The 69,303-nt window shown below is 51.2% G+C and overlaps 3 protein-coding genes across 8 annotated transcripts; 1 reads left to right on the top strand and 2 right to left on the bottom strand.

Moving 5' to 3' along the window:
• Nucleotides 1–15,780: 15,780 nt before the first annotated feature.
• NSL1 (NSL1 component of MIS12 kinetochore complex) lies at nucleotides 15,781–29,737 on the bottom strand. The gene is made up of 6 exons (XM_060178406.1): nucleotides 29,458–29,737; nucleotides 26,067–26,145; nucleotides 24,864–24,994; nucleotides 22,998–23,052; nucleotides 17,179–17,246; nucleotides 15,781–16,624 (listed from the first exon to the last, which is right to left on the bottom strand). Exons 1-6 carry the CDS (start codon nucleotides 29,695–29,697, stop codon nucleotides 16,346–16,348), a joined length of 852 nt encoding a protein of 283 aa, XP_060034389.1. The 5' UTR covers nucleotides 29,698–29,737; the 3' UTR covers nucleotides 15,781–16,345.
• Nucleotides 29,738–29,823: 86 nt separating this feature from the next.
• On the top strand, nucleotides 29,824–42,634 carry TATDN3 (TatD DNase domain containing 3). 5 transcript variants are annotated; one of them, XM_060178393.1, is made up of 10 exons: nucleotides 29,830–29,957; nucleotides 31,370–31,402; nucleotides 32,265–32,338; nucleotides 32,979–33,063; nucleotides 34,510–34,572; nucleotides 35,216–35,325; nucleotides 35,757–35,812; nucleotides 38,918–39,030; nucleotides 40,653–40,733; nucleotides 41,880–42,634. In XM_060178393.1, the coding sequence occupies exons 1-10, from the start codon at nucleotides 29,898–29,900 to the stop codon at nucleotides 42,021–42,023; spliced, it is 819 nt and encodes a 272-aa protein (XP_060034376.1). In that variant the 5' UTR covers nucleotides 29,830–29,897; the 3' UTR covers nucleotides 42,024–42,634. The 5 variants fall into 5 exon arrangements, with proteins under 5 accessions (XP_060034380.1, XP_060034376.1, XP_060034377.1 ...); XM_060178394.1 differs by having other exon boundaries at nucleotides 40,656–40,733; XM_060178397.1 differs by lacking the exon at nucleotides 32,265–32,338 and having other exon boundaries at nucleotides 29,824–29,957.
• A 5,356-nt stretch (nucleotides 42,635–47,990) lies between these two features.
• On the bottom strand, nucleotides 47,991–57,893 carry SPATA45 (spermatogenesis associated 45). Of its 2 annotated transcripts, none has more exons than XM_060178407.1 (3): nucleotides 57,851–57,893; nucleotides 51,746–52,063; nucleotides 47,991–48,103 (listed from the first exon to the last, which is right to left on the bottom strand). In XM_060178407.1, the coding sequence occupies exons 2-3, from the start codon at nucleotides 52,023–52,025 to the stop codon at nucleotides 48,084–48,086; spliced, it is 300 nt and encodes a 99-aa protein (XP_060034390.1). In that variant the 5' UTR covers nucleotides 52,026–52,063; nucleotides 57,851–57,893; the 3' UTR covers nucleotides 47,991–48,083. The 2 variants fall into 2 exon arrangements, with proteins under 2 accessions (XP_060034390.1, XP_007534458.1); XM_007534396.2 differs by lacking the exon at nucleotides 57,851–57,893 and adding an exon at nucleotides 55,435–55,526.
• Between the last annotated feature and the right edge of the window lie 11,410 nt (nucleotides 57,894–69,303).

The following is a 69,303-nucleotide window of genomic DNA, read 5'->3' on the forward strand; positions in this document are numbered from 1 at the left end:
AGCACGCCTTGCTGCCTGGCTGACTCAACAGTGGTTCCTAAGGAAGCGCCATGTGGTGAAGGCAGTTCCAGGAAGCTGCCGGCTACTCAGCAGTGCTAGGTCCGGGCTGGGAAGGCCGTGCGGGCAAGCCCCCTGCTCACTCTCCAGCCACGAAGGACAGGGTCAGAGACGCCACCGTGGCCCTCCCACTGTGCTCTGGGCTTCGTGGGGGCTGCTCTGCTCAGCCTGGCGTGGGATTCAGGAAATCGACATCTCCTCACTATCCCTGTTTATCTCCAAGATGCTACTTAATTCATTCAACCAGAGCCCTGCTCAGCTCTGGCTTACTGTGCTGCAGGGGATTGAACCGGGGACCTTGGTTCCTCAGGCATGAAAGTCTTTTTGCAGATCCATGATGCTGCTTCCCAGCCCTCAAGAGGGTCACTTTTTGAAATCGTATCTTTAAGGATGTACTCGCTCTTTATGGAAGGGAAGGAGCGAGACAGAGCACTGCTCTTCTCTCTGGAGGTAGGTGTGGAGACTCCAGCAAGGCCCTGTGCTGACAGGCGGCCTCTGGGGAGCTGCTAGAACCGAGGTGCCACTGAGGCTGCCTGTGGGCCTCCAGGGCTCAACCCACCCCTTGTCTCTCTCTAGAAGTGACTAAGAAGCCCGATGGGGGAGTCCCCAGGCTGGGGTGTCAGTGCCTCTCTGACTCACTGTGAGGCTTAGCCCTGCAGAGGCATTAGAGGCCTGGCCAGACGCCAGCCCAAGTGCCCAGACTCTTCTGTCTGTCAAGTACCCTTCCAACCTCGGCCGGCAGTCACTCCCCACCCTTCCTCACCCATCTTACTCCGGTGTCTTAGGTTTCTTTGTCATAATGCTTGCCACAGTCAACTTCTTCTTCTTTTTTAAAAAAATTATTTATTTAGGGGAGTCGGGCAGTAGTGCAGCGGGTTAAGCTCATGTAGTGCAAAGCACAAAGAGCGGCATAAGGATCCTGGTTCGAGCCCCCGGCTCCCCACCTGCAGGGGAGTCGCTTGGTGAAGCAGGTCTGCAGGTGTCTGTCTTTCCCTCTCTCTGTCTTCCCCACCCCTCTCCATTTCTCTCTATCCTATCCAACAACGACATCAATAACAACAATAACTACAACAATAAAACAACAAGGGTAACAAAAAAGGGAATAAATATTAAAAAATTAAAATATATTTATTTATTTATCTTCCCTTTTTGTTGCCCTTATTTTTTTATTGTTGTAGTAGTTATTGTTGTTACTGATGTTGTCTTGTTGAATAGGACAGAGAGAAATGGAGAGAGGAGGGGAGAAAGATAAGACACCTGCAGACCTGCTTTACCACTTGTAAAGCGACACCCCTGTAGATGGGGAGCCAGGGGCTTGAACCAGGATCTTTCCGCCGGTCCCTTGCGCTTTGTGCCACGTGCACTTAACCTCTGCGGTTACTGCCTGGCTCCCCAACCTCTATCTTCTATCATTTAAACGGTCCCAGAAGCCACCTCTTCCAGGAAGTCTTCCCTGACTAACAAAAACAATGAAACCTTCCAGGCCTCCCTCCCCACTAACCTCCCCTCAAAGAACTTCCCCTTTGCTTCCACAGCATACAAATGCCGCAGTTTATGAGCCATGTGTGTGGTCTGAACAGGGTCTCAGGAATGGTATTGTCACAGCTGAGGCCTCTGGAGAGGTGGAAAGGTCTGACGGCTGAGCGCCACGGCTCTGGGTGAGTCTCCGCAGGCGGCTGCCACTTGGCTGTGAGAACCAGAGAACACACTCGTGCGGGCAGCGCCCCAGCCAGACGCCCTGTCTTCACTCATCTGGTGTGCCTGGGCACCCACGGGGCCAGGCGCCGTGTGGGACATGGGTTTGCAGTGCTCAGCGGGCAGGTCTGAAGACCCCCGTGGTCACTCATGAGCGAGGTGGCCCCCGGGACAGCCAGCTTCTCAGCATGCACGCCCGCCGGGTGGGCTCGCACACTTGGCTCACGGAAGTCGCAGCAATCCAGGACGATGCTGAGTGACAGGTCAAGCAGAGGGGAATGGGGTGTGGGGTCCAAGCCTGGAAGATGTGGCAGTTTTAGTTTTGGAGTTAGGGAAGCCTTGCGCTACTGCTTACAAACCTAGCTGCTGCTAGCTAGGGAAAGCAGGTAAGAAGTCACTGGAAGGGGAAGTTCTGAGACAGCAGGGAAACAGAGACACTCCACCAGCCAGGCTCCCGTAGAAGCTGGCCTCCCACCAGCCTGCTGCCCCGTGGCAGCTCTGCCCCAGCTGTTGGTTGCTGGGTATCATTTGCTACACGGCAACTGACAAGAGAGACAAAATGCAAAGCCAAGCCAACGGTCCTGTCACTCCGGAACAGTCCGGAACAGCAAAGGTCTATATGGTCTTCAAGAGCGGCTTCAAGAGACTCAGACCAGATACTTTCAATGAGGAGCAGAGGGGCCAGGCGGTGGTGCACCTGCTTGAGCGCACGTGTTACAATACGTGAGGACCCGGGTTTGAGCCCCGGGTCCCCACCTGCAGGGGAAGAGCTTGGCAATTGGTGAAGCAGGGCTGCAGATGTCTCTCTCCCTCTCTATCACCCCCTCCTTATCGATTTCTGGCTGTCTCTATCCAATAAATAAAGATAATAAAAAATGAAATCTAAAACAAAACAAAACAAAACAAAAAACAAGGAGCAGCAGGCAGAGTGACAGCAGGCAACGGCCGTTCAGCAGCCAGTCATTCACAGGGCCCTGTGGGGGCGCTCCTATTGCAGCGTGCGTGTCACCCTGCTCAAAGACCTGGGTTCAAGCCCCCAGTCCCCGTCTGCAAGAAGGAAGCTTCATGAGTGGTGAAGCAGTGCTGCAGGTTTCTCTCTCTATCTCTCTCTCTCTCTCTCCTTTCCATCTCAGTCTCTCTGCCTCTATGCAACACATAAGTAAATACAGTATTTCTTAAAAGAATTAACCTTTTCATCTTCCTTGAAAATACATTATACAAATAATACAATCCCCCAAAATAATACAAATAATCCCCCCCAAATAATACAATCCCCCCCCCAAAAAAAAAAAAATATATATATACTACCAGCAGGATTTTTAGGGGCATTTGATGTTCAAATTCATGGGGGGAAAATGAGTCAAAGGAAGTTTTGGAGAAATGATAGCAGCCAGAGATAGAAGAAGAGTCATAACAGACGATAAATGTCACAAGGCTCCAAGAACTAGAGCACTGTGGAGCAGGCATATGAGCAGGAGAGAGGGGGAATGAATTTTAGACCCCATCAAAGGAGGACGGTGGTATCTTGAGTCAGTGTGGAGGAAGAGATGTCACTGACTAGTGTGACTGGGATGGGTGCCCAGCTGTGGGGAGGAAATAAAGACTCACGTCTCCCTCATAGTCTACAAGTTGGGAGGGGAAAACAAAAACAGGTGAGAGAAACAGAACCGAACAAGAAACAGTGGTATTGGTCCAGCTCCGAAAACCCAGGTCAGCTCACTTCAAAGAGCCTTAACGCGTTTCCCCAGAGCACGGCTCAGTGCTGGCTTGCGGTGGTGTGGGCATCCGCCCAGGGACTTGAGAACCTCAGGCATGAAATGTTTTTGCAGAACCATGATGCTGTTTCTCCTGCCCTCGATTCAGAGTCTTTAGGAGGTAGCTCTGGCTCTTTCAGATCCCCTTGCTCCTCACCAAGACCGCCTATGGGGTCAGGGGGCCTAGACTCATCTGCTCAGCCTCGTACTGTCTCTGCCCCTCTGGTTCCTATGGTCACGGCCCTGTCCACCTGGTCCTCAGATGCTGTGGCTGATGAGGTGAGGGCTCCGGCTGGGGCCCATGCTGACCATCTGGCTCAGCTCGGCTCCCAGTGGCTCTGTACCCCCCACACACACCCCACGCCCCTCGGCTCCCAGTGGCTCTGTACCCCCCACACACACACAAGCCTCTCGGCTCCCAGTGGCTCTGTACCCCCCACACACACACACCCCACGCCCCTCGGCTCCCAGTGGCTCTGTACCCCCCCACACACACACCCCACGCCCCTCGGCTCCCAGTGGCTCTGTACCCCCCACACACACACACCCCACGCCCCTCGGCTCCCAGTGGCTCTGTACCCCCCACACACACACACCCCACGCCCCTCGGCTCCCAGTGGCTCTGTACCCCCCACACACACACCCCACGCCCCTCGGCTCCCAGTGGCTCTGTACCCCCCACACACACACCCCACGCCCCTCGGCTCCCAGTGGCTCTGTACCCCCCACACACACACAAGCCTCTCGGCTCCCAGTGGCTCTGTACCCCCCCCACACACACACCCCACGCCCCTCGGCTCCCAGTGGCTCTGTACCCCCCCACACACACACCCCACGCCCCTCGGCTCCCAGTGGCTCTGTACCCCCCACACACACACACCCCACGCCCCTCGGCTCCCAGTGGCTCTGTACCCCCCACACACACACACCCCACGCCCCTCGGCTCCCAGTGGCTCTGTACCCCCCACACACACACCCCCACGCCCCTCGGCTCCCAGTGGCTCTGTACCCCCCACACACACACACAAGCCTCTCGGCTCCCAGTGGCTCTGTACCCCCCCACACACACACCCCACGCCCCTCGGCTCCCAGTGGCTCTGTACCCCACACACACAAGCCCCTCGGCTCCCAGTGGCTCTGTACCCCCCACACACACACAAGCCTCTCGGCTCCCAGTGGCTCTGTACCCCCCCACACACACACAAGCCCCTCGGCTCCCAGTGGCTCTGTACCCCCCACACACACACCCCACGCCCCTCGGCTCCCAGTGGCTCTGTACCCCCCACACACACAAGCCTCTCGGCTCCCAGTGGCTCTGTACCCCCCCCACACACACACCCCACGCCCCTCGGCTCCCAGTGGCTCTGTACCCCCCACACACACACCCCACGCCTCTCGGCTCCCAGTGGCTCTGTACCCCCCCACACACACCCCACGCCCCTCGGCTCCCAGTGGCTCTGTACCCCCCACACACACACAAGCCTCTCGGCTCCCAGTGGCTCTGTACCCCCCACACACACACACCCCACGCCCCTCGGCTCCCAGTGGCTCTGTACCCCCCACACACACACCCCACGCCCCTCGGCTCCCAGTGGCTCTGTACCCCCCCCACACACAAGCCTCTCGGCTCCCAGTGGCTCTGTACCCCCCAACACACACCCCACGCCCCTCGGCTCCCAGTGGCTCTGTACCCCCCCACACACACACAAGCCTCTCGGCTCCCAGTGGCTCTGTACCCCCCCCACACACACCCCACGCCCCTCGGCTCCCAGTGGCTCTGTACCCCCCACACACACACCCCACGCCCCTCGGCTCCCAGTGGCTCTGTACCCCCCCACACACACACAAGCCTCTCGGCTCCCAGTGGCTCTGTACCCCCCCACACACACACCCCACGCCCCTCGGCTCCCAGTGGCTCTGTACCCCCCCACACACACACCCCACGCCCCTCGGCTCCCAGTGGCTCTGTACCCCCCCCCCACACACAAGCCTCTCGGCTCCCAGTGGCTCTGTACCCCCCACACACACACACCCCACGCCCCTCGGCTCCCAGTGGCTCTGTACCCCCCCCATACACCCCACGCCCCTCGGCTCCCAGTGGCTCTGTACCCCCCACACACACAAGCCTCTCGGCTCCCAGTGGCTCTGTACCCCCCACACACACACACCCCACGCCCCTCGGCTCCCAGTGGCTCTGTACCCCCCCACACACACACCCCACGCCCCTCGGCTCCCAGTGGCTCTGTACCCCACACACACAAGCCTCTCGGCTCCCAGTGGCTCTGTACCCCCCCCACACACACCCCACGCCCCTCGGCTCCCAGTGGCTCTGTACCCCCCACACACACACCCCACGCCCCTCGGCTCCCAGTGGCTCTGTACCCCCCCACACACACACAAGCCTCTCGGCTCCCAGTGGCTCTGTACCCCCCACACACACACCCCACGCCCCTCGGCTCCCAGTGGCTCTGTACCCCACACACACACACAAGCCTCTCGGCTCCCAGTGGCTCTGTACCCCCCACACACACACACCCCACGCCCCTCGGCTCCCAGTGGCTCTGTACCCCCCCCACACACACACCTCACGCCCCTCGGCTCCCAGTGGCTCTGTACCCCCCACACACACAAGCCTCTCGGCTCCCAGTGGCTCTGTACCCCCCACACACACACACCCCACGCCCCTCGGCTCCCAGTGGCTCTGTACCCCCCCACACACACACCCCACGCCCCTCGGCTCCCAGTGGCTCTGTACCCCCCACACACACAAGCCTCTCGGCTCCCAGTGGCTCTGTACCCCCCACACACACACCCCACGCCCCTCGGCTCCCAGTGGCTCTGTACCCCCCACACACACACCCCACGCCCCTCGGCTCCCAGTGGCTCTGTACCCCCCCACACACACACAAGCCTCTCGGCTCCCAGTGGCTCTGTACCCCCCACACACACACCCCACGCCCCTCGGCTCCCAGTGGCTCTGTACCCCCCACACACACACACCCCACGCCCCTCGGCTCCCAGTGGCTCTGTACCCCTGCCAATACCCAGAATTCCTAAGCCAGTGTAGGCTGAAGCACTCTCTCTCTCCTTGGTCTCTCACTGCTGTCAGGCTCCTCATGCTCTTCCCACGATCTCCACGCACGCCCCACGATCTCCACGCATGCATGAAGAAATCCAAATGCCTCTGAAGCAGCAGCACTAAGGCAAGTGGGGGGACCAGGGGGGGCACTGGCTTTACCCTCCTGACTTGGGGTAGCAGGTAAGGGACCAGGAATGGTGTCCCCCAACTCCCTTCAGCCACTCTAGCCCGAGACTAGAATCAGAGACCTCCTCTCCACAGTCACAAGGACCGGGATGGACAGAGACCCCCGTTCCCCTGTGCAGACAGGCCATGGGCCTCACTTTCCACGTGCTCAGTGAGGACTCCCGGAACTTTCTGGTAGCAAACGGCGGCTGCAGGACTTGACCGGACACTCACAGCTTCCAGATAGGCCCCACAACCTCCGTGCCCTGCTTACATGGGAAGGCTGGGAGGGGCCAGGCTTCACTGGGAAGTGAAAGTCAGTCAGTTGAATTGTTTTCAAAACATTTTCCTTGAAACACACACACACACACACACACACACACACACACACACACACACTTGGAAGACGAATTGCTACAAGCAAAGGTCAGCTGAGTATTTCTCTTGGAAGTTGGGCTGGCACCCTAGGTGGGAATGAAGTCCGTGTGCATTTTCAGCCTTCTCTGAAAAACTTCATGACTCGAGCTGTCTGCAAGCAACTTCAAAGCTTCACTTGTCCACGGTCTGCCAGCCTGTCACCTCTCGGAACTGTAACCGAGCAGACTCGGTTCCCACACTGAAGGAAAGATGGGCCCAGCGACCACCAGCCAGAGGGCGTGCGGGGTCTCCTTCAGAGCACAAAGGGCTGTACTAAGTAACAACTACGGACGATTCCTTGGACAGCTGTGGGCGCCTGGGGATCTCAGCTGTTCCTCAACTGCTGGGAGACGGAGAAATGTCTGATGTCATGGCGCATGGGGCAAAGGGGAGAGCCAGCCAAGTGACCGAGGTGCCAGGATGGGGACATCTGGGGCCCCGGCAAGGCGTCTTCCCCTGGGAACTGGGGGGCCAGAACATCTTGCTCCACGGAGTCCTCTGCACCCCAGGAATGTGGCTGGGGGCGTCCTCTCTCACGGCCGGCCGGCATACTGGGGAGAGAAGGTGCTAACAGCCCCACCCCAGGAACTGTCCTGAGGGCCGGGTGAGAGGAAGTGTGGAGCCGGCCCACAGCAGACACCCACATGTGGTGATTCCCAGGGTCTCAGCTGCTCGAACCTGCAGCACAGCAGCTGGAAGGGAAGTACTCTGAGGGCCCGGCAGTGATGTCTGATGGAGCACAGATGCCACAAGACGCAAGGAGCTGGGTGCAAGCCCTTGGTCCCCACCTGCAGGGCTCAGGAGCAGGGAAGCAGGGCTGCAGGCACCTCTTTTCTCGTCCCCTCACCTCTCAACTTCTGTCTCTGCCCAGATAACTACGTAATAAAGTATTTTTTATTTTATTAAGTAATAACGAATGTGATGAAGTCTTTATTCACTGCTTAAAAAAGTGCTACTAAGCCCCAGCTACAACCTTGCTGGCAAAAACAAGTGAATGAAAACATGCTGCTTTCAGACGTCCTCCCACTCACACTTCCCAGCTTCCCTGCTGTGCCTACTGCCTCGTCCTCTCTGGGTCACCCTCTGACCTCCAGCTACCAAGACTGGAATCAACTGTGACCTCTGGAAGCTACAGCAAATCTGACTTTGCAGATTTATCTAAACAGTATCGAGTCAGATTTACAAGGTGATGTGAAAGAGAAAACGCACTTTGGATTCCGAGAATCCTGAGAGGCTGTTCTGTTAAATAACGACAAAGACCCTAGAACCGGGCTGTCTGCTCATCACGCGTCCACATGCTGAGCTCCCCAGAGAGACACCTCCGGGGTGAGGAGGGGCGGCCTGAGCACTGTCCCGGTATGGCCACATCCCAAGCTGCACCTGGGGTGAGGGGAATGGGTTCAGAGCAGAGGCCTGGCAGATTCAGTCCTACTTTCCTGAGGACTGAGCCTGCGAGTGTGGGAGGGTGGGTGGGGGATTGGGGATAGTGGGGTTGTCACAAAGCCTGTCGCCCAGGCCTTTATTTATGGGGCCACAGAGGCCTTTGCCTGGACATTCATTCATGAAGGGCAGGGCGGGGGGTCACAATGCCCACCACCTAGCAGAGAGGACACAGCAGACATTACGGCTTCTTTTGCCCAGCTCTGGCTTGTGATAGAGCCAGGGATTGAACCTGGAGCCTCCAAGCCCCAGGCATGAAAGTCTCTTTCACAAACCACTATGCTGGAAATTGGACAGTAGCACAGCAAGTTAAGTGCACGTGGCGCCAAGCGCAAGGACCAGTCTAAGGATCCCGGTTCGAGCCCCTGGTTCCCCACCTGCAGGGGAGTCGCTTCGCAGGCGGTGAAGCAGGCCTGCAGGTGTCTGTCTTTCTCTCCCCCTCTCTGTCTTCCCCTCCTCTCTCCATTTCTCTCTGTCCTATCCAACAACGACGACATCAATAACAACAATAATAACTACAACAATAAAACAACAAGGGCAACAAAAGGGAATGAATAAATATAAAAAAAAAAAAACACTATGCTGTCTTCCCAGCTGTTTATGCTTTAAGTGTAAAGGACAGAGGAAACAAAGATTCATCTCAGTGAGGAGGATTTCTAGAGAAGTGATTGATCATTTGTCAGACCTGAAAAGTCCCTTCAAAAAAAAAAAAGTTTCAGTTGGGCTAATGATTCAGGAAAACTGCAGTGAATGTCAAGCACAGCGGCAGCTTACAGGAATGCCTTAGTGCCTGATCAGAGGGACTGAAACCAGACCAGACCATTTCTTGCAAGCAGCTAATTCCACAGAAGTTTCCAAACCCCTCAGTTCCACTCTCATCTTCCCTCTGGGACCAGGAACCCAGTGGCAGCTCAGCTTAGCCCTTCCCTCCTGCCCCTCTCAGGCTCCCTTCTGGGCCCCAGCTGTCACTGTGGGCGGCCTTGGTGACCAATGGCAACTTGGTGTGGGTGGGGCCTGCACCTTTCTCTCTCTCTCTCTCTCTCTCTCTCTCTCACACACACACACACACACACACACCACTATTTGGAGTCTTAATTGAAGAATGAAATATGTGACTCTGAGAGAGATGACTTTCGTATGATACTAACATGTGGGTGAGCAGGGAGGTAGTTCAGAGGTAGCGGGCAGGGCTGGCATGTGACTCAATGCCACAGACGCCGCTGTGACGTTCTCTCCCTCCATTAAATAAGCGAGTAACTAGTTTAAAGCAGGGTATCTGAGACGGGTCTGGGTCTGGCTCCTGGGGCAGAAGGGCCTTCCAAATGCCACCATTCTGTGGTGGCCAGCCCCAACTTCTGCACCCCCACAGGACCAGAGGCAGGTAGACGTGCCATGCGAAGCAGGACAAGTCAGAGCGCGTTCATAGGCAAGCAAGCAGGGCAGGGAGGGCACGCACAGCTCCCTGCTGCTCCCTGCCCTGCTACCGGCCCTTCTCCTGATCAGCTGTAAGAAAGGTGGAAAGAAAGGAGCTTCGGGAGTCAGGCAGTAGCACAGCGGGCTAAGCACACGTGGCACAAAGCGCAAGGACCGGCGTAAGGATCCCAGCTTGAGCCCCCGGCTCCCCACCTGCAGGGGAGTCACTTCACAGGCGGTGAAGCAGGTCTGCAGGTGTCTGTCTTTCTCTCCCCCTCTCTGTCTTCCCCTCCTCTCTCCATGTCTCTCTTTGTCCTATCCAATAACCACAACATCAATAACAACAACTACAACAATAAAAAAAAAAGGGCAACAAAAGGGAAAATAGATATAGAAAGAAAGAAGGGAAGGGAAGGGAAGGGAAGGGAAGGGAAGGGAAGGGAAGGGAAGGGAAGGGAGGGGAGGAAGGAAGGAAGGAAGGAAAGAAGGAAGGAGCCTCAAGGGGGCCGGGTGGTAGCACAGTGGGTTAAGCACACATGGCACGAAGCGCAAGGACTGGCTTAAGGACCCCGGTTTGAGGTCCCAGCTCCCCACCTGCAGGGGAGTCGCTTCAAAGGCGGTGAAGCAGGTCTGCAGGTGTCTTTCTCTCCTCCTCTGTTTTCCCCTCCTCTCTCCATTTCTCTCTGTCCTATCCAACAACAACGACAGCAATAACAAACAATAGTAATAACCACAACGATAAACAAGGACAACGAAAGGGGAAAAAAACAGCCTCCAGGAGCAGTGGATTTGTAGTGCAGGCACTGAGCCCCGGCAGTGACCCTGAAGGCAGGAAAAAAAAAAAAAAAAGATTTTTTTAAAAAGGAGCTTCAAGTGTGGGGAGAAGGGGACAAGGGAGCTCTAACCCAGACAGAAGCCACCAGACCAGGCAGTGCTGCAAAGGGACAAGGGGTTCCAGGCGGGCAGCAAGCAGGGCCTGAAGGCACAGGGCGGCCAACAGGCTGTTGTGGGGAGTCTGGCCTCCAGGAAGAGCGCAAATTAAGTGCTCAGGCCTTGGACACTTGCGGACTAGGGAAGAAGGCCTGAAGGGGGTTCTCAAGGTGGCACCCAGGACGGATCTGGGCAGAGTTCTGTGCCATCGTGGTAGAAGGCACAGCCACAGAACCAGTGGGTGGCAAGGGAAGGAAGGCGCAAAATGCCTGATGAGACAGGAGCCCAACAGCAGTGGGTCATTCTCTGGGCGCAGCTGGTCCAGGCTGACACCAAGGACTCCCCAAGACCACACAGGAATCAGCCAGTCAGGCTTTCTTATCTGCTGGGCCAGGACACCCAGAAATCGAGGGGAAGCAGGGTAGAGGGAGAGATGCCTCCGCATGTAGAGCTGTGGGGGTGGGCGCATCTCTGCTCTGACGCCCACAGGGCGATGGCACTGGCCGTGCGCTTGAGCCTCAGGTCACTCTAGGGTCTTGATTCGGGTATTCCCTAGAGTGGTCCTGACCTGGGTATTTCCCAGAACATCGTCCTCTGTCTCTGAAAAGCCCCCTCCTCCGTCAACAGCAAGTCCCCCTCCTAAGATCTGCCGACAGTGAACAGATGCCAGGGGTGACAGCTGAGTGTGACCTAAGGGAAACTAAGCATCTAGAAACCTGAGACCTGAACTTGCCCGCTCACTCACTCACTCGCTCCGCACAGCACAGCACGAGTGGGGCCCCGCAGGACAAGGGGAAAGACGGCTCAGTACTGGAGCTCTATGAAGAAAACTCTAGTTTCTCCAAAGAGTTTCATATAAAATCCCCGCTAGCTGTTTAATGGTTCTCTACAAAGTGATTTTTTCTTCATTTTCTTGCAAGGAGGCTTGACAATAGAATCTATTTGCAAAATGGCCAAGGGAGGGGGGAACCTCCAAAGAGACCCAAGCTAAAACTTTCACTTGCAGCCAGAGTACAAGTCTTCCCGGAGAGCTGAGACAACGGAACTGAAAAGCACGGTGCACTCGCCTCGAGGGTGTCGTGCTCCTGGGTTTGGTTGGGGGCCTCGCAGGGCAGGAGCCCCCACGGCAGGTCATTGCTACTCACCGGCACATTACAGTTTAAAATCAGACTTGGGCCGGGAGCAGCTCACCCTGCTAGAGCAACAACTTGCACATCTGGGGCCGAGGCCACAGGGCCCCAGCGATGAGCAGAGTTCTGACATTGCCCTCTCTCCTCTTACTGTCTCAAAAGAACCACATTTTGCCGCCCGGGAGATGGCACAGCTGGCAGAATGCCCCTGGCACTGCGAGTGCCGGAGTCGTGCTCTGGTGCGCTCTCCTTAACGAGTGAATAGATCTAAAGCATCAAGACGTTAGCCTGGGTATCCCTGCGCTCCCCTACAGCTGCAAATCAGAAGGCTGACAACCAAACCAGCAGGGCCTGTCTCACCGCCCTGCCGAGGACGGTGCACGCAAACCACTTTCCATTCTCGGGGAGCCGCTGTGTTATTTACTGAATCAGATCCCCCTGGGCCTCTGTCCAGCTCTGGGCAGTCATGCACTGGCCTGGCATGGCTAGACTTCACTCTCCCAGACTCCCTCCCACGCCGACACCCCGGTGGTCACACAGGTACACGCACGAGCCGTCCCTGGGTGGCACCCAGCACACTCGGCGCCTGTGTCTGTCCTCCTGGCTGCTCCGGTTCCAGCCTGGGCTGTGCGAGGCTTCCCCGAGGCTTCCAGCCCACGGCCCACGGCCCACTCCACACAGGCAGTGCCCCGTCCTGGCTGTTGACTCCCAAGCTTCTGGCTGGCTCAACAGACGAGTCAGATTCAGGGTGTTTGTCCGTCTGCATACACACCGCTCAGCCTGGGTCTGGTCTGGAACTGTGCCCACACGTCTCTTGTCCGACCTGTTGCTCACCCACGACGACAAACTGCCTCATCTGCTTGCCAGCACCTCCTTCAGTTCCCACTGGTGTTTCTCTGCAGACTACACCCTGCTCCTCTGGGCTGTCCCAGCAGCCCGCTCTCCAGATCGGCTGGACGGTGTGCACCCGTGCGGCCGCCTCCCCGGATGCAAGGGCGCTTCCACTCTGCTGTCCCTTTGTTGAAAACACCCACGCCGTGTGCCCAAACAGGTACGTGAGGCCTCCCACGATCCCCGTCTGTGGCTGTCTCCCCAGGGTGTGCAGTTTCTCCAAAGGTGGACCGCCTCATGTGGGTAGAAAACCTGTACTATGGAGCGTGGGGCCTCACCATCCCAGGCCGGAAATTCATTTCGCCTGTTTACTCCTGGATGCCATCCTTACCCTCCAAGGCCTCTTTATTTTGCTTTTCCCAGAAAACAAGTATTCTCTGGAAACTTAGTCCCACTCTAGCCTGGGCAAGGTAGCAAGCTGACAGCGAGTCGGGGAGAGAGCACATGATCTCATTTCCAAACTCCTCTGCTCTCACTGGTTCCAAGATTCGGGGGGCAAACTGCAATCTCCTGACACCTCTCCTTGCAGACAGTTAGCTCTGATTATGCTCTGATCTCCTGCGATTTGGGACAACACACCTCTTAGTTCCAAAAAGAGACTCCAGTGTGTGACTCTCCTTTTTATTCAATCGTTGAGAATAAATGCTGAACAAGAAAGGAAGCACGTCCCCCTCCTCGCCCCACCCGTGTCAAGGGCTCCCCATGGCCAGTTCTAAGAAGCAGCAAGTTCCCATGAGCTGAGCCAGCCTCTCCCTTCAGGGTCACCTCCAGCAAGACCCAGACACCTGCCTTGGTGAGCTCTGGGTGCTGCCAGGACTCCTCCCCACTTCTTTCCCTAGAGGACTCCAGACTGAGCAGATGCCCTCTTCTGCAAAGACGCCAGGCCCCCTCCCCGAGACTTCCCCACACATACACCTGGGCTGCGTGTGTGGCTCACAGTGACTGCTCACTCTCATTAAGAAATTAACTTTGGGCTAGAGGGAGAGCACAGTGGTTTGTGCCCAGAAGCCCCAGGTTCAGTCCCTGACACCACTGTAAACCAGAGCTGACTAGTGCTCTGGTGTCTGTCCGTCCGTCCATCATTAAAACAAGAATGTAAATAAAACATTGTTAAAAAGACGATCGGCTTCTTGAAGGTAGTGTTTGTTCTGTGAGTGCTTTTATTCCCTTTATCAAGACAGTGAGCTCTCTGTGAGCCGGGCACATTTACTTCTCACCCCATTTGACAGGAGAGAAACTGCAGCACATGGTGACGCGACTTACCCGATGGTGTCTGACTAGCAACAGGAGAGCAGGAGCCTGGGCTCAGATGACCTGGCCAAGAGGCTATGCTTTCAACTCTCTGACTTTTGAACTGTATAGGTGCCGAAGGTGTTTGCTGAACAGATGAATGAGTGAACGAGGGCAGAGGAGGAAAACCAAGGCCTTTAAGAGAAGTCAAACAAACTTGGTCTTAGTCATAGCTCCATTTTGTAGGGAGAGAGCACACCTGCTAAAGTAAAGTTTGATCTCACTGACTGCTGAGTGACATGCTGACCTGACATTTTCTTTTAAATATTGATTCCCTTTTGTTGCCCTTGTTGCTTTATTGTTGTTGTTATTTATGTCGTCATTGTTGGATAGGACAGAGAGAAACGGAGAGAGGAGGGGAAGACACAGAGGAGGAGAGAAAGACAGACACCTGCAGACCTGCTTCACTGCTTGTGAAGTGACCCCCCTGCAGGTGGGGAGCCGGGGGTTCGAACCGGGATCCTTACACCGGTCCTTGCGCTTTGCGCCATGAGCACTTAACCCGCTGCGCTACCGCCCGACTCCCTGACCTGCATTTTATCTGACTCTAGCTGAGCTCTACAGTACCTAAGTCAACTCTTAAAACCATCAAAATCTCAGTTATTTTCCATTATTTTAATTATAAAAAACACTGCTATGTACAAAGGTACAAGTCTCAAATGGTGACAGTTAATACAGGATGCGGTAAGATGGCTTTAGAAGTTGTCTTCACAAGACCAGCTTCCGGTCAAATGAAGACACTTATGGTAGGGGTCAGGCAGTGCTGCACCCAGTTAAAGGCACATAGTACTAAGCACAAGGAACCTCAAAAGGACCCGGGTTCGAGCCCCCTCTCCCCACCTGCAGTAGAGATGCTTCACAAGTGGTGAAGCAGGTCTGCAGGTGCCTCTCTTTCTCCCTCTCCACCTCCCCTCCCCCTCTCAATTTCTCTCTGTTCTATCTGGTAAAATGATGGGGGGGGAAGGAAAAAATGGCCATCAGGAGTGGTGGGTATGTAGTGTCCGCACCAAGCCTCAGCAACTGAAGGCAGAGAAAAAAAAAAGACATTTATGGTTATTAGACATAATAAATAAGAAAAGTAGATTTCATGACCTCAGATTAGTAATTTCCTCAGAAAACAAATAAAAGTCATCATTAGTCATCCTCAAAAAGGAAACAGTTGAGCTACTTACATAGAATTATGTGAGCAAGGAGAGAAAAGTAATTTAAAAACTGCATTAGAAGCACAGGCAACAGAGGTTTGTCAGACTCGCACCAGGAGTGACTGGACCCCTGCCTGATACAGAGGCGTCCTTAAGTGTGACTACTTCAGGACTCTTGCACCTGTCTTTGTTCCTTCCCCATGACAGCTTGCTAATGTATTAAGCTGGCATATTTTTGAACTGGAACCATCTGAAAACATAATGAGGACTCCTGGAAAGATACTACAGTTATCAGCTTCAAGTCAGAGTGTGTGGCAAGGTTAGAAGGATCTAATGATAACTAACACCTATAAGGAAAAAAAGTGGGGGCAAGGAACTCTGGCTGCGTGCAAATCTTTATTTCTAAGAGTAAGTCTTGCATAAATAATGTCCTTCTTGCCTTATAAAACAAACAAACAAAATTATAAAATTAACCCCACGAATCCCAGCTCACTGACTTTGGAGGCTAAGCCAAAGCCAGGCTTCATCTCCTATGAACTCATGGACACACCGCAGTGCGTGAGGAGGAGGAAGCCCGCACCTGCCTCGGTGTGGCAGTGGACTCCCAGGCTTCCAAAGGCAGGCCCATTCGCTTCTTTTCACGCCCCTGTGGAAGACACATGTTGAGAAACCTAACTGAAACACTACTTGTGAAATCCCATCAGTGCGCCAAGGCAGCCAAGAGTTGATGGCATTTAAAGACAGTGAAGGCTTGCACTCCTAGTGCCCGTCGGGGGGCTTTCTGCCAACAGTCAGAAACACACTTTCCACCTGCCATCAATGAGATGAGGAGGAAAGACACACCCCAGCAGAGAGCTACAGTCCAGGACAGAGGAGCCACCCGCTGAGTCACTTGTCAGTTCAGTCGGAGTCCCCGTTTTCAACTCCCAAGATAAAAAGACCTTATGAATCCAGATTGATTCTCTTGGGCCGCACAGGGTACCATTTCCGCTGGGGGCAGTCCTGACTTCGCTTTCTTTTCAGCACCACCTCACTGGCTTTCCTGGCAGAAGGCTCTGGTGGCGTTGTCTCTATTCGTGTCGGAGAGCTGTCAGCTTGAGCATCGGGCTTCTGACAACAACCAGAGAAGACTTCTTGGTGGATTCTCTGGAGGTGGATGACAGGCTGCATCTTTAAGACTTGGGAAAATCCTTCTCCTTGTTCGATGAATGCAGGCAAGGACTTAAAAGACAACAGCAATACTCGGCGTCAATCTCAGGGTGAAGCACAAACACGCAAAAGCACCTACTCTAGGGTTTGCATTCTTTGGGTCAAAGCTGGTCTAAGACTCAGTCTTTTGAGGGTCACAGGTATTCAACTTCACTTTAAAATGTCTGGTGAAGAACTTCCACTCCAAGTGAAGAGTAACAAAAGTGTGTTCTCCAATGCTTGGTAGTAAAATAAAACGTGGACAGGACAGGAGCAAGCAGAACTTAGAACTACGAATTTAAAGACTGCACTGTCTCACTCTAAGAAAAGTGAGCTGTTCTGCAGCTGAGTAAATGTTAGCGTTCTATCCAGACTTCTGTGATGGCCTTTAGTTCTCAGAACTTAAGACCACAACCAGGCAACGTTTAGAGCAGCCAGTGTAGTAGCAGCGCATAGTGGCTACTGAGAGTGCGAAGGGCACTGCGTCAGTTTATTAACAACCCATCTAAAAGAATTCCCACCTAGACAGACAAGAACACGTGACAAGACTCCTTTCACTTCCAAATGTCTTAGCGCGCGGCTTTTACCTTCATGGCGTCGCTGAGTTCCTTAGCTACTGTTTCTCCTCTGCATTTCAAATCTTCCATTCGAGAGGCTGCAAAGAAACCAAGGAGGATTTTAGGGTCTCTCTCTCTCTGCTTCAATTTAAGACCAAATCATAAAAGGCATACAGATGCTAGCGAGACAGTATCTGTTAGGACTATTGACCTCAGGCAAATCTTCCTAGGGATCCTTTGTAGCCTGTCACATGTCCAATTGAATCTATCTAGCTATGTACAAAACAGTAGAGAGTGATCCTAACAGTCAAGAGTATAACATGATGAACAGCAAAAGCTATATTCTGATTATCTAATAGTGTGTGTGTGTGTGTGTGTGTGTGTGTTGGGGGGGGGGGTGTGAACCATGAACAGGCAGGCTCTCCCTTAAGAGAGCCTGATGCTTGTTAAGTTATCCACCACTGTGTTTAACATCTTTAAGCACCATCTTCTACTTTCAAAATCCAGGCTGTTCAATGTTCGCATTACTCTGAGCTGTGTAAAGGGGAAATATGTGAATTTAGCGTATACAACCACACTGCACTGAAGACGCCTTCGTGGGCTTTCTGAGGAGAAAAAAAAATCCAGAATGTTACATTCTCTTTCCTTACTTCCTGGATGTGTTTCTAGTCACTAAGGCATCTTCTTCCATCTCTGCTATCAATGTTCATGGCTGCTTCCTAGAGAACTGCTTCTTCAGTGATACAGAAGGATGAAAGTCCTATTTTCTGGATAAAAATCCAAGAGAAACTGCAGACAAGAGAACTGGTTCTACAGTGAAACCACCTGCGGTTGTGCTCTGGAGGAGCAGGCCTCACTGGGAAGGAGCAGCTCGGCAAGCGTGAGGGCCACTAGGACGACCACGGCTTCACTGGTCAGATGGGAGAGAGCCAAGGGTTTCCTTCAGAGCTGCCACTCTTTCTGCCTTTCCTTAGGTTTCTCTTGGAAGAGTGGTAAGTATAGGGAAACGGGGAATGGACAGTAAAAGCACCGAGGGAAGAGGGCGACCAAGTAAGAAGCAAGGCAGGCAGGTGCACGGGTGCTCTGGGTGCTTGTATGAAACGGAGTTGGGCCCAGCCTGGATCATCGGATCTCACGGGCGCATGTCTGGTGATAGATACTCTGAAGGGAGACATTCGGTGTCCAAGGCCAAGACACCAAGCCAGCCGCACCCTCCCAGCAGCTAGGTAACCAAATCTTCCCCCACGTTTTCAGGGACCGCTAGGGGGCAGTACAGCGCCCAGTGAGAACCATGGAACTGCTGCTTCTTCGCAGAGCCTCCTTGGCGACAGGACCTGCTTCCTTCACCTTGGGGTTCCCAGAGCAGGGCACAGTGCCTACGGTGGTTTGTGAGAAGCCCAGGGTGAGAGCCAGCATGCAGGTGGAGTGGGGAGGGGGTCTGTCCAGCAGGTGAAATGTTTCAGGCTGTTAAGAGAGCTGGACGGGAGGGAAGGGGGAGGAGGTAGGAGGGGTGATAAAGAGTGTGCGAGCAAAACAAGGGAATAATCAGAAATGGAACAAACATGGACACCAGGAGACATGGCCCCAGACAGAAGGGAAGAGCAAAGGAGGACACTGCCAGGATGCTGACGACAGGCACAGAGCGTGAACGCTTGCAGCAGCCAGAGGGCGGCCAGGTCACAGGCTTCTCCCAGAGCCTCCCGCGGCTCTCTCCACAGCCTTGACCATCTCCGTGGCACCTGCCTATCCTGCTCACCACAGTGCAAAGTGTCTGAATGTCAAACTATTCCGTTAAAATCTATTTAAGGGGGGCCGGGTGGCGCCGCGCCTGGTTGGGCGCACGTGTTACAATGTACGAAGACCCGGGCTCAAGACCCCATGCCCACCTGCAGGGGAAGCTTGATGATGAGAAATGAAGCAGGGTTGTCTCTCTGTCGCTCTCTCTCTGTATATCTCCCCTTCCTTCTTGATTTCTGTCTCTACCCAATAAATAAATAAACAAACAGACCCCATTTGAACATGGTAGAAATGTGCAGGTGAAATGTGACTTTTCGAAGCGTTTTCATCTAAGTGTGGAGCATGTTAGCTACAGCAGAGGTTAACTGGGTCCTGAAAGGACGGTCTAGGAACATGGCCACTTACTTTACTGTCCGCAGATGTTCGTCAAGGAGGAAACAGCCCCCCACCTGCAGGGGAGCTTCAGGAGTGGTGGGGGGGGGCTGCAGGTGTCCCTCTGTCTGCCCCTCTCTATCTTCCCCCTCCCCTCTCAAATTCTGTCTCTATCCAATAAACAGATAAATAAATTTATTTTAAAAAAGAAAAAGGGGGAGTTGGGCGGTAACGCAGCGGGTTAAGCGCACGTGGCGCAAAGCGCAAGGACGGGCATTAAGGATCCCGGTTCGAGCCCCCGGCTCCCCACCTGCAGGGGATTCGCTTCACAGGCGGTGAAGCAGGTCTGCAGGTGTCTGTCTCTCTCTCAGCCCTCTCTGTCTTCCCCTCCTCTCTCCATTTCTCTCTTTTGGTGAAGCAGGTCTACAGGTGTCTGTCTTTCTCTCCCCTCCTCTCTCCATTTCTCTCTTTCCTATCCGACGACGACATCAGTAACAACAATAACAATAGGACAAGGGAACAAAAGGGAAAATAAATAAATATTTAAAAGAAAGAAAGAGAGAAAGAAAGAAAAGAAAAGGAAAGAAGAGAAGAGAAGAGAAGAGAAGAGAAGAGAAGAGAAAAGAAAAGGGAGGAAATGCAATTCAGACTCCACAGCTCAGGGCCAGCGAAACAGCTCACTTGGACAGCCTGCTACTGTGGTCTGTGTGAAGCTCGCTGCCGTGAAGGAAGCATCGGGGTTACATCCTGTCCCATCCCTCTCTCTCTCTTCCCTCCTCCCCCTTTGTTTCTAAAACGTTTTTTAATTTCAAAAAATCCCCCCAGCTCAGATGAAATACGGCAGCCCTGACACATGGCACTCCATAAGCAGGGGACTACCAGTGAGCACTCTGGCCGGAGCCTGGGCAGGGGCTGCGCTCAGGGCAGAGGAGGAACCGACTGCCCTGCATTTGTAAGCTCAGCAAAAACACTGGAAGAGTCACAGAGTCTACTGCAGAGAAACTTAAAATAGCTTGTCACCACAACACTGTCTAGAGAAGAACAGAAAAAAAGGTGGGGGGAGTAGAGGGGAGAGTCTGCTATTAATTTCCGAGAGTCCTGTTTAAAAGTCATGAAGGCCACTGCTGGCTTTCCTAACAGGATCGCAAAAGGCTGGTCGCGACTGATAGACAGCCAGGCTCATCTTATCAGCTGATGCGCAGATTGCCACAAGGGTGTTCTCACAGAAAGTTTAATTCGCTCTTTAAAATGTGGAAGTCAGGCACCCTTGAGTACACGGCTTTCCCTAGTGTCTTGCTTCTAAAACGTAGGGAAACGAAAAAGTGGAAATGAAAGATTGAGTAATCAACCCAGTCTTGCCTTCAGGTCAGTGAACTAGCGAATGCAGGAAACATGACCTTCCAAAAGCCTGCACTGACTCACAAGTTCAGCAAAAACGCTTCAACTGCTTCCTGGCTTTCCTGTGAGCAGGTGCACGTGCAGGACTGTGCGCATCTGCCTGCGACTGGCTCTGCAGAGGCAGCGAAGGGCATGAACGGAGACCGTGAACTGAGAAGCAGCATCCCCGGTTAAAATGAAACCACAAGGGAGTCTGGCAGTAGCGCAGGGGGCGCAAAGTGCAAGGACCGACAAAAGGAGCCAGGCCCCGTGGAAGGGCTGAACGCTTGAATTTTACTACACATCTTTAATTTGGAATACTTTGTGACTTTAAGCAGAAGCATGAAGGTCAAACTGCATTTAAGAGTATCCTAGACTTCCTAGTCCAGGTGGCCTTGGAACATCATGAAGCTTCCTGCCTTCATCCAAAACATCGGATAAGTGTAAAAGATTTAAAAAGACATCCCAAAGCAGATCTAAGATAAGCATTTCCATGAACTAGGAAACACAGAAGAGAAAAAGATGTCTGTCAGGTGAAAGGTAAGGCCTGCCGATTTGAAAAAGGTGGCAACAGAAAGCACCAGCTGAAGGGGTGGGGGGCAGCCTCACAGTCTGATCCTCAGGCTGAGAAGGAGTTGACCTGAAAGGAGGCTGAGAAAACTCACCACGAACAGGGTCCAGGCAGTGGCTCAGCGGGCAGAACACACACACACACAGTCTGCCATGAGCGAGGCCCTGGAGTCAGTCAGTGGGAGCACCACAAGGGAGCACCGTGGATGGAGGAAAGGTGCTTTGGTCTCCTTCTCTCATAAAGTTAATGAACGAATCTCTATGGAAAACAGTGGAGAGCATGGTAAAGAAAACCCTCTTATTTTTACACTGAAAAGTATTCAGAACTAATTTATCCAAGTCCTATATGCCAAGACAGCCTCAGATGTAGTTATTAAAAAGCCAAGGATTAAGGGGGGAAAAAAAGTCCACAGTGATACAGTAGACTCTGAGGCATGAGGAGGACTTCAATTCCGGATTCAGCCCCGGCACCACACATGCCTGAGCGATGCCCAGGTTCTCTCTCCTTCTCTCACATTAATTACTTAACTATTAATTAACTAATAACAATAATAAAGACTAAAATGAACTAAGAGTTCAAGAAGCTAAAAACAGCAGAGAAAACCCACGAGAGCAGGGCAACCACAATACAGAACAGGTCAGAATTCAAGGAGCCAGAGAACTAAAAAAACAACAGACTTGGCAAAAGCCAAGAAGCCAACTCTCTGACACGACGAACAGAAACAGAGAGATCTAGAGCAAGATATTAAGAGCAGAAATAAACCACAGTAAGGGGGAGATCGTGTATCCAGCAGAGATCTTGAAAATACAAACTACCAGGGGCTAGACAATAGTGTCTGGCTGAACACACGTTACAGAGCACAAGGACCTGGGTTCAAGCCTCCAGTCCTCACTTGCAGGCGGAAAAGCTTCTCTAGAGACGGAGCAGGGCTGCAGGTGTCTCTCTGTCTCGCTCCTCCTCTATGCTCCCCCTCCCCTCTCCATTTCTCTGTATCAAATCAGATATTTTTAAAATTTGAATTACTATCTTCTCATACAAGTTAAGAGACTGTTCTGGGTCAGGAGAGAGTTTTGTGAAAGTCCTGAATCCTGGGTTCTAGCCCTGGAGATTCTGAGCCAGCAAGTTTTCATAGTCTTTAGGTAAAGAGCCAAACACAGATGGATGACTGGTAGGTGGGTTAGAGCATCAAATGGCAAACACGCTGACACTGACACCTTTAAAAGAATATAATGAGGGAGTCGGGCGGTAGTGCAGCGGGTTAAGTGCACATGGTGCTAAGTGCGAGGACCGGCGTAAGGATCCCAGTTCGAGCCCCCGGCTCCCCACCTGCAGGGGAGTCGCTTCACAGATGGTGACGCAGGTCTGCAGGTGTCTGTCTTTCTCTCCCCCTCTGTCTTCCCCTCCTCTCTCCAGTTCTCTCTGTCCTATCCAACAACAATGACATCAATAACAACAACAATAATTACAACAAAAATGAGAAACAAGGGCAACAAAAGGAAAAATAAATAAATAAATAAATATCATGAGGGCCAGGTAGCAATGCACCCAGTTGAGAACACATATTATAATGCACAAGGACGCAGGTTCAAGCCCCAGTCCCCACCTACAGGTAGAAAGCTTCACGAGCAATGAAGCAGTGCTGTAGGTATCTCTCGCTCTTCTCAATTTCTCTGTTTCTATCCCGTAAATAATCAATAAACAAAACGTTCTTTAAGAAAGGAAGAGTATCAGGAAATCATGAGAACTCCAAGCTCACACTTCTTCACTTTGGCCACAGTGAACAGTGACTCACCTGGGTCGGTGTCAGACTGTAGGTCCAGTGACTGCACAACAGGGTGGTACCGCTTCTAAACACAACGCAGGGAAAGCAGATCGGATTTAGCCACTTAGTATCTCACAGAAACACTCCCGCAGCTGCCGGACTAAACATACTCTAGTCAGCAATGTCATTACCGCAAACACAGAGGGAGACTATGTTGTGAGACCTGCTGGGGAGAAGAAAAGCTTGGATCCGTCCCACGGGGTGGGAGTCGGAGTCAGACCCTCAGTAGTGCCGCTGCCTGTTGCTGGGACATGAAGAGGCAGCGCCATAAAAAGTGTACGGGACACGCAGCCGTCGGGAAAGGAAAGACACGGAGTGGGTTTTGCTGATGACACAGGTAGTCTCCACATTAGGAATGGACTGTGCTTCCAAAGTCCATTTTAAGACAAGCGTGTGCAACTCAGAACTCCTATTTCCACAGAAACTTTTTTAAAGTGGCTGGGCTAACACATTCAGTGATGCTCTGGAGCTGAGAGCAGAACTACAGGAAGGGGGTCCACAATCCAGCCAAAAAAAAAAAAAACAGGCAAACGTCCCTCCTTCCTCTTGCCCAAAGCTGGCAGGAGCCAAGAGGGTCCTTAACAGCTACCTGCAGTGTCCTATCCTCTCGCACTTTCTACACTTCCAGTGCAGTGTCTGGCCTGAACCTGCATTTCCTTTCTGTTGTGCAATATACTAGCACTGATGCCTTTGGGGGAGGGAAGTGTAGCAGAGGGAGGAGTTGAAAAGAAAGCACATTTTACATACAGTATTTTCCCTAGAGGCATTAAAGGAAGATGGATTAGCCAGGTGGAGTGTTTCTTTGTGTGCTGTTATGGGATAAAAGGGAAAAAAAAAACAAAAACAAACTCTGCTTAAGAATCTGTTCTCAATGAACGGTGGCTGCCATTGCTGCCCCAAGAAAATTCCTGAGAGGATGACAGCCGGGAGCCAGAGAAGTCAAAGTATGTTCACTCTAAACCGGAAGGACAGACATTACTTTTTTTTTTTAGAATTTCTTACTCCAGAGGCAGTAACACTCCCAGCAAACCAAGCCCTGCCCCCTCAGGAGTGCTGGAGCCCAACAAAGTAGACAGAATTCATAAAGCAAATGTCAGTCCATCCTCACCAAGTGAATGAAAGCATCCTCCAGAGTACGTAAGCAATTACAAACAGTGTGCTATGGGGGCTGTATTGTTAAATGGGAAACTGGGGAATGTTGTGCATGTACAAACTATTGTATTTACTGTTGAATGTAAAACATGAATTCCCCAATAAATAAATAAATAAACAGTGTGCTAAACCGAAATGACAAAGAGAAAGTGAAGTGCATGCAGCAGGTGAACTTATCCTTTGCCTTCCTGACCTCAGAATTATACAGCCAGTCTTCCTCTTCAGACAGCATTTTAATGACGGCTGTGCTCTAAACCTGTGTGACTTCAAGAAATAGTAGGAACTGAGGCAGGAAAGACAATGAAAAGAGGGCGTATATCTCCACATGAGCCTGACACTTTAAACTTTCTGGTAGTGAGATACACATCAGAGAAATAGGCATCATCTGTAGTGCAGCGGGTTAAGCACAGGTGGCGCAAAGGGCAAGGACCGGCATAAGGATTCCGGTTCGAGCCCCCGGCTCCCCACCTGCAGGGGAGTCGCTTCCCAGGCGGTGAAGCAGGTCTGCAGGTGTCTGTCTTTCTCTCCTCCTCTCTGTCTTCCCCTCCTCTCTCCATTTCTCTCTGTCCTATACAACAACAACAACAATAATAACTACAACAATAAAACAACAAGGGCAACAAAAGGGAATAAATAAATAAAATAAATATTTAAAAAAAAAAAAAGAAATAGGCATCATCTTACCAAAATTTCCTGTTTTGCTTTTATGGTTTTGATGGCACATTCAAGGATCTTTCTGGGGTAGTGCTTACGCTTTGTGGCGACATCTACTATGATTTCATCAAACTTATCTTCAAGCAATTTAATATCAGAATCTATTTTGAGAAAAAAAAAGACACTGCCCTGTATATGCAAATGTAATACATATAACCAAATTTAGAAAATGCAATGCAGTTAAGGGGAACAAATTGGCTCCCCACCCTCCCCCCCATAATGAACTCATTTAGTCAGTGAACAGTCAACCGTTGAGCTCCTAAGGGAGGTCTGGCCTAAACCAGAGAAATAAAAAAAGAACACGGCAGATCAGCTGTTCTAAGAGTCCCCGGTTTCCTGGAGAAGCCGGATAACTGCAGGTAACTTGGTAAATGCCACACAGGGGTAAACAGCTTACTATTACATCACAGAAAAAGGACACAATAACTTTGCCTGAGGAACTTAAGACTTTAAAAAGAAAGCAATATTTAACTGGGCCTTGAAATGTAAATATAGGGCGCAAGGGCCAGGTGTCAGCCCCCAGCCCCCGCCTGCAGGGGAAGCGCTTCCCGAGTGATGAGGCAGGGCTGCGGGCGGCTCTCTCCTCTCTCTGATCTCCTCCTCCCTTCTCAGTTTCTGTCTCTACTCCACAGATAAATAAATACAATGTTAAGAAATAAATTTATAAAATTTCATCTCTTACTTGACATATTCATGTAAATACACAGCCCCCTTCAAACCAGAGTTTACCCACTAAAAGAATTAAATCACCAGCTTGAAAGGACAGTGTACTCTTTCACCATCCCTCCAAACTAAGAGGACGCGTGAAGGAAGGTGGGTTTTTGGCGCCACCTAATGATAAAGTCACGAAACAAAACGTATCAATAACTCTGGCCGGGAGGAATCAGTCGTCCATTTCACAAACAGCTAGTGAGTGTCTGTTAATCATAAATTAACAAGCGTTTGTCACATGTGTCAAGCTAAGTGTTGGGAAAGAGAGTTCTACTCCCCACGAACTTGCACTTTCAACTCTTAACGAGCCTCAGCCACCTGAAGACAAGTCCCTTCAGGGTGCTTACAGCAACTACACTCATTGGATCATTCACTTGGACGGTAGGACAACAAAAAGCGCTCAAAATACAACTTGCAACAAAAACGCCTCAGAATTGGAAGGGGGAAAATGAGGCCACATACCCATGAAGCAATGGTCGGAGGCTTCCTGCCATGCTAGTCCGTTAATACTGACATTCTCTTGCATGGCTGACTCAAAAGTCTGCAAGAAATTCAGGAGACATGTCACTAACGATAATTTTACGTACTGAGATCAAACATCATGACGAAACGGGAGATTGCAGATTTGTGACAGAGAGAATATAAAATAGAAGAGTAGCCTGTTACTTCAATGAAGACTGTTTCAGGTGTGGGCCATCACCCAGCCCAGCGTCCTCCGTCCTCCCCAGAGTTATCACCCCTCAGGGGCTTAGTGCCTCCTCCACTCCCGACAGCTTGACTTTGACGACGACAGAGGAGAGAAGGGGAGAGAACCCACAGCACCGTTTCACCCCTGCAGGTGGAGACAGGGGTCTTGAGCCGGGGTTCTCAGCATGGGAACACAGGTGCTCAACTGGGTGCACCACTCAGTGGTCGACTTATTTACTTACTTACTTGCTTGCTTATTTATTTACTTATTTTGCCACCAGGGTTATCACTGGGGCTCAGTGCCTGCAAGATAAAGCCACCACTGCTGATGGCCATTTTTTCCACTTGTTTGTTTGTTTGCTGTGTCGTGGCACCAGATAGTTTCACCAATCCTGGGTCACCTCCCCCCCCCTTCCTTTATTTGATAGGACAGAGAAAAACTGAGAGGAAGGGGAGAGAGAGAGAGAGAGAGACCTTCAGGCCTGCTTCACTGCTCATGAAACTCCGCCCTGTCAGGAGAGGGGCTCAAACACGAGCCCCGCACATAGCAGCATGTGCGCTCAGCCAGGTCGTCCATCTTTGAAGACTCCAATGCTGGTGACGTTCAAAAACTCTGGCGTTCTGTTAAGTGTTTAAAGGAAATGCCTGCTTTTTATTGTTTATTGTCTTTATTTACTGGACTGAGCCAGCCAGAAACTGAGAGGAAAGGGGGGGAGGTAGAGATGGAGAGAGAGAGAGAGAGAGAGAGAGACACCCGCAGCCCTGCTTCAGCACTCGTGAGACTTTCCCGCCAGGTGGGGACGAGGGCTCGGACCTGAGTCCTCGTGCGCTCAACCAGGCGCGCCGCCAGCCGGCCCCTTGACTTCCGGTCTCGGAGCGACACTGAGAGGGCGGGGAAGACGGCGCGACGGTCGTGCCTGAGGCCCCTCCTGCCTGAGGCTCCAGGCCCCAGACTGCGCCCCCCACCCCGAGCACAAGTGTTGAGAGCAAGCGCCGGGCTTCAGCCCTGCCCGCGAGGCGTCAGGTATAAGGGAGGCGGCCGGCCCGAGGTGAGCGCGAGTCCGATGCATCCATCCGAGACGCCCGCCCGCCCGCCCGCCCGCCGCGCCGCCCACGCGGGAGGAGGTGCCTCTGCCTCAGCCCCTGCCTCAGCCTCTGCCTCAGCCCCTGCCTCAGTCCCTGCCTCTGCCTCAGCCCCTGCCTCAGCCCCTGCCTCAGTCCCTGCCTCAGTCCCTGCCTCTGCCTCAGCCCCTGCCTCAGCCCCTGCCTCAGCCCCTGCCTCAGTCCCTGCCTCTGCCTCAGCCCCTGCCTCAGCCCCTGCCTCAGCCTCTGCCTCAGCCCCTGCCTCAGCCTCTGCCTCAGCCTCTGCCTCAGCCCCTGCCTCAGCCCCTGCCTCAGCCTCTGCCTCAGCCCCTGCCTCAGCCCCTGCCTCAGCCTCTGCCTCAGCCCCTGCCTCAGCCTCTGCCTCAGCCCCTGCCTCAGCCCCTGCCTCAGCCCCTGCCTCAGCCTCTGCCTCAGCCTCTGCCTCAGCCCCTGCCTCAGCCTCTGCCTCAGCCCCTGCCTCAGCCCCTGCCTCAGCCTCTGCCTCAGCCCCTGCCTCAGTCCCTGCCTCTGCCTCAGCCCCTGCCTCAGTCCCTGCCTCAGCCCCTGCCTCAGCCCCTGCCTCAGCCCCTGCCTCAGCCCCTGCCTCAGCCCCTGCCTCAGCCCCTGCCTCAGCCTCTGCCTCAGCCCCTGCCTCAGCCCCTGCCTCAGCCCCTGCCTCAGCCTCTGCCTCAGCCCCTGCCTCAGCCCCTGCCTCAGCCCCTGCCTCAGCCCCTGCCTCAGCCTCTGCCTCAGCCCCTGCCTCAGCCTCTGCCTCAGCCCCTGCCTCAGCCCCTGCCTCAGCCTCTGCCTCAGCCCCTGCCTCAGCCCCTGCCTCAGCCTCTGCCTCAGCCCCTGCCTCAGCCTCTGCCTCAGCCCCTGCCGGCCCCGCTGCCTGGGCTGCGCCGGGGGTGGGGGTGGGGGTCGCCGCCGCTCGTCTGCGCCAAGAACAAGGCGCGGGGCGCGGGGCGCGGCGGGCGGGGTAGCGCACACGGTGTGAGCGCGGGGGGCGGCGTCAGGACCCCGGTTCGAGCCCCGGCCCCCCGCCCGCAGGGGCGTCGCTTCCCGGGCGGTGAACGAAGCAGGTCTGCGGGTGTCTGTCCGTCTCCCCTCCTCCCTCCGCGTCTCTCTGTCTGTCCCACAAGGGCGCCAAGCTGGGGGCGGCCTCAGCAGCAGCGCCCGGAGCGGGAAGCAAAGCGCTGGAGGGAGGACGCGGGTTCGAGCGCACAGGGCTCCGTCAGGCTGCTCCCGGGGGCGGGGGGCGCCCTGACCTGCGGGGGCTGAGGGGCGAGGACTGACTAAGGGCCCCACAGCGCCCTCCGTCTGCGACCCGTGAGGGAGCCCCGCTGGGCGGGGGACAGGAGGGGTGAGGAGAGGCGACAGGAGGGAGACCAGAGGCTGACAGGAGAGGTGACAGGTGAGGTGACAGGAGGGTGACAGGAGAGAGACCAGAGGCTGACAGGTGAGGTGACAGGAGGGTGACAGGAGAGGCGACAGGAGAGAGACCAGAGGGTGACAGGTGAGATGACAGGAGGGTGACAGGAGGAAGGTCAGAGGGTGACAAGAGAGGTGACAGGTGAGGTGACAAGGGAGGTGGCAAGAGGGAGACAGGAGGGTGATCAGAGGGAGACAAGAGAGGCGACAGGAGAGGTGACAAGAGGATGACAGGAGAGGTGACAAGAGGATGACAGGAGAGGCGACAGGAGGGTGACAGGAGAGGCGACAAGAGAGACGACAGGAGGGTGACAGGAGAGGCGACAGGAGGGCAACAGGAGGGTGACAGGAGAGGCGACAGGAGAGGTGATAAGAGGGTGACAGGAGAGGTGACAGGAGAGGTGACAGGAGGGTGGCTGGAGGGTGACAGGAGGGTGACAGGAGAGGTGACAGGAGGGTGGCTGGAGGGTGACAGGAGGGTGACAGGAGAGGTGACAGGAGGGTGGCTGGAGGGTGACAGGAGGGTGGCTGGATGGGGACGGGAGGGGTGCGGAGAGGTGACGGAGGATAACGGGAGATGTGGCTGGAGGGGCGACCAGAGGGTGACGAGACGGGAGGTGACGGGAAGGCGACCGCAGGGGCGCGGCCGTACCCACTGCACGTCCCGCAGCGCCGGCTCCCGAACCTCCTCCGGCAGCGCGTCCCCGAGCTGCTGCACCAGGCGGCCGCACAGCGCCAGCATGTCCGCCACCGCCCGCTTCGAGCTGCAGCGCACCCGGAAGTCCTCCCGGGGTGCCGCGGGGCGCCGGGCCGGGTCCTCGGGAGCGACGGCCGTCTCCTCAGGCGGCGGCGGCGGCGGCGCGGGGCCCAACGATCCCGGGGCTCCCGCCATGGTCGCTGTTTGAACCCTGGGCGGGTCGCTGCGCGCCGGAAGGGAGGGGTCGCTGCGCGCCGGAAGTGGGTGTCGCTGCGCGCCGGAAGTAGGGTGTCGCTGCGCGCCGGAAGGAGCCGGCGTCCTGCGGGGGCCGGTGTCCGGCCGGAAACTCCACCCGCCACGGCCAAGAGGTTCCGGCCTGCGGGCGGACGGCGGCCATGAGCGCGGAGGGGCTGGTGGATTGTCACTGCCACCTGGCGGCCCCCGACTTTGACGGTGTATGTGAGCGCGGCGCGGGGGCCGAGGGGCGGGGGCCGCCCGCGTCGCCTGCCCGGCCTGTCTGCGCTCTGCCCGCGGCCCGGCCCGACCGGGGCCCCTGTCCCCCGCAGGCCGCCGTCACGCCGGCCCTCGCAGCCCGTCCCCTGCCCCCAGTAAACGCGGGGGGACCCCGGGACTCCGGCGCGGCAGGCTGGCGGGTGTCACCCGGCCCGGACTCCGGGCCGATCCCGGTTTCGGGCCCCCGGCAGAGGCGACTCCCCGAGGCTGGAGGCTGCGGAAGCCGCGTCCCTTCTGCCGACGGGCCCAGTCGGACCCGGGTCCGCGGGAGATGCGCCCCGGCAGCCGCCGCCTGGCAGGGCAGCTGCTTCGCGCTCTGCAGACTCTGCGGCAGAAGGAGCAGACTCGGCCCTTTTGTCTTCCTTTATTATTATCATTATTATCATTATTATTATTGTTATTATTATTATCATTACTAGTGATTTAATATTGATTTGCAAAATGAGGGGGCCGGGCAGTGGCGCAGCGGGTTAAGCGCACGTCGTGCGAAGCGCAACGATCCGCCCAAGGATCCGGGTTCGAGCCCCCGGCTCCCCACCTGCAGGGGAGTCGCTTCACAGGCGGTGAAGCAGGTCTGCAGGTGTCTGTCTTTCTCTCCCCCTCTCTGTCTTCCCCTCCTCCCTCCATGTCTCTCTGTCCTATCCAACAGCAACGACGTCAATAACAATAATAATTACAACATAAAACAACAAGGGCAACAAAAGAGAATAAATAAATATTTAAAATAATTTTTTAAAGGTTCCTAATGCTCGAAGGAAAGTGCCACTTTACTGACAAGAGTCCCTGATTTACTGGAGTGGGAGCAGAAGCCAGATTTTTTTAATTTATTACTTTTTATTTATGAAATGGAAATATTGGCAAGAGTATAGGATAAGAGGGATACATTTCCACACAGTTCCCACCACCAGAACTCCGTATCCCATCCCCTCCCCCGATAGCTTTCCTATTCTCTATCCCTCTGGGAGCATGGACCCAGGGTCATTGTGGGATGCAGAAGGTGGAAGGTCTGGCTTCTGTAATTGCTTCCCCGCTGAACATGGGCGTTGACAGGTGGATCCATACTCCCAGCCTGCCTCTCTCTTTCCCTAGTGGGGCAGGGCTCTGGGGAAGCGGGGCTCCAGGACACATGGGTTTGATCCATGACATCGCATGTGCCAAGGGGATGCTCTGGTTCCCTTGCCCCACACACGCACACACACACACACACTCATTAATAAATGATTAATTCGTAAAGGAAGAGAGTAGATCTGTGTGACTCCTTCCTTTCTCATTTTCCTCATGTTGCTTTGAGGGGCCACAAAGTAGTGACATGTGTGTCCAACACAACTGTCATGACTTCTGCTTCATGTTTTAGGATCTGGACGATGTGTTGGAGAAAGCCAAGAAAGTAAGTCAGTGTCTAAAATTGCCTGTGTGTGCCTGTGTCTGTGCATTGTTTGTCTTTGATAGTGTTCAGGATGCGACATTGAAGTGTAGTGCTGTTGCTTCAGTGATTTTTGGTAATTCTTACTTCTCAGTCATTTGCATTTATTAGATGTCTAGTGTTTGCAGGTGAGGCCCTGCGTGTGCGTCTGCCAGTAGTCTTCTGAGGACATTCCTGCCTTATAACCAGCCAATCCCCATTTTCTACATCAGGGTGCAAGGCCTAAAGATTAGCTGGTAGCCCAAAGACAGACCACTAGACAGAGACAGAGAAAAACTCCTTTGAACCCAAGACATGTTTCCACAGCCCCCTTCTCCACCAGCTCTGAAATGAGCCTTATTCCAGAGATCACAGAGAAATTGGAAAAGCTTCCTGGAAATGTTGGGAATTGCTTTAGTAGCTCTTGGAAGTGTTCATGAAAGTCACTTACACTTGTTGTGGTCTTCGCTAGAGTGTCAGGAGAAGCCGGCTTTGCACGGGCTCGGCGTCACGTGTCGCTTTTCTGGGAGGATGGGCTTTGGAGTTACTCAGGCTGGGTGACCTGAGGCAAGATCTCGGACTCCATCCAAAACTATCTCCGGGTCTGTAGAATCGGCTGCAGCAGTGCCTACCTCGACGGTTGTGTTGGTTCACTGGGGTCATTTGTGTTCACTGAGCAGCGTCTGAGACATCCGGGGGCCCCAGCGACAGCCGTCGCCTTGATCTTGATGGAGGGGAGGGGAGGGGAGGGGAGGGGACCCGGATAGGCGCAAGCACAGAGAACTGAAATTGTGGCTCAGTCCCTTTGGCTGCAGTGTAGAGACCCCTCTGTTCTTTGCTCTTTCAGGCCAATGTTACGGCTCTGGTGGTGGTTGCCGAACATTCAGGAGAGTTTGAGAAGATCATGAGACTTTCAGAAAGGTGCTGCTTCTCATGAATAGATCACAGAGACAGGTTGGGAGATAGCACAGCAGTAGTGCATCAGACTTGACTGTGTGAGGGCCCAGAGGTCCCAGGTTCAGTCCCCAGGGAGAGCTGAGCAATGCCTTGGATTTTCTTGTTCTCTTTCATTATAATCAGAGAAGTCAAAGTTGAAAATAAGAATTGTGTTCATTATATCACATTTGTAATGTCTGATCATTTTTAAAGAGACTGAAAAGGAAATATGTCATTTTATCTTTAAATATAAAGAAACTATTTTCTACTTGTTCTTTAGGTTACTGGTGTCTTGTTCTTTTTAAAAATTTGCATTAATTCTCTGCACTGACAAAGAATCTACATTCCTTTTTTAAAATATTTAATTTGGACAGAGACAGAGAGAAATTGAGAGGGGAGGGAAAGACAGAGAGGGAGAGAGACAGAGACACCTGCAGCCCTGCTTCACCGCCTGTGAAACTTCCCCGCTGCAGGTGGGGAGCCGGGGGCTTGAACTGGGGCCCTTGTGCCCTGTGATGTGTGTGCTCGGCCCTGTGGGCCACCACCTAGCCCCGGGTCTTCTTATTCTTTAGAATAATAACGCTATCTACTGTTGTTGCTTTCTTTTTCTCATTCTGTATTTTAGGTACCGCGGATTTGTTCTGCCATGCTTGGGTGTGCATCCAGTCCAGGGGCTCTCACCAACAGGCCAGAGAAGTGTCACAGTAAAGGTAATGGGCGTCTAAAGCAAGAGCCACAAAGACTGAGGCCCTCTGGCTTGGTAACCTTCCTCTTTCTGATCTCTGTTCTGATGTTTCTTTAAGAAACAAGATATAGTGGTCCGAGAGGTGGCACAGTGGTGAAGCTTTGGACTCTGAAGCATGAGGTCCCGAGTTCGATCCCCAGCAGCACATGTGCCAGTGATGTCTGGTTCTTTCTCTCTCCTCCTGTCTTTCGCATAAATAAATAAAATCTTTTTAAAAAATTAAAAAAAAAAAAAAGAAACAAGATATAGCCCAGGGCCAGGCAGTGGCGCACATGGTTGAGCACATGTTACAATAAACAAGGACCCAGGTTCTAGCCCCCAGCCCTCACCTGCAGGGGCGAAGCTTCACAAGCAGTGCTGTAGGTGTGTGTCTCTCGGCCTCTCTAGCTCCCTGTTCCTTCTCAGTTTCTCTATCCAAAATAGATATATAAATTAAGTAAAAACAAAAAATAAAAAGATAGCATAATTGGTTATGCAAAGAGACTCTCATGCCTGAGGCTCCAGAGTCCCAGGTTCAATCCCCCACACCACCGTAAGCCAGAGCTGAGCAGGGCTCTGGTAAAAAGAAAAAAGAAAAGAAAAGAAAGATACATTCCAAGAAACATGTTTTCCCCTCTGTCTGGTCTTTGTTCACATACGCAACCACTGAGACTTTCCTAGGGTTGAACATTTCCTGAGCGACCCCTCCAACTTCTCAGGTCCCTCAGAGGTCTCAGAGATGCTGCCATTTTCGTGTTTGATATGGAGACATCTTTGCCCGAAACTCCTTAACCTAAGCTTCATTCTCATATTCTTCTTCTCTGATCTCCAGGGTCAAACCAGCTGCTCGTGACAATGTCCACTCCCTTAACGTGAATCTGTCTTCGGGGACCTTGGCCTCCTCTCCCTCAGCTTCTCTTTCTTCGGGCTTAATTGTAAAATCTCCTCTCCCACAGTCATGGTTCACCTCCTTTTCTTTAATTCTTCTGTATTCTAATTTTTAAATATTTATTCCCTTTTGGTGCTCTTATTTTATTGTTGTTGTTATTATTGTTGTTATTGATGTTGTCGTTGTTGGATGGTACAGAGAGAAATAGAGAGAGGAGGGGAAGACAGAGAGGGGGAGAGAAAGACAGACGCCTGCAGACCTGCTTCACCGCCTGTGAAGCGACTCCCCTGCAGGTGGGAGCCGGGGGCTCGAACCGGGATCCTTACGCCGGTGCTTGCGCTTTGCGCCACGTGCGCTTAACCCGCTGCGCTACCGCCCGAGTCCCAGTTCTCCTGTATTCTGATTATCCTTAGAAGTACTTTCAGTTTGCATGTCCCAAGACAGAATCCTCAAAATGGCGCCTACTCCATGTGGAGAGACATGCTGAAAATCCTGCCGGCCAGCCCCCTTATCCTTCAGCAGCTGTTCTCGCTTTTCTCCCAGGATCTGGACGCGGCTCTGCCCATTATCGAGAATTACAAGGATCGATTGTTGGCAATTGGAGAGGTAAACTGACCAAACAGCTTCTAATTCAGGCTTTCCTCGTCTATGTGAAAATGACCTCCAACCCAGTGTGGCGTTTATAACTGACTTCGATTCTGCCCATCATGTTCAGCAGAATAATACTTTCTCTTTTACCTAAATGTGGATCATCTCTCTGGTTAGTTAAAATAGCATCTGTGTGTGGAGGCCGAGTGGTAGCGCAGCGGGCCACGGGCTTGAACCTGGGTCCTTCTGCACTGTAACATGTGCGCTCAACCAGGTGCACCACCACCCGGCCCCTGCTCCACTGTTTCCGGTTAAGAGTGTTGAAGGTGGAGGGGCCAGGCAGTGGCGAACCTAGTTAAGTGCTTACATTACAGTGTGCAAGGACATGGGTTGAAGCCTCTGGTTCCCACCTGCAGGGGGAAAGCTTCATAAGTGAGGAAGCAGGGCTGCGGGTGTCTGTCTCCTTCCCTCTGTCTCCCACCCTCCCCTCTCAATTTCTCTCTGTCTCTATCCAGTAACAACTGGCTAGAGAGCTGAAGGCGGCTACAAGAATGTCGTCACAGACATGGCTTGCATGCACTCCTCCAGTGTCTTCCCCAGTATGCCCTTGGGGACTCACTGAGCTCTAACTGCATAGCCCTGTTGTGTTTGTCTGTTGTAGGTCGGACTAGATTTCTCCCCCAGAATCGCCGGCACCGATGAGCAGAAAGAAGAGCAAAGACAAGTGCTGATCAGACAGATCCAGTTAGCCAGAAGACTGGACTTGCCTCTGTGAGTTCATGAATCATCTCACTTTACTAACCAGAGAGCAGCCAAAGTCACAGCTCTCCTGCAGCGTAGCTCTGCGTTTCCTTTCCTTCTATTACCTTAAAGGAAAAAACAAACAACTGTCAGACTAAGTACTTAAAAGGAATATATTTTTCAATATTTATTTATTCCCTTTTGTTGCCCTTGTTGTTTTATTGTTGTAGTTATTATTGTCGTTGTTACTGATGTCATCATTGTTGGATAGGACAGAGAGAAATGGAGAGAGGAGGGGAAGACAGAGAGGGGGAGAGAAAGACAGACACCTGCAGACCTGCTTCACCGCCTGTGAAGCGACTCCCCTGCAGGTGGGGAGCCGGGGGCTCCTTACGCCAGTCCTTGCACTTTGCGTCACCTGTGCTTAACCCAAAAAGGAAAATTTTCTTGTTATTAAACAGGAATGTTCACTCACGCTCAGCTGGAAGACCCACCATCAACCTCTTACGTGAACAAGGTATTTTGGTCCCTGAGAGAAATGTGACAAATGTTTAAACTGGAAAATTCCAGTCCAGATTTTCATAGAACAAGCAGTGTTTTAAGTTGGTTTTTTAAAGACAGAGAATGGGGTCAGGGTGGCGGTGAAAATCAAATATGTTGATCTGGCAGGTCAGCCTGCTGTTGGCAAGGCTTCAGTGTGATCGTGACATTAATAGGCTGTTATAAAGCAAGTGGGAAATTGGATCGCGTATTTCGCAGTCCTTGAATTAAAGATTGTCAGTTCTAATTTCTTTCTATTTATGTAGTTAGTTATTACCAGAGCACTACTCAGCTTTGGTTTATGATGGTATAGGGGATCAACCTGGGACTTTGGAGCTTCAGGCACGAGAGTTTATCTGCATAACCATTATGCTGTCTACCCCCATGCTCAGCTTTCATTTCTTTCTTTTTAATATTTATTTATTTATTCCCTTTTATGTTGCCCTTACTGTTTTATTGTTGTAGTTATTATTGATGTCATTGCTGTTGGCTAGGACAGAGAGAAATGGAGAGAGGAGGGGAAGACAGAGGGGGAGAGAAAGACAGACACCTGCAGACCTGCTTCACCGCCTGTGAAGCGACTCCCCTGCAGGTGGGGAGCCGGGGGCTCGAACCGGGATCCTTACGCCGGTCCCTGCACTTTGCGCCACCTGCGCTTATTAACCCGCTGCGCCACCGCCCGACTCTCCTCAGCTGTCATTTCTTAGTCAGTTTAGCCAAAGAGAAACGAAGACCCGAAGCCAAGATGCAGCAGCCCAGTTGGGTGATAGTGACTCCCGCCTCAGGGCTGCGGCTCAGGAAGCGGTCTACACAGTGTGGCCGTCACACTTACACTGCGCTACTCCCGCCTCAGGGCTGCGGCTTCAGGAAGCGGTCTACACAGTGTGGCCGTCACACTTACACTGCGCTGTCACCCTCACTGACTGTTCGCGAAGGGAAACCATATCTCCAGGCACTGTTTCTCAAACTTTTAAATATGCAGTCCTTGGTGGGGCCGGGCAGTGGTGCATCAGGTTAAGCACACATAGTACAAAATGCAAAGACCCGCATAAGGATCCTGGTTCAAGACCCCCGGTTCCCCACCTACAGGGGCTTCACTTCACAAGCAGCGTAGCAGGGCTGCATGTGTCTCTCTTTCTCCCTGTTTGCCAACCCCTATCAATTCCTCTCTGCTCTGTCCAAAATGGAAAAAACGGCCACCAGGAGCAGTGGATTCCTAGTGCCCCATCGAGCCCCAGCGATAACCCTGGAGGCAAAAAAAAAAAAAAAAAAAAAAATACAGTCCTTGGAAAGAAATGTCTTGTATTTTGAGACTTGCCGTGTACTTATGTAAACCACTTTCAAAAGTAAGTCTTTTTTTTTTTTTAATCTTTACTTATTGGATACAGACAGCCAGAAATTGAGAGGGAAGGGGGTGATAGAGAGGGAGAGAGACAGACACCAGCAACACTGCTTCACCACTCGCAAAGTTCTCCCCCTGCAGGTGGAACCAAGGGCTCAAACCTGGGTCCTTGTGCTTTGTAACTTGTGAGCCCAACCAGGTTCACCACCATGTGGCCCCGTAAGACTTTATTTTTTCCTGGCTTGTTTATGACAGAAAAACAGTATCACCTCGGCATACGCAGTGCCAGGGGTTGTGCTCAGGACCTTTTGCTTATGAGTCCACTGTCGCCACTGAGTCACCTCCTGGGCCAGGGCTTCATCTTGAGACTCAGCACATACACATGCAGACAACTGACAAGTTTCACAAGCTTGGGCAGTGTAGACAGCATAATGGTTCTGCAAAGAGACTCGTATGTGTGAGGCTCCAAAGTCCCAGGTTCATTTCCCTGCATCACCATAAGCCAGAGCTGAGCAGTGCTCTGGTTTAGAAAGAAAGAAAGAAAAAGAAAGAAAGAAAGAAAGAAAGAAAGAAAGAAAGAAAGAAAGAAAAGAAAAAACCTACTCAGTTTCACAAGCTTTACCTCTTTGTATGTGTGTGTGTGTGTGTAAGGATGCATTTACATGTCACACACACATGTGCACGTACTGTTCAACCCTGACTCACTATGTCGACTTCAGACCTCATCTGTGGTTAGAAGTGAAGTAGATGGGAGACGGGCAGCAGCACAGCGGGTTAAGCGCAGGTGGCACAAAGCACAAGGATCGGCGTAAGGATCCCGGTTCGAGCCCCGGCTCCCCACCTGCAGGGGAGTCGCTTCACAGGTGGTGAAGCAGGTCTGCAGGTGTCTGTCTTTCTCTCCCCCTCTCTGTCTTCTCCTCCTCTCTCCATTTCTCTCTGTCATATCCTACAAGAACAACATCAATAATAACTACAACAATAAAACAACAAGGACAACAAAAGGAAATAAATAAATATAAATTTTTTTAAAGTGCAGTAGATGTGGACACCTGCCCCTGGAAAGCACTGCAATTCTCAGTGTGGCGCACACAGCTCTCCTGGAAGCACTGAGCGCGCGTTTCTCTGCAGGCTGAGCGGCCTGTGAACACGGGGTGTGGTTGTGACCACGACTCTGGCTACTAAATGTGTAGGCCAGTCAGCTCCCAGCCTCTCCTCCCATGAGCATTCTTGCTAGGACGATTTGACTGCTTGAAACTTCCCGTTAGAAACAACAGTAAATAGGTGGACAGTTCAGACTTCTAGAAAAGGTGGTGGCATAAAGAATTTAGATAGTTGTTTAAAAATGTGTATTTCATTCTATTTAATCATTTTATTTTGGGCAATTGTGTTTCAGAATTTCATTGTGTTTTTCAAGATGTGTTTATTGATGAGAGAAAGAGAGAGAGAGAGAGAGAGAGAGAGAGAGAGAGGGGAAGAGGCCGGATCACCACTCTGGTGTGTGGGATGCCCAGACTGAACTCAGGTCCCTCGGCTGGCAAGTCAGGCATTCTGTCTGCTGCGCCACCTCCCCGGCTCAAAAATGCACCGTATCATATACAGCTCTGGAGACTGGACACCTGTCCGCCCTTAGGAAGTCTGTGGCCCTCATCACTGTGCCCCAAACTGCTGTGCCCAGAGTGACTAGCCGGCGGAGCTCTCTAAGCAGGCGAGATGAACTCAGTTTGTCTTCACTGCTGGCAGGTGCTGACCGAGTACTGCTGCACGCGTTCGACGGGCGGCCGGCAGTAGCCATGGAAGGGGTCCGAGCCGGCTACTTCTTCTCGCTCCCCCCCTCTATCATAAGAAGTGGCCAGGTGAGTCCTTCCACAAAAGAATTCTCCTACACCTCGTGAAAAATAAGACTTGATCACATGTGAGACTGTTCTCTTTACAAAAGTCAATCTTAGCTCCTGACCTCACACTTAAATAGAAATGAACAGAAAAAAAAAAAAAGGGGGGATTCAAAAGCTGAATGTAAGAGCCGCAGTTATGAGACTTTGAGTAGAAGAAAATGGCTGGAAACTCCTGTGACCTTGGAATAGGCAGTGGTTTCTTAGACATGACACCAAAATCAGTAGCAACCAGAGAAATAACAGATGAGTCTAGCATCATTAAACTTTCAATTGGGAGGCGGGCGGTGGCGCAGCGGGTTAAGCGCACATGGCACAAAGCGCAAGGACCGGCCTAAGGATCCCGGTTCGAGCCCCCGGCTCCCCACCTGCAGGGGAGTCGCTTCACAGGCGGTGAAGCAGGTCTGCAGGTGTCTGTCTTTCTCTCCCCACCTCTGTCTTCCCCTCCTCTCTCCATTTCTGTCTGTCCTAGCCAACAACAATGACACCAGTAACAACTACAATAATTACAACAGCAAAACAAGGGCAACAAAAGGGAATAAATAAATAAATATCTTTTTAAAACTTTAAATTTATTATTACCTCAGTAAATGTTTCCGAGGACACTATCAAGAAAGTGGAAGGGGTGGGTGGTGGCTGGCGCACATGGCCCCATGCGCAAGGACCCAGGTCCGGCCTCTGACCCCACCTACAAGGGGAAAGCTTTGCGAGTGGTGAAGCTGGGCTGCAGGTGTCCCTCTCTCTTCCTCTCTTCCTCTCTACCTCTCCTGCTCTCTTGATTTCTGACTGTCAAATAAATAAATAAAGATAATAAAAAAAACTGCCTGAAGAGGGTGCCACTCGCAGTAGACAGCACCCAGGAGACCAAAATAATAATAAATAGTATTTTTTGTTTTGTTTCTTAAATATTTATTTATTCCCTTTTTTGCCCATGTTTTATTGTTGTAGTTATTACTGTTGTTGTTATTGATATCGCTGTTGGATAGGACAGAAAAATGGAGAGAGATGGGGAAGACAGAGAGGGGGAGAGAAAACTAGACACCACTTGTGAAGCGACTCCCCTGCAGGTGAGGGACCCGGGGCTCGAACTGGGATCTTTAGGCCGGTCCTTGTGCTTTGCGCCACCTGTAAATAGTATTTTAAAAAGCAAAGTGGCAAGATAACCCACAGAATGAGAAAAATGACTTGCAAGTCATATACGGACATGGAAAACAACAGCCAAAGTAACTGAAAATGAGGAGCCAGTGGGAGAACTCTTACTACCTCATGGCACGGCTTACTGGACAGACACAGGTGACTGGAAGGTCCGCCATCTCTCCGTGGGCCTCTGGAAACAGTGTGCCTCCTCACTGCGGCGGTGACTGCTCCTTGGGTCCCTACAGCTGTGGAGGCGCTGGGTGATTAGTGTTCCCGCCTACCTCTGACTGGTGGGAGTGGGGTGGTCGGACCACGCTCAGGGCTTCTTCACTCAACACTGAAGCGTGAAGGCCACTTCTTGCAGTGAAGGACACATCCGCAGACAGGTGTGATGTTCTTTATTTTTATTCCCCATCTTTTCAACTTACTAGTGTTCTCTTTTCTCTAAGAAGCAGAGACTTGTAAAGCAGTTGCCTTTGACTTCAATTTGCTTAGAAACAGATTCACCTGCCCTCGGACCAGAAAAACAGGTAAGTGACTCGCTAACGCCCGATTCCGCATGTGCCGTCTCTCGTTTACGTTATCCGGGGTTTGCTTTGCTCCTCGCTGGCATGAGTGAGAGAGAAGTGGAGCGGGGGAGACACAGTGGAGTCCGACTCTGTGCCAGGCTGAGCGCTCACATTAACTTGTGCTTCTCCTGTGAATCCATTGCTCTCCAGGGCACACAGGGCGGCATGGATGCATGTCCTCCTTGATGTGGCGAGTGCAGTGAGAGGCACAGTGTCGGGAGTCAGAGAGCTCGGTTCAGACCCCCTTTGTTGCCTCCTACTCTGAAACTGTTTCTTCAACTACAAAATCAAAGGAAAATAATAGTAAAAATATTTTATTTGAGGGAGTCAGGCAGTAGCACAGCGGGTTAATAAGCGCAGGTGGCGCCAAGCACAAGGACTGGCGTAAGGATCCCGGTTCGAGCCCCCGGCTCCCCACCTGCAGGGGAGTCGCTTCACTGCCTGTGAAGCAGGTCTGCAGGTGTCTGTCTTTCTCTCCCCCTCTCTGTCTTCCCCTCCTCTCTCCATTTCTCGCTGTCCTATCCAACAATGACGACATCAGTAACAACAATAATAATAACTACAACAATAAAACAAGGGCAACAAAAAGGGAATAAATAAATAAATATTAAAAAATCTTTTTAAAAAATTGTATTTGAAACTGAAGGTTAAATGAAGCCTAGCAGTGGATAATAGGTGCTCAGTAAATACTTTGTCTTCTGCTTATTAGCACATTCCAACGAGACTCTCCTTTACCTTTTAGAACAAGTACTGAGAAAGCCACAAATTATTTTTGTCATTCCTGCCATATAGAAGTTGACTCTAGGCTGTAAAGAGTCTTATTAAAATCTTGCTGCTACTTTAAATTATCCTTTTCTGAAAGGAAGCCACAGCCCCTGCCTTGCTTGATAGAGCCTGAGGGTGACACACACCCTGCCTATGGAGCTGAGTCCCTGTGCCCACCCGGCCCAGGTCCCCAACCTCCCTCCTGCAGCCTCGCCGCCATGGATGGCGCAGTGACCAGAGCTCAGCAGTCCCACTGCTCTCTCCCTCCTGACCTGCCTGCAGTCTCCCAAGATGGCTCCCTGAGCATCAGGTCTGATCCAGTGTCGGCTTTCTCCACTTCAGGTGCGGAACGAGCCCCAGAACGTCCGCATCTCAGCAGAATACATCGCTGAGGTGAAAGGGGTCTCAGTGGCCGAAGTCACAGAGGTGACGACACAGAACGCGATGAGGCTGTTTCCCAGGCTCCAGCAGCTGCTGCAGAAATAGCCTGTGAACCGTCCCGATGGCAAAGCCAACCCAGTCACAGGCAGAATCACTGGGGGGGAGGAAGAAATGGACTGAGAAGAGCCTGAATGAAAAAAGCCTCTTACAGGACACAGGAGACTCTCACTGTAGACAGAGATTCTCCTTGGAAATATCAGCAGGGCTTAGGTCCTGAGACCCCGGCTTCTAGCCCTAGCCTCACACATTACCGGAGTCCTGGCAGGAGAGACACGGATGCTTCTCACATCTCTCCGTCACTAGGAGCCCATGTGGGAAAACCGTCTCTTCTGGCAGGTGGCTCCACGGGTAAGAAGCAAATGCAGGGGTGAGGAAGTGAGGGTGGGCTGGTCCTTGACCTCCAGCTTCATCCCAGAGGTTGATCCGTGAGAAGAGAATGTCAGGTTGCAAGTAGGAATCGTCTCTCGGGCTTGTTAAACCAGGTTTTGACTTGGTCTTCAATTCCAGCCTAAGAGTCCAGCGGTGTGTATAACCACCAGTCAGAAGCCCAAAATACCAAAAAAAAATTTAGTTCATAAACTCGTTTTAAGGCCCATCTTAATTTTGTCACATTTGGAACGTAACTATCTGTATTAAAAATGCATCTGACTCTTTTATTTGCAATGATACTTTGCATTTTTTTAAAGATTTTGTTTATTCATGAGAAAGACAGGAGGAGAGGGAAAGAACCAGATGTCACCCTGATACATGTGTTGCTGGGGCTTGAGCTCAGGACCTCACGCTTGAGAGTTCAGTGCTTTTATCCACTGAGCCATCTCCCAGACTATGATACTTTGCATTTTTAAGTATTAAAAATTCTTGAAACAGGGAGTCAGGCAGTAGTACAGCAGGTTAAGTGCACAGGGTGCAAAGCGCAAGGACCAGCATAAGGTTCGAGTTCCCAGCTCCCCACCTGCAGGGGAGTCACTTCACAGGCGGTGAAGCAGGTCTGCAGGTGTCTGTCTTTCTCTCCCCCTCTCTGTCTTCCCCTCCTCTCTCTTATTTCTCTCTGTCCTAGCCAACAACGACAACAATAGCAACTACAACAATAAAACAACAAGAGCAACAAAAAGGAATAAATAAATAAATATCAAAAAAATGAAAGCTGAGTGTGGGGGTAGACAGCATAATGGTTATGCAAATAACTCTCACTTTTTAAAGTCCTTGGAATAGATTTCTGTGGCCGAGGGCAAGGTAACAGTGAGACTGTATTAACACCATTAGACTAGACACTAAGAATTATTATTAAGATGGGGACCGGTGGTGGTGCACTGGTTAAGCACACATATTACAGTGAGCAAGGACTTGGGTTCAAGCCCTTGGTCCCCAGTTACGGGGGAAAGCTTCACAAGCAGTAAAGCAGGGCTGCAGGTGTGTCTGTCTGTCTGTCTTTCTCCCTCCCTATCTCCCTCTTCCCTTTGCCCCTATCAAATAAAATCAAGTTAAAAATATAATTATTTAAAAATTAAGATGGTCAATTTTATCTTATTAAGTACATTTTTACCACAAATATTATGTATAACTTTACCAGTGAGCTATACCAAATCCTAAGAATTTAATTTTCTTTTTTTTTAAGTTTTTAACTTTAATTTTTTTTAATATTTACTTATTTTCCCTCTTGTTTTTTATTTATGTGGTAGTTATTATTGTTGTTATTTATGTCGTAGTTGTTGGATAGGAGAGAGAAATGGAGAGAGGAGGAGTATCAAGGGGAGAGTCAGGATGCCACTGTTCTCACGTCACATGCCCCATGGTTTCTAGCTCTGCCCGCTGGTGACACAGGTTCACACAGCAGGATCCAGCCCACCTTACATGCACCACCAGTGCCCTGAGGAGACAGACCAGCTGAGGCCCGAAGAGTGAGGAGCCCCTGGAGAGAGGGAGAGGCCAGTGAACCAGGGAGGCTCTGTCTGGAGCCACTGGGTGGCTTTGGATGCTCTGGCCAGAGCTCAAGGGTTATTCTTCTTGATTGGAGGGAAAGATGGCATCCAGAAAGATGGGCCCAGTCTTCCGCCCGGTGCCCGACCTTGAAAGCAGCTCTTGGAATGGAAAAGTAGAGAAAGCCTGTCCTCAGCGAGAAAGAGAATTAAGCCCTGGGACCCAGAGTACCTCCATGTAAATCTGGCACCCAGACTGTTCTCTGGAACCGACTCACGAGTGAGCAAGAGTGGCTAACGGAAAAGGGGGCAATTTAAAACAGACCTCTAGAAATGAACATCTTATGTTTATTTATGGGGCCAGGGAGCAGCACACCCAAGAGAACACATCTTTTTTGTTAAGTGTTTATTTTTTTAATATTTATTTCCTTTTCTGTTGCCCTGGTTGTTTTACTGTTGTTGTAGTTATTGTTGTTAATGTTGTCGTTGTTGGACAGGACAGAGAGAAATGGAGAGAGGAGGGGAAGACAGAGAAGGGGAGAGAAAGATAGACACCTGCAGACCTGCTTCACCGCCTGTAAAGTGACCCCCCTGCAGGTGGGGAGCCGGGGGCTCCAACCAGGATCCTTACGCCGGTCCTTGCACTTTGCGCCACAAGCGTTTAACCCGCTGCGCTACAGCCCGACTCCTGAGAGAACACATCTTACAATGCTCAAGGACCAGAGTTCAAGCCCCTGTTCCCCCTGCAGAGGGGACGCTTTCCAAGCAGTGAAACAGTGTTGCAGGTGTCTCTGTCTCCCCTTTCCATCTCAACTTCTCTGTATCCAAACTAAATGAAATTAATTTCTGAAAAGATTTATTTACTTATTTAATGAGAAAGAGAAAGGGAGAGAAAACCAGAGCATCATTCTAGCACATGCGGTGCTGGGACTGGAACTCAGGACCTCATCCCTGAGAGTCCATCGCCATACCCACTGTGCCACTTCTCGGACCACTGAGAACAGACTTCTTGCTTCAGCTCTCCACAGACATATCCGGGGACGACTCCTGCCGCTGAGCTGCGCAGGGAGTCGCTCATGGTAACACTGACCCGGGCGGCCTCCAGCCCACCCTCCCCACCTGCCCTGCGCCCTTCTGGCCCCAGCTTAATGGACAGCTTCAGGCCCACCGGCCCCTCTGTTTGACCACCGTCTGGGGTCTCGGAGAGCAATGAGCCCCAGAGGAGGGGAGGGGGATTGGAGGTTGTCCCACAAATTTTTTTCTGGAGGACCCCGTACCCCAGAAAGCCTTCCTGTCTGTGATGGACTCTGGGGGACCTCTTCAGAGAGCAGGAGCAGATAAGCACACAGGAACAGATGCCCCACCCTACCCAGTCTGTTTGCCAGGGAACTGGCGTGTCAGCAGACACGGAGCTGTCCTGGGAGTGGGGACTTGCTGTGACAGCAGGTTCGGTCAGAGTCCAAAATACATATATTGTGACTTTTGAGCTCTCGGTCTCACCCGGAGACTGATACAAAGCTTTAATGGCACACCAGATAGAAACAGCCCAAAGGGATAGGGGGTTGAGAGCTGGAACGCTCCCAGGAGGAGGTGGCGTTTCTGCTAAAGGTCTCAGGTAAAGAAGGGTGGTCAGCAAGGCAGAGAACCGCAAGAAGTTCCCACAGAGCGGTGAAGTGATAAGGCGGTTAACCACCCGGTCTGCTCAGCCTCCTGCAAAGCACATCCATGAAAGGGATTTAGAGACAGTGACCAAGAGGCAAGGAGACAGCTCAGCCAGAAGAGCGCAGGCCTCTGCACACACGAGGCCCTGGCTTCCAGTCCGGGCACCAAAGGGAAACAGCACCAGGGAGCTTGTGTTGAGGGGAGCTGTGGCGTCTCTCTACATGCCCCCTCAGGCCCCACTAAACAAAAAGTGGGCACTGGAGGCCACTCAGGGGCTTCATATGTGAGGCCCTGACTTCATTCTCGGTACCACATTGAAGAGTGTAGGCTTGAGGGGCGGGCGGTGGTGCACCTGGCTAAGCACACACGTCACCAAGCACAAGGACCCGGGTTCAAGCCTCCACTCCCCACCTGCAGGGGGGAAAACTTCACAAGTGGTAAAGCAGGTCTGCAGATGTCTCTTCCCCTCTATCTCACCTCGCCTCTCAATTTCTCTCTGTAGTTTGTATTTATTGGATCTGTCTGTATTTATTATTGGATAGGCAGAGACATTGAGAAGGGAGGAGAGATAGGAGAGAGACAGAGACAAACTTGCAGCCCTGCTTCACCACTTGAAGTTTTCCCCTGCAGGTGGGGACCAGGGACTTGAACCCGGGTCCTTGCTCACTGTAATGTGAGCACTTAACCAGGTGTGCCATCACCTGGCCCCCTTCTCAATTTCTGTCTGTCCTGTCAAATAAAATAGAAAGAAAAAAATGAACACTGGGAGCTGTGGGTGTTTGGTGCCAGCAGCAAGCCCCAGTGACAACTCTGGTGACCATGAATAAATAAATAGAATGTGGAGTCAAGATCTGCACTTTGTTTGGTTTTTAAAGAATGTATTTATTCATGAGAAAGACAGGAGAGAGAAAAAGAACCAGACATCACTTTGGTACATGTGTTGCCGGGGATCAAACTCAGGACCTCATGGTTGAAAAGCCAATGTTTTATCCACTGTGCCACCTCCCACACCACAAGATCTGCACTTTGTAGGTCGAAGGCCAGCCCAATGCCATGGAACTTGAGTTTGCTACCTGCCTGCCAGCCTGGAACTCTGTCCCACTCTCCACTCCACTTACCCAGGCCTTCTGAGATTGACTTCCCCAGCGCAGACCTCACACCCACTCTCCTATGATTCACTTCAGCGTGATCCAAGACCCACAGCATTTCCTGGGATCCCCCTGACCAGGGAGGGGAGGGGGGAGGGGGCTCTGTGAGGGTCGCCCTGCAGGACAGGAGGGGTGCAGGCTTGCTTCTCTCCAGGACCTCATTGCCGAAGTCAGTGGCATCGGCCCCCAGAACAGAGGACAGGAGCATTACTGTCCCATCCAAGGAGGAGACAGACTTCCTCCAGACAGGTGGGTGTCCCTGGGCAGCCCCACTTTGCACCACTGGTCTTGGGAGCAGGAGGTGCTGGCAGCGGGGAACCAGCCCAAACAGAATGCTTAGGCCACATGCAGTGCTCGAGTATTTCAGGCGTCCCCGCAGACCTAAAGTAGACCATTGTCTTCAGGGGTCCTGGCCCGGCTGCCAGCATGAGCGAGTGGGGGACCCCAAAGCCCGCAAGCAGGTCATGCAAACCAGCAGAGTTCTGACAGGGCCAGCCCAGAGTCCCCAGGCTCCCCAGAGTCCCCAGGCTCCCCAGGGTCCCCAGGCTCCCCAGAGTCCCCAGGCTCCCCAGGGTCCCCAGGCTCCCAGCAACAGAGATCCTGGCCTGTCCCATCCTCCAGGACTAGAGTTGCCCAGGGAACAGACGCCCTGGGCAGGGCTGGTTGACACGGGGCTTCCTGGCCCTCGCCACTCCTGCTGCAAGCCCCTCCTGCGAGCTGGTGTGGAGACCTGGTGACACTACCCTTGGCAGTTGGGCTCCCTGCCTGTACCCCTGGGGGGTGGCCCCTCGGAGCTCCATGGAGTGGTCCTGTGGGGTCTCTTTCTCTCTGTCCCTCTAATAAAAAGCACAGAGAAAGTGGGCCTGGGAGGCTCTTCAGCGGTGCCACATGGGCTGGAGGTCCAGAGTTTAGTCCCCCCAACAACATTTTTCTTAATGTTTTCTGAGAGAGAGAGAGAGAGGAGAGGAGAGGAGAGTGAGTGCTCACCAGAACATCTCTCTGGTACATGAGATGCCAGTGTTCAAACCTGGGACCTCATGCTTCTATGCCCAGCGTCTTACTCACTACTCCACCTCCCAGGCTGTTTGTTTTCTTTTTGAAAGTTTTTTTTTTTTCTTTTTCTTTTTAAATTTTATTTTAGATAGAGAGGTAGAGAGACAGAGCAAATGAGATCACAGCACAGCACAGTCCTTCAAGGCGTCAGGGTTGGAGGTGTTGTAGGCTAGGACCCAGTTCACACACAAGGCCAAACAGTGTACCATCCAAGTGACCTATTTCACTGATCCTGTTTTCTTTTTAGAATTTAATTTTGTAAATCATTTAGACAGAAATCGAAGAAGGATCAAGGAGAATATTTTGTATGTCTCCAGAGAAGCACATTATCCAAATATGGCATTATCTGAAAAGAAAAAAAAAAAATTTCATCATGTCTTATATGAATTACAACACCTCTCGTAGTTTCCACTACGATCCTGAGAACAGAGAGTATGAGCACTGTTTCACAACACAGAGAACAACTAACTCTGGCTGGGGAGACAGACAGTGGTTCTTCAAAAAAGGCTCTCCAGCCTGAGGCACCAAAGCCCCAGGTTCAACCCCCAGCACCACCAGCAGCCAAAGCCAAGCAGGGCTCTGGTAAAACAAACAAAATTAAGAGCTAGTGAGTGGTAGAAGTGGTACTGAGTGTGTGTCCTGCATCAGTTCTCACGGTGAAGCCCTAGCCCCAGTATGATTGTTCAGATCACAAGAATGTGGCCCCATGAGTGGCACTAGTCCTTTCTTTCTGCCAGCTGAGGCCAGAGCAACCAGACGGCTGTCTGAAAACCAGGAAAAGGACTTTCCCACAGAGTCCAGTGATTACCCCAGCATCCTGATTTGGGGCCTCCAGCCACGAGAAAGAAATATCTGCTATTTAAGCCTCCCAGCCTCTGGGGATTGGCTATAGCAGCTGGAACTAAGGCTCTTGATTATTTTTTTTAATATTTATTTATTCCCTTTTGTTGCCCTTGTTTTATTGTTGTAGTTGTTGATGATGTCGTCGTTGTTGTTAGATAGAACAGAGAAATGGAGAGGGGAGGGGAAGACAGAGAGGGGGAGAGAAAGACAGACACCTGCAGACCTGCTTCACCGCCTGTGAAGTGACTCCCCTGCAGGTGGGGAGCCGGGGGCTCAAACTGGGATCCTTGCACCGGTCCTTGTGCTTTGCGCCACCTGCGCTTAAGCCGCTGCACTACCACCTGACTCCCGAATCTTGATTGTGTGATTTTTAATGACTTTCATGCCTGAGGCTCTGAAGTCCTAGGTTCTTTTTTTTAATTTATTTTTTTAATTATCTTTATTTATTTGGATAGAGACAGCCAGAAATCGAGAGGGAAGGGGGTGATAGAGAGGGAGAGAGACAGAGAGACGACTGCAGACCTACTTCACCACCTGTGAAGCTTTCCCTCTGCAGATGGGAGCCGGGGGCTGGAACCGGGATCCTTGTACCGGTCCTTGCGCTTTGCGCCACCTGTGCTTAACCCGCTGCACTACCGCCCGACTACCGACTCTTGATTCTTGTGTTTTGAAGATATACAGGAAGACAGCCTTCCCATGACCCCACCTCTTCATATGGAAGCTTCAAGCAGAAGCTGGCAGGTGGCCAGCTAATAGCCTCCTTCCTTGACCTGCACCTCCCTCCTGAGAGAATTGAAGGGAGACCCCAGGACTCTGAGGGGGCTGCCCCAACATGAGGCACCCTAAGGCTTGCCTCTTCTTGTCCTCTTTCCCCGGCTTCCTCGGCATGGCAGGCAAAGGTACCAGCTCCAAAGGAAAAGCCAGTGTCAGCTGCTCACGCTGATTTGTAAACAAGTATCCACAGTCCCAACACTTGCCAAGTCTTCCTCCTCCGGCAAAATATCAGCGCCCCACATTCCCTACCCCGACCTGTTGGTCATCATTTCTCCTTTGGCTAATTCTGCTTCTGTTTCTATCCGCGTTGGTCATCACGCCAGGTTCCCTGCATTGCCTGACGCTGTGGTCTATTGACATGATCACTATTTTGCCTGAGACCCGCCCTGCCTGCAGGGCACTGGTTTAATCCCGCTGGTTAGATGGAATTCCCGCTCTTTTCCCTCTCTCCACCCACTCTCCTACCCAGTTCCTTTTTCCAGCCTGCCACTTCCGTCTCAGAAGGTATAAAGGCAGATTCTTTTCTAATCAATAAAGATTGGATTGCGTTCCCGCTCAGCCATGAGTTCCTGGTCGTCTCTCTCCTGCCCGCGAAGCTAGCCCAGCACCAACTAACCGACCTCCACATTTTATGTTTATCTATCCATCTGGGGTGTGGGTGTGTATGTGTTTGCCATCAAAGTCATCCATTTTAATTCAATTTTGCACATGAATTACAGAAGCAATAAACTGGTGAGGCAGGAGGTCTCCAGGATTTTTGTGGTCTACTTTAAATATTTTGTTTATTTTTAATGAAAGACACACACATAGTGAGAGAGATTAAAACCAGAGCGCTGCTCTCTGCTCAGTTCTGGCTTATGGTGGTGCTGGGGACTGAACCTGAGAATGCAGAGCCTCAGGCATGAAATCCATTTGCATAGCCAATATGCTGTCTCCTCAGCCATTTATTTTAATTTGTAAGAGTTATTATGGGGGACCTGCATAAGGATCCTGGTTCAAGCCCCTGGCTCCCCACCTGCAGGGGAGTCGCTTCACAGGCGGTGAAGCAGGTCTGCAGGTGTCTGTCTTTCTCTCCCCCTCTCTGTCTACCCCTCCTCTCTCCATTTCTCTCTGTCCTATCCAACAACAATAATAACTACAACAATAAAACAACAAGGGCAACAAAAGGTAAAAGAAAGAAATATTGAAAAAAAATTTTTTTTTAAAAGTTATTATGAGGTGGGGGTAAATAGCATGACTGTTATGCAAAGAGATTCAGGCCTGAGGCTCCAAAGTCTTAGGTTCAATTCCCCACACTACCATAAACCAGAGCAGAGCAGTGCTCTGGTAAAATAAATTAATTAATTAAATAAATAAAAGGGCTTATCATGTATGAGAGTTTAACATGAGACAGAGAGAGAAACCAGAGGCCTGGCTGCAACATGCGGTGCCAGGAATCAAGTCAGGAGCACCAGGCCTGTGCATCTGAGACTCTCTCTACCAGTTGAACCATTTCATCAGCTGCCATTTTTTTTAAAGTTTTTTTTTTAGTACTATTTTTCTTTATTGGGGAATTAATGTTTTACATTCAACAGTAAGTATCAGCTGCCATTTTAACAAGTTTTCTTAAAATTGGCCTCCCCAGAGCCCTGCCCCACTAGGGAAAGAGAGAGACCAGGCTGGGAGTGTGAATTGACCTGTCAACCTGTCAAATTGAAAGCAATTACACAAGCCAGACCTAGCACCTTCTGCATCCCATGACCCTGGGTCCATACTCCCAGAGGGTTAAAGAATAGGGAAGCTGGGGGTCAGGCGGTAGCACAGCGGGTTTAGTGCACGTGGCGCAAAGCACAAGGACCGGCAAAAGGATCTCAGTTCAAGCCCCCGGCTCCCCACCTGCCCGGGAGTCGCTTCACAGGTGGTGAAGCAGGTCTGCAGGTGTCTGTCTTTCTCTCCCCCTCTCTGTCTTCCCCTCCTCTCTCCATTTCTCTCTGTCCTACCCAACAACAATGACATAAATAACAACAATAATAACTACAACAGCAATAAAAATAGTGGCAACAAAAGGGAAAAAAGTAAATAAAAATTTTAAAAAAATAAAGAATAGGGAAGCTATCAGGGGAGGGGATGGGATACGGAGTTCTGGTGGTGGGAATTGTGTGGAACTGTACCCCTTTTATCCTATGACCTTGTCTATATTTCCTTTTTTTTTAATATTTATTTATTTCCATTTGTTGCCCTTGTTTTATTGTTGTTGTTATTGATATCTTTTTGTTGTTGGGTAGGACAGAGAGAAATGGAGAGAGATGGGGAAGACAGAGACGGGGAGAGAAAGACAGACAGGGCCTCTTCCCAACCCCCCACCCTTCCTCATCTACATAGACAAGCTTACTTTGGGGAGGGAAATGCCTTTTCTCCAAGTGAGCACTGAGGCTCTCCGTGACCCAGGAGCTTCTGCCACTGTCTGGAAGAGGTTCCTTGACCTGGACCTTGGTAAAGACTGACTTGTAGGCCTCGCTGAAGTGTCTCTTCTGCATGCGCAGCAGGCTGACCTGGTTGCTTCTCTCCACGAAGCAGTTAGACTCCCGCTTTTCGTTGAGCTTCTCCAGAAGAGACTGCCTGGTTCCTTTCTGCTGCCGGTTCATTCTCCCAGTTCTCTTCACAGACGCCATTCTGCCCACCAGCCAGCCACTAGATGCTCCCTCCTGTCCTATAGAGCAAACCAGAGGATGCCGGGTCCTTCTTGTCCAGAAGCAGCTTGGTGCATGCTGGGTATCGCCCACCTGATCCTACAAAAGGCCACTCTCACCCCCCAACACACACACACACACAAAGTCTTTCATTATTATTACTTCCAAGGGTCATCTTGTTTTTTATGTTTCACATGGGCAGGAAAGGACAAGAAAAAAGGAATAGGGGAGCTGGGCAATGGTACACCTCGTTAAGCATACATACTACAAAGCACAAGGACCCACACAAGGATCTGGGTTCAAGCCCCCAGCTCCCCACTTGTAGGGAGGACGCTTCATAAGCAGTGAAGCAAGTCTGTAGGTGTCTCTCTTTCTCTCTCCCTATCTCCCCTCCCCTTCTCAATGTCTCTGTCTTATCCAATAAAACGGGGCGGGGGGGGGGGAATAGCCATAAGGAACAGTACATTTGTAGTGCCGGCACCAAGCCCCACCCAGTGAGAATCCTGGATACAAAAAAAAAAAACGGGTTAGTAAGAGATTATCTTTGAGTGTGTGAAAGGCACCATTTGTGGAGCTGTTTTCCAGAGGGAGCCAGTTGGCCTTTACAGTGGTGGAGCCCAGGACCAGTTGATACTCTGGGCCTCTCTCTCATAAAAGTAAACTCAGAAACAAACAAAAAACTGAGAAACTGTTCTATCTTGAACAGGATCAAAGGCCTGTAAGCTGGACCTGCTGCCGAAATGATCTTCAAAGCACAAGACTGGAGCTGCTTCTTGGAGACAGAGCCGAGACTCTGATCAGATCACTCTTCACTCCTGGAAGTTCTCCTGCACCTTGGAAAAACAGTTCTCCTCCCCAAAGGGGTGGAGGTTTGTTTCAGTATTACAAAGTAGGCAGTAACAGACAAGGCAACCTCTGCATAATTGCTATACAGGCTTCTTATCTGTGGCCTTGGGATGGGCAGAGAAGGGGAGGCCTGGTGCCTGCTATGTCTCAGTCCGGAGACAGCTGCATTCCTACCTAGTCAGCTTTACCTTCAAGCACCCTCGTCTGGGGCCTATTAGCTTAGGAATGTGGACAGGAGGAGGGTAGCAGCTACAGCCACTGCCACTGTTTGAATTGCCTGGAGAGCAAACAAAGGAAATGCAGTCTTGGGCTTTATGTCTCCACATCTCAGAGGAAGGGCACTTCCCCGCCAGGCACACAGATAAAATACCCACGTAGGGCAGATCAGGAGAGGGTGCACTCTGTTCATCTGTTTCCCGTAACAGACCCAGGGACTTTGGTGTGGGACATAAACCATTGTTTTAAGAAACAAATCAGGGCGGGTAAGGGTGGGGGGTAGATAGCACAATGGCTATGCAAACAGACTCTCATGCCTGAGACTCTGTCAAGTCCCAGGTTCAATCCCCAGCACCACCATAAATCAGAGCTAAGCAGTGCTCTGGTTTAAAAAAAAAAAAAAAAAAAAAAAAAGGTTGAGGTGGGGTGGGGGGTGGTGCACCTAGTTGAGCACACATGTTACAACACTCAAGGACCCAGCCAGGTTCGAGCCCCCAGTCCCCACCTGCAGGAGAAAAGCTTCACAAGTGATAAAGCAGGGCTGCAGGTGTCTCTCTGTCTCTCTCCCTCTCTATCACCCCCTTCTCTCTCAATTTCTGGTTATCTCTATCCAATAAATAAATAAAGATAATTTTAAAAAGAGGGAGAAAAAAAAAAATAATGACTCACAGAGCCAGAGTCTGGGCTTGCCCAGAGGATATTTTCTCTCTTAGTAGAATAGAAAAGTTGTTTGTCTAGACTTGAGATGGGGAACAATAATAAAAGTCCCTCCACCAAGCCCTGTGCACGTCTAGAGGTTGTTTTCAATTCACTCAGGACCCAGAGGGCAACCCCATCAGAATAAGGGTAAGTCAGGAGTCAACTCACCAGCTGGCAGTTAGTTAGACAACTAACTAGCTGGCTAAGAGCTGCTTCGGCACTTCCAGGAGAGAAGGAGCCTCTGTGCAAAGTCATAAACTGTATCCCACCCACATGTCTCGAGCTGGCTCAGACCCTCTGGGATGACTTCTCCGGGGATCCCCAACAACACCCACCTCAGACATAACTAATAGCTCACGGCTGAGGAGAACCAGTCAGGCAAATAAAACATGAAGTAAGAACAGACGTGAATCTTCGCTCGTCAGAAGCATCAAGCAGATTATAGTACAGTCACGTAAACATTACTGCTGTTTTCTTTTCTGTCGTTGCTTGGGGCTTAACTGCTCTAGGCCCTTTTTCAGATAGACTATCATGAGACAGAAAAGAGAGGAGCGGAGAGGAACGAATGGGAGGGGAGGAAAAAAGCCACCACAGCAAATCTTCCCACAGTTCACTGGGAACCAGGCTTGAACCCAGGTCGAGCATAAGACAGCAGGTTTACTATCTATGTGAGCTATCTTGCTAGCCCAGACACAACATGTTTTTTTCTTTTTCAAAAAAATATTTTATTTGTTTATATTTATTTATTTACTTCCAGGACACTGTTCAGCTCTGGCTTATGGTGGTGTAGACCTGGGACTTTGGAGCCTCAGGCATGAGTCTGTTTGCATAACCATTATACTACCTACCCTCTGTCATTTATGTATTTATTTTACCAGAGCCCTGCTCAGTTCTGGCATATGGTGGTATGGGAATTGAACCTGGGACTCTGAAGCCTCAGGCCTGAGAGTCTCTTTGCAAAACCATTATGCTATCTACCCCCACCCCTACACACAATTATTTTATTTTATTTTATTTATTTCCCTTTTATTGCCCTTGTTTTTTATTGTTGCTGTAGTTATTATTGTTATTGATGTCATCATTGTTAGATAGGACAGAGAGAAATGGGGAGCGGAGGGGAAGACAGAGGGGGAGAGGAAGACAGACACCTGCTTTACCACCTGTGAAGCGACTCTCCTGCAGGTGGGGAACCGGGGCTTGAACTGGGGGCTTGAACTGGAATCCTTACACCCGCCGTCCTTGCGCTTCGTGCCACGTGCACTTAACCCGCTGCGCTACCACCCGACTCCCTCTACACACATTTAAGAAAATAAGAAAACAGACTGTTTGCAACAGTCTCTAAGAAACAAACTAAAAGGAATGGTTAGAAATGAGAATGTTACTATTTTGAATTTGGTGGTGAGTTGAGCAGCAGACATGGATTCAGGTGAAGAAAGAATTAAAAATAAAAATAAAATAAACCTAGTAGAGCAGAAACCATTACTGTGGGCATAGCACCAAAAGGACGGGGGGGGGGGCAAATATATGTAGGATACAGTGGTGTTAAACTTATTTGGAAGAAGAATTTTAGAGGACAGGCAAGGCAGAAGCAAAATGCAGAAACGTGTTTTGAGAAATATCCAGAACTTACAATTGACACCAATCCACGGACTCCACAGGCTCAGAGAATATGGCACAGGAGTTCGTTTGAATTCATGCCTAGACAACAGTGAGATTTGGTGAGGGGAAAAACGCTAGAGAAAAATCTTTTGAAAAATCAGATAAAAGGCCTAAGAACAGAAGCCACCAAAAAGAGAAGACATCTTCCACATGCTGAAGATGACAGGTGCTAAGTCATCTAAGTTCTTAATTTACTGGATCAGGAGAACTGAGGACTGTGGACTCTGGGGAGAAAATAGAATCAGTTCCTCCAGCTAAGTCATCACAGGAAAAGATGTTTTTTTTTGTGTGTGTGTGTGTCTGTTTTTTTTTTAAAATATTTATTTATTTATTCCCTTTTGTTGCCCTTGTTTTATTGTTGTAGTTATTATTGTTGTCGTCATTGTTGGATAGGACAGAAAGAAATGGAGAGAGGAGGGGAAGACAGAGAGGAGGAGAGAAAGATAGACACCTGCAGACCTGCTTCACCGCCTGTGAAGCGACTCCCCTGCAGGTGGGGAGCCGGGGTTCGAACCGGGATCCTTATGCCGGTCCTTGTGCTTTGCACAGGAAAAGATGTTTAGAGCTATTGGCCAGCAGAGACTGGCATCAGCACAGCTGCGAGCCACCAGCATGCAGAAGCAGACTCGCCAGTGTGGGTGATGGCGTGGGGCAGCGGCACTCTCAGACACGTCCCATGAGAAGGTCGAAGAGCACACGCACTTTGGGAAGCGACCTGGCATCTTGCTGCCCAGCTCACCAGCTCCTCAGGGCGAATGAGCTGACACGCATCAAGAGCTTAAGGGCGGTGATCCCGGAGGTGGCCCAATGGATAAAGCACTGAAGTCTCAAGCATGAGGTCCTGAGTTCAACCTCCGGCAGCACATGTACCGGCGTGATGTCTGGTTCTTTCTCTCTCTTCTCCTATCTTTCTCATTAATAAATAAGATATTTTTTAAAAAGAGCTTAAGGGGGCCGGGTGGTCGCACACCTGGTTCAACACACACAGTACACCTGAAGGGGAAAGCTTCTCGAGTGGTGAAGCAGGGCTGCAGGTGTCTCTCTGTCTCTCTCCTTATGTCCTCCTCCCCTCTCAATTTCTGTCTCTATCCAATAATAAACAAACAAACAAACAAACAGTCACTTGTTGGGGCTGGGTGGTGGCTGACCCAGTAGAGTGCACAGATCACTGTGTATGAGGCATGTTCAAGCCCCCGGCCCCCACCCACTGGGGAAGCTTCATAAGCTGTGGGGCATTGATGAGGACCCCTGGCCTGAAGCTGAAGTGCTCAGACTAGTGCTTCTGAGGTAAGAAGACGATGAGCCAGAGGAAAAGCTCTGTGTGGTAGATAATTGCTGCCGTGAATCACAGAGAGGCTTTGAGTCCAATGTGCATGAGTCAACAGTCACACTAAATAATGTCTCTAGGGAGTCGGGCGGCCGCACAGCGGGTTAAGCGCACATGGTGTAAAGCACAAGGACCAGTGTGAGGATCCCGGTTCCAGCCCCCGGCTCCCCACCTTCAGGGTGGTCGCTTCAGGGGCGGTGAAGCAGGTCTGCAGGTGTCTGTCTTTCTCTCCCCCCACTGTCTTCCCTCCTCTCCCCATTTCTCTCTGTCCTATTCAACAACAGCAATGACAACAATAATAATAATAACAACATGGGCAACAACAACAAAATGGCCTCCAGGAGCAGTGGATTCGTAGTACAGGCACCGAGCCCCAGCAATAATCCTGGAAAAATAAATAAATAAATAAAGTCTATAAATGGAAGCACACATAAACTAAGGTCATGTGTGTGCTGATGGGTTAAAATGTGGTGCTAGGGTATCAGGCGGTAGCACAGCGGTTAAGCACAGGTGGCGCAAAGCGCAAGGACTGGTGTTAAGGATCCCGGTTCGAGCCCCTGGCTCCCCACCTGCAGGGGAGTCGCTTCATAGGAGGTGAAGCAGGTCTGCAGGTGTCTGTCTTTCTCTCCCCCTCTCTGTCTTCCCCTCCTCTCTCCATTTCTCTCTGTCCTAACAACAATGACATCAGTAACAACTACAACAACGGAAAAAAAAAAAAGGGCAACAAATAAATATAAAAACTATTTTTTTAAAAAATGTGATTCCAGGGGTGGGGGTATAGCATAAAGGTTATGTAAAGAGACTTTCATCCCTGAGGCTCTCAAGTCCCAGGTTCAATCCCCCACACCACCATAAGCCAGAGCTGAGCAGTGCTCTGGTAAAAAAAAAAAAAATGTGGTTCCAGATGCCCGTGGGCAGGAACCCTGCCGCCCAGGGAGCCAGCTGAGTATTCCCCAACTCAGTGTTACAGCAGAGTGCTGACACCCCAGTAATAACGGCTGTCCTAGCTTCTAAAATGGGAACTACAGTCCCGAGTCTACAGTACACTGGTGCAAATTACCTTCAACACACAGCAACCCAAGGCCCACTTGAGGTCCTCTGTGCTGTGGGTGGGCCCCAGCGCCATCACCCTGGTGACGGAATGCTGTGCTCTGCTCTGTGTCATGGCGACTGAGGTCTTGTCACAGGCCCTTGGTTACAGGAAGTCAGAGGAGGGGGCAGGGCTCACTGACAGAGCCCATGGCTGGCATGCATGAGGCCCGGGGGTGACTCCCTGAGATGTCCTGTCCTTGCATTCATGAGAAATAGAGTAGAGAGACAGCATAATGGTTATGCAAAGAGACTCGGTCCCGAGGCTCTAAAGCCCGGGGTTCAGTCCCCAGCACTGTATAAACCAGAGCCGAGCCTGGCACTGGTAAATAAATACATAAATAAATACATAAATAAATGAAATTAATTAGTTAATTAAGCTATGTTTTTAAACAGACTTTCTAGTGGCTGGGAAGGTGGTGTTGAGGTAGAATGGGAGACTTGAGCGCACAAGGTCCCAAGTTCAGCACCTGACACCGCATATGCCCCAGCGACTCTCTCGTTTTCGCTTTTGTCAGTGTACATATATTTTTTCTTTAGAATTTTCCCCCTTTTTTCCCACTTTTTATTTATTTTTTCCCTTTTATTGCCCTTGTTTTTTTGGTTTTTTGTTGTTGTTGTTGTAGTTATCATTGTTGTTGTTATTGATGTCATCGTTGTTGGATAGGACAGAGAGAAATGGAGAGAGGAGGGGAAGACAGAGAGGGGGAGAGAAAGACAGACACCTGCAGTCCTGCTTCACCGCCTGTGAAGCGACTCCCCTGCAGGTGGGGAGCCGGGGGCTCGAACCGGGATCCTCATGCCGGTCCTTGCGCTTGGCGCCACCTGCACTTAAACCGCTGCGCTACTGCCCGACTCCCCAGTGTACATATTTGATTCCTATTATAAGAGAGAGATTGAGAAGGGAGAGAGAGAAAGAAAGTAGCCCTTGAAGCAGGGGCTCAACTGGGTACGTGTCCAGCTGGGCATACCATCACCCAGCCCCCTGGTGTAAGTTAAAAAAAAAAAATTACAGGAAAGTTTTCTGGAGCCAGGGAGACTGTTTCCTGATTGGCCGTTTGCTCCTGACTCAGTCAGCCAGTCACCCCTAGTGCCATTAGGTTGGGCTGGCGAGACCTGCCCATCCCTGTGCTTGGTGAAGTCAACACAGGCGCTAAGAGGTGAGAGAGAGTTGAGATGAAAAGCGGCTGGCACGCAGAGCTCTGGCCTCCACCTGGCATCTGCCTGGTACCTGCCCCCTCTGTGCCCAGTGCTGTCCTAGTTCTGAGGCTGAGCGGGCACTGACCACCACCTGACTTTTTACAGTCTAGGGACCTGCGGGAGGTACTTAGTACAGTGTGGTGATTTTTAAAAATATACATATTTGATTTATTTATTGGATAGAGACAGAAGGAAATGGAGAGGGATGGGGAAGATAGTACGGAAGAGAGGCAGAGAGACCCTGCAGCCCTGCTTCACCACTTGCGAAGCTTTCCCCCTGCAAGTGGGGACCGTGGTCTTGAACCTGGGTCCTTGTGCCCTGTGACATGTGCCTTCAACCAGGTGCACTGTCATTGCTCTCTTTTTTTTTTAACATTTATTTATTTATTTATTCCCTTTTTGTTGCCCTTGTTTTATTGTTGTAGTTATTACTGATATCGTTATCGTTGAATAGGACAGAGAGAAATGGAGAGAGGAGGGGAAGACAGAGAGGGGGAGAGAAAGACAGACACCTGCAGACCTGCTTCACCGCCTGTGAAGCGACTCCCCTGCAGATGGGGAGCCGGGGGCTCGAACCGGGATCCTTAGGCCGGTCCCTGTGCTTTGCGCCACGTACGCTTAACCCGCTGCACTACCGCCCGGCTCCCTGTCATTGTTTTCTTTTGAGCTTCATCACTCTGACTTTTTCAGAGAGAGAGACACCACAACACTGAAGCTGTCCCCAGGGTAGCAGGGACTGGTCTCATACCAAGGTCATTGGCTTGACAAAGCAGAGCCACTATCCTGGTGAGCTGCCTTGCTGACCTTATTTTTATTTAATTAATTAAATGTTCACATTTTAATGTGCCTCCCCCACAGACAGTCACCCAAGGGCCTTGTCAGCCGGGCAGTTGAATATTCCCTCCACTAACCAGATGCTGCCAGTTAGACAGTCTGTGTCTGATCTCTGTCCCCACTTCTGACACATCCCCCCGTTGGGATTTCCCAGATGACAGCCACAGAGGTGGCTTTTGTCACAGTCACTAGGCCACAATTGGAAAGCACCCCAGGAAGGGGCTGGTTGCTAGAGGAGCAAGGCTTTAGGTCCCAGCTGATCTGAGGGGAGGGGGGGAGCTGCGGCCACGCTCAGTCTTGCCCTCCCTAACAGAGGGTCTGGGTGGCGGCTCACACACCATCATGTGCGAGGGTCCAGATTTGAGCCCCCACTCCCCACTTTCTGGGGGGGGACGCTTCATGAGCAGTGAAGCAGGTCTCCAGGTGTTTCTCTGTCTCTCTCTCTCTCCCTCTCACCTCTCAATTTCTCTGTCTTATCAAATAAAATAGAAAAAAATAAAAGGTGAGAGCTGATATGAGGAAATGGATTTGTAGTGCTGGCACCAACCCCCAGCATTATCCTGGTGGCAATAAGAAAAAGGAGGAGATGGGGGTGGAGGAGGGAGGCATGGGGGGCAGGGGAAGGAAGTGGAAGTGGAAGAGGAGGGGAGGGGTGGGGAGAGGGGGAAAGAATGAGAAGATGGTCTTGCTAAGTGGGTCCAGGACATGAGCACATGGAGGGGCTGGGAGAATGGCTCTGGAGAGGATACAGCAGGCTATCCCCACACTTCTTTTTTTTTTTTAATTAATTAATTAATTCCCTTTTGTTGCCCTTGTTTTATTGTTGTAGTTATTATTGTTGTTGTTATTGATGTCTTCATTGTTGAATAGGACAGAGAAATGGAGAGAGGTTGGGAAGACAGAGAGGGGGAGAGAAAGACAGACACCTGCAGACCTGCTTGTGAAGCTACCCCACTGCGGGTGGGGAGCTGGGGAGCTTGAACCGAGATCCTTACACCAGTCCTTGCGCTTTGCACCACCTGTGCTTAACCCACAGCGCTACCGCCCGACTCCCTGTCCCCACATTTCTCTTCAGCTGCTCCTGAGTCCTGACCTTTCAGAATAAGTCAAAAGTGTTTTTCTGAATTCTACGGGTCATTCCAGCAAATTAATTCAAGCCCGAGTGGGGTGTCCTTGGAACCTGCTGTGCTGGTGTCTCTGGGTCAAGAACCTGAGGGGCGGGGCTTGCGGGCTGAGCCCTGGACTTGCAGAACCTGTCTCTGAGGCCTGGGGACAGCACAGCCCCTCAGGCACCAGGATCAGTCCCAGGCCACTGCCTGCGGTATGGCAGATGCCGCAGCAATAAAGCCAGTCATGCGAACGTCTCCATCCTCCGGTTCTTGCGGAAGTCGAATTCATGCAGGGCTGTGCCCACCCATGCGCCTCTTGTCCAAAAATCACTGTGCTTTACCAGAGCTGAGTAGTGCTCAAGTAAAAATAAAAATAAACAAACAAATAAATAACATTGTATATGCCTGGGAGGCGGAGTTGTGAGTGGTCCTCTGATTCTCCTCTCTCTCACTCTCTCTCTCATTACTTCATGAATAAATAATAAGCCTTTTTTTTTTTTTCCCTCCAGGGTTATGGCTGGGGCCCGGTGCCAGCACTATGAATCCACTACTCCTGGAGGCCAGGTTTTCCATTTGTTGTTGTTGAATAGGACAGAGAGACTTCAAGAGAGGAGAGGAGATAGAGAGGGAGAAAGACAGACACCTGCAGACCTGCTTCACTGCTTGTGAAGTGACCCCCCTGCAGATGGGGAGCCAGGGCTCAAACCCCCATCCTTGCACAGGTTCTTGTGCTTAGTATTATGTGTGTTTAACTAGATGCCCCACCGCCCACCCCCCAGTAATAAATCTTTAAGATGGAGGAAGCTGAGCAGCGTGATGGCCTCCAGTTTAACCCAGCCTAGACACTGAGCCTGGACACAGCCTCAGACCCAGAGCCAAGGGTTCCCGTCCCTTAAGGCTGCTGTGAACCTGCAGCCCCTCTGAGGCATGACTGGGCTCAGTCAGTTTCTACTGCGGCTCAGAGACCTCAGGAGACAATCCTCTGCTTTGCTCTCGCAAAGGGACTTGCACAGGCCAGTCAGTGGCAGAGGTGGGAGGGTAGCGCCTTCATTGACCCTCCAGTGTCTCCGCCAGAGCCCGGTCCCTGGAGGCTTTCAGTGGAGGCAGCCTCAGGCCGGCAAGCTCTGGCCTGGGTTGTCTGCCCTGCTCCCTTTCTCCTCTCTGAAAAAGTGCAGGCTGGGCTAGAAGTTCCTACCCCAACCCTGGGAGTGGGGCGGTAGCGCAGCGGGTTAAGCACACGTGGTGCAAAGCACAAGGACCGGCTTAAGATCCTGGTTCGAGCCCCCGGCTCCCCACGTGCAGGGGAGTCGCTTCACAGGCGGTGAAGCAGGTCTGCAGGTGTCTGTCTTTCTCTCCCCCTGTCTGTCTTCCCCTCTTCTCTCCATTTCTCTCTGTCCTATCCAACAATGACAACATCAACAACAACAAAAACTACAACAACAATAAAATAATAAGGGCAAGAAAAAGGAGGATAAACAAATAAAATATTAAAAAAAAAAAAAAGAAGTTCCAACCTTCTGATCCTGCTTTGGTCTTTCTGGGGACCAGCCCCCATCCTGGAGAACACTGGTGTAACATAATCAGAGCAAAAGACTCTGGTCTCCAGCTGTTATGTCCCCCGACACACACACACACAACACACACACACACAACACACACACACACACACACACACACACACACACACACACACACACACACAAAGGAGCCCGCTGTCCAGTACTGGTGCAGACTGCAGGCAGGGCTGTTGCCATGGCCCCCACCCCCGGAAACAGGACTTCCAGGGGCCTCACTCAACTTTGCCTCTTTCCCTCTTGGATGGCAGGAAACCTTTGCTCAGAAGCAGCCACATCACCCAGTTGTGTCCTGGACCTTTGGAGCCTCAGCCTGAGAGTCTGTTTGCATAACCATTATACTATCTATCCTCCGCCTGCTTCAGGCTTTTATGCACAGACCCCTGAATTTGAGTCCAGGCATTGCCTGTGCCAGAGTGTTGTTCTGGTTCTGCTTCTCCCTCTCCCCCGCCTCATTAGAGAATGAATAAATCTAAAAATGTATAAAAAATAAAAAGGCAATTTCTGTTCGTTGAGAACGGCGGTTCAGGCAAACACCAGGAATGTGCCCAGGGGACAAAGTGGAGGGTTCACAGGAGGAAAAGGAGAAGCGTGGTGAGTGGTGAAGAAAACAGCTGAAGGGGGTGGGCTTCGCGGTGGCACACTCGGTTAAGGGCGCACATTGCAATGCTCAAAGACCTGGGTTCAAGCCCCCCATCCCTACCTGCAGGGGGAAAGCTTTGCAAGTGGTGAAGCAGGGCTGCAGGTGTCTCTCTGTCTCTCTTCTTATCTCCCTCCTCAATTTCTGGCTGTCTCTCTTTTAAAAAAAATTTTTTTTTTTTAGTTTTTATTTGTTGGACAGAGACAGTCACAAATTGAGAGCTGACTCTGCAGAGGCCTGGGGTCACCCAGGCACCAAGTATGCTGGAGTGGGGCTATGCTCTGACATCTCTGTCTCTCCATCTGTCTGTCCCTCATGAAATTAATACAGAAGTGGAAAAGCAGGTCAAGTGCTGGCACCCATTATACTCAGGGACCCAGCCCCAACCCCACCCCGGTGTGAGGACACAGAGAAGACAACAGGAGACGGCAGCACGGGAAGAATGTGTCATCCCCGCCCCCCAGGAACATCCTGTGGAGAGGAATCCATCTTATCTCTGTAGGAGGGGGCGGTGTCCCCAGGCCCCATGCAGTTTGCCATTTTCCGTCTTCCAAAGGGGGTGGGTAGTCCTCAGATGCATGTTTACTGTGAACATCTGGAATCGAGGGCACAGAGACCTGAGTGTCCTGCTCCCAAGAGCAGGGGCTGTGTCTCCAGAGCCCACGGCACAACACGTGAGGATCCCCCCACACCCACCCCACCCCCGCCACCGCCCAGTCCGCATCCCAGTACTCACATGGCCAGTGAGTACTGAGCTGGGCCCAGCCTTCAGGGCTGCTTAGGGAAAGAGCTGCGGGGAGCCAGGAAGAGCGGCCAGGTGCACTAAGATGTCTTCTTCCTGCCTCCGAGTCTCCTGCACCTGCCTGCTGAGGCCACAGAACAGCAGATGATGCAGATGAGAGCACCTGGAGCCAATCACTGGAGCCAAGCCCCTCAGGAACCTGCTATAAGAGTCAGAAGACGGTGTGTGTGTGTGTGTGTGTGTGTGTGTGTGTGTGTGTGTGTGTGTGTGTGTGTGTGTGTGTGTGTGTCTCGGGCGGTGGTGCAGTGGGTTAAGCGCACATGGCGCAAAGCGCAAGTACCAGCGTAAGGATCCTGGTTCGAGCCCCCGGCTCCCCACCTGCAGGGGAGTCGCTTCACAGGCGGTGAAGCAGGTCTGCAGGTGTCTGTTTTTCTCTCCCTCTCTGTCTTCCCCTCCTCTCTCCATTTCTCTCTGTCCTATCCAACAACGAACAACATCAACAATGGCAATAATAATAACCACAACGAGGCTACAACAAAAGGGGAAAAAATGGCCTCCAGGAGCGGTGGATTCATGGTATAGGCACCGAGCCCAGCAATAACCCTGGAGGAAAAAAAAAAAAAAGAGTTAGAAGACTGGGAAACTCAGGTCTCTCTCTCTCTCTCTTTTTCACTCCTCTAAAGCATGTTTTCCCTCTTTTTCTGCTTTGCCTCAGTAATGCTCCCTGGAAGATGGCTGTCTCTCTCGTGATTCTTCTGTGAAGATGCCTGTCTAGAGCACTAACAGCAGCTTACAGGGGACTGTGGAGGGACAGGAGGTACCTGGAGGGGACCACCCAGAAAATAGGAGTGGTGACAGATGTGCCTGAGAAAGGTGGAGGTGGGGCGGTAGCCCAGCGAGTTAAGTGCAGTGGTTCAAAGCACAAGAACCAGTTAGGATCCCAGTTCAAGCCCCCAGCTCCCCACCTGCAGGGGAGGTAATAAAAAAGAAAGGTGGAGGTGGGGCTTGGGTGTTGAGAGGTAGGCCTGTGGGCACGGCTTGCTCTCTCTTTTTTGTTCAGAGCATCATGTGAGCAGTAACTTGGCCTCTCTCTCTCTCCATCTTATTCCCTTTCTCTCTCATGATGTGACATGTGACTGTTCTCAATCTTCCCGAATAAAATCTGAAAGTCCTGAAAATCATGCTCTCTCAATTCTTTGTCGAGATAATACATGATGAACTTTCTAAATGTTGGGGAAATAAACATCAGCCTCCTATTTCCCCCATAACAGGATCTCTGTGGCCTTTGTCCTGTTCCCTCTCACTCCCCACAAGATAGAGAGGAGGGCCTGCCCCCACTCCAAACCCTGCCAGCCTCACTCTGCAGAGGCTAAGGTTGGGGCACCCTGACTTCACAAGGACACAGGGCTGACGAAATCTGTTTGGGTTGGAAGGCTTTCTTGACATAGTGCCAGCACTCAGGACAGTGCTCGAATACACAGAGACAGCAAAAGGAGTTGGGCGGTAGTGCAGCGGGTTAAGCGCACGTGGTGCAAAACTCTAGGACCGGCTTAAGGATTCAGGTTCAAGCCCCCAGCAGGGGCGTCGCTTCACAAGCGGTGAAGCAGGTCTGCAGGTGTCTGTCTTTCTCTCCCCCTCTCTGTCTTCCCCTCCTCTCTCCATTTCTCTCTGTCCTAGCCAACAACGACGATGACATCAACAGCAATAGCTACAACAATAAAAACAATACGGGTAACAAAAAGGAAATAAATAAATATATTTTTTTAAAGAAAAGAGACAGCAAAATAAGTTTACAGAAGACAAGAGAGAGAAGAGTTTTAGGCTGATTATACTGAAGGGCTCATAGTGAGAGAGCAAGTCTCTGCTTCCATCATCTTCAACTGAGATTATTTCCTGCTGGAGAAGCAGCGGAAGGAATGTGCCCCTGGCGTCAGGGCAGAATCCTGTCCTATTCAACTGCCAGGTGTAAAGGCGGGTTATTTATTTATTTTTCTTAATTCTCATTCAGAATGACTAGAAGCTGACAATTTTTTTTTAAATATTTATTTTATTTATTTATTCCCTTTTGTTGCCCTTGTTGTTTTATTGTTGTAGCTATTATTGTTGTTGTCGTTGTTGGATAGGACAGAGAGAAATGGAGAGAGGAGGGGTAGACAGAGAGGAGAGAAAGATAGACACCTGCAGACCTGCTTCACCACCTGTGAAGGGACTCCCCTGCAGGTGGGGAGCCGGGGTTTGAACCGGGATCCTTATGCCAGTCCTTGTGCTTTGCACCACCTGTGCTTAACCCACTGCGCTACAGCCCGACTCCCAAGCTGACAATTTTTGCACTTGTAAATGCCTTAAGCCTGGGGGGGTCTTTCCTGAACTTTTGCTATTCTGTCAGCCTGGCAAAAACCTTATTTCGAACTTTATGACACAGCATTTCATATTTCTTTTCTTTCTTTTTTTAAAAATTTATTTATTTATTTATTCCCTTTTTGTTGCCCTTGTTGTTTTATTGTTGTAGTTATTGTTGTCATTGTTGTTGGCTAGGACAGAGAGAAATGCAGAGAGGAGGGGAAGACAGAGAGGGGGAGAGAAAGACAGACACCTGCAGACCTGCTTCACCGCCTGTGAAGCGACTCCCCTGCAGGTGGGGAGCGGGGGGCTCGAACCGGGATCCTTACGCCGGTCCTTGTGTCCTTGTGCTTTGCTCCAAGTGCGCTTAACCTGCTGCGCCACCGCCCGGCTCCTTCTTTTTTTTTTTTTTTTTTTTTTTTTTTTGCCTCCGGGGGGTTATCACTGGGGCTCCGAGCCTACACTAAGAACCCACTGCTCCTGGCAGCCATTTTCTCCATTTTATTGGATAGGACAGAGAGAAATGGAGAGAGGAGGGGGAGACAGACAGGGGGAGCAAAAGACAGACACCTGCAGACCTGCTTCACCACTTTTGAAGCGATGCCCCTGCAGGTGGGGAGCCAGGGGCTCGAATCGGGATCCTTAAGCCGGTCCTTGTGCTTTGTGCCACGTGCGCTTAACCCACTGCGCTACCACCCGACTCCCTTTAGATTCTCATTTTTAAAAAATATTTTTATTCGTTTTATCCTTGAACGTATTTTTACTTATTTATTCTGGATAGAGACAGAAATTGAGAGGGGAAGGCGAAATAGAAAGGGAGACAGAGAGAGACCTGCATACATACCTCACTGCTTGTGACACTTCCCCGCTTCCCCCTGCAGGTGGGGATCAGGGACTTGAACCTGGGCCCTTGTGCACTGTAGCATGTGCACTCAACCAGGTGTGCCACCACTTGGCCCCTTAAGAGCCTTTTTTTGGTGGGTGGAAGTGTGGATCGGGTCTGAGTAGCAGGCTTCCCTGTACTGTGCGCAGGTAGCTGGGCAGGAGTTCTCTCAGAAGACAAGGAGGAACTCCTTCACTTCACTGGATTTCTTTCCATGGCTGACTCAAAACCTTTGCAGATTCTTCCCTCCTAAGCCCAGTCTTATGGGCTTTCTTTTCCGTGGGGAGGAGAACCAGAAGCAGACCACCCAGACCCCCACCCCAGCACCACATGCATGTGTACCCTGCATAGCTATGGGCCAAAGTCAGCCCAGCCTCAACAGCGGGCAGGAACTTTTGCTGTCTCTTTAGGTAGAGGAAGGGGAGGAAGGGGAAAGGAGGAAGGAGGAAGGAGGAAAGAGAGAGTGGGAGAGAGGAGTCCACCTGGTTAAGTGCATATAGTTCAAAGCGTAAAGACCCATGGAAGGATCCTGGTTTGAGCCCCCCACTCCCCACCTGCAGGGGGGACACTTCACAGGCGGTGAAGCAGGTCTGCAGGTGTCTGTCTTTCTCTCCCCCTCTCTGTCTTCCCCTCCTCTCTCCATTTCTCTCTGTCCTATCCAACAATGACAACAACAGTAATATCTACAACAATGAAACAGCAAGGGCAAAAAAAGGGAATAAATAAATAAATATTTTTTAAAAAATGAGAACCTAAAAAAGAACCTTAAAAAATATTATGTATGTGTGTCCCCTCACACCCAGCATGGTTCAGTATGGGGTCTCCAGAGCTCAGAAGCTATCTTGGCGTGTTCAGCGGTGATGTTAGGAGTTACCACATGCCCATCAAAGACAAGTGTTTACTGCTTTATTTTGTACAAAATTGTGTGTGTGTGTGTGTGTGTGTGTGTGTGTGTGTGTGTGTGTGAGAGAGAGAGAGAGAGAGAGAGAGAGAGAACTCTCTCAAACCTGGCTAAGTTGTGGTCTACAGACACAACAGAATACTACTTAGTTATTAAAAATGATGAATTCACCTTCTTTACCTCATCTTGGATGGAACTTGAAGGAATCATGTGAAGTGAGATCAGCCAGAAAGAGAAGGGTGAATATGGGGTGATCCCACTCAAGGACAGAAGTGGAGAAATAAGAACAGAAGGGGAGACACAAAGCAGAACTTGAACGGGAGTTGAGGTATTGCACCAAAGTAAAAGACTTTGGGGTATGTGTGTGTGGAGCGGGTGCATTTTCAGTTCCTGGAACACGATGGCAGAGGAGGAATTAGTGGGGGCTGAATTGCTGTGTGGCAAAGTGAGAAATGTTACACATGTACAAACTATTGTATTTTACTGTTGGCTGTAAACCATTAATCCCCCTATTAAAAAAAAAAACAGGTAGGTGGCAGGAGCAAAGTCAGGCTGCAGGGAACTGAGGCTGAGGTTGAGCGTGGTGTGGACCGCCTCCGAAAAAAATGGGTACCTGGAGGTACAGTCACCCTTCAGTCTCCCCCACCGGGGGTCGAGCAGGGGGGTCTCGGTCTCCAGGATTCTGTCCCCCGTCAACCTCCCGCTACACAAAGAACCCCCCCCCCCCCCCCCCGTGTGCCTCCTGATAATCTCACCTCCTCATTCCCAAGCTAGGGCTAGGGCTAACTGCAAAGCGGGGAGCCCTGGATTAAACTGAGGCCATTTCTCCTGACACTGATCATTTAAAGACCTATTGGCTATATTGGATATGCACAAATAATACCTGGGGACAATAAGAGGAGATCCCTGGGGGAAGTACATTGTGACAACAATTAATGGCAGTGAGTGTGACAAGGCTAAAATGGCCTAGGAGCAGAAGCTGCTGTACCCATTGAAAGGCTTTCAGGAAAGGAGCTATTTATCACCACTACAGCTTCTCAATCAGCTGGACTCAGACCAAAAGCCAGAATTACGGGTGGCTTATAGTGTGAGTGACGGACTGTGGTCTTCATTTAGTTATAAAAGGCTCTATTGCTGACCCTCACCCACAAACACCCTGCTTCCACGTACAGGCAGCCATGATGAGTATTAGGTTGTGCAG

Source organism: Erinaceus europaeus, chromosome 19, assembly GCF_950295315.1.
Source record: "Erinaceus europaeus chromosome 19, mEriEur2.1, whole genome shotgun sequence".
Lineage (NCBI taxonomy): Eukaryota > Metazoa > Chordata > Mammalia > Eulipotyphla > Erinaceidae > Erinaceus > Erinaceus europaeus.

Excerpts from the sequence above, each read along its gene's own strand:
- SPATA45 (XM_060178407.1), bottom strand. The coding sequence starts at position 52,025 with ATGGCGTCTGTGAAGAGAACTGGGAGAATGAACCGGCAGCAGAAAGGA. Across the intron at positions 48,104-51,745 it reads AAGGCATTTCCCTCCCCAAA|ATAATGCCATATTTGGATAA; the intron begins GTAAGCTTGTCT and ends TTTTCTTTTCAG.
- NSL1 (XM_060178406.1), bottom strand. The coding sequence starts at position 29,697 with ATGGCGGGAGCCCCGGGATCGTTGGGCCCCGCGCCGCCGCCGCCGCCG. Across the intron at positions 23,053-24,863 it reads AAGCAAAACAGGAAATTTTG|AAGCGGTACCACCCTGTTGT; the intron begins GTAAGATGATGC and ends CGTTGTGTTTAG. Across the intron at positions 17,247-22,997 it reads ACAGTCTGACACCGACCCAG|CCTCTCGAATGGAAGATTTG; the intron begins GTGAGTCACTGT and ends GTTTCTTTGCAG.
- TATDN3 (XM_060178393.1), top strand. The coding sequence starts at position 29,898 with ATGAGCGCGGAGGGGCTGGTGGATTGTCACTGCCACCTGGCGGCCCCC. Across the intron at positions 29,958-31,369 it reads CGGCCCCCGACTTTGACGGT|GATCTGGACGATGTGTTGGA; the intron begins GTATGTGAGCGC and ends TTCATGTTTTAG. Across the intron at positions 40,734-41,879 it reads CCCTCGGACCAGAAAAACAG|GTGCGGAACGAGCCCCAGAA; the intron begins GTAAGTGACTCG and ends TCTCCACTTCAG.